Source organism: Miscanthus floridulus, chromosome 4, assembly GCF_019320115.1.
Source record: "Miscanthus floridulus cultivar M001 chromosome 4, ASM1932011v1, whole genome shotgun sequence".
Classification (NCBI taxonomy): domain Eukaryota; kingdom Viridiplantae; phylum Streptophyta; class Magnoliopsida; order Poales; family Poaceae; genus Miscanthus; species Miscanthus floridulus.
This window is the reverse complement of record NC_089583.1, coordinates 25,834,746-25,906,834: the sequence shown is the minus strand read 5'-3', so window position 1 is coordinate 25,906,834 and position 72,089 is coordinate 25,834,746. Positions and strand designations below refer to the sequence as shown.

The following is a 72,089-nucleotide window of genomic DNA, read 5'->3' as shown; positions in this document are numbered from 1 at the left end:
ATTATGCATAGTTTAATTTAGTGGATCTAGCTGACACTTTCTTTTTGTGGAAAAGCATAAGTAATAAGATCAACTCTTAACCTGAACTAGCAGTGACTTTTAACCATTAACCTGTCATCTATATTAGCACCTGTACTAAGCAATCATTTTATTAGGGTGCAAACATTAATAACCATATCAGGTATACATTGTGGCAACCTTATCATCATCATCCATTTAACCATATCGTTAAATTAATTGAATCTACGTTGCCGCTGCTCAGTCAAGTTCTCACTATCCGGGAGAGACGGCGATTCGAATCGATTCCTATCCAGCTGGAGGGGTATTCCTAAACACAAACCCTGTTTCCCCCATCAGGGTCGCAAACGAGTCACCTTTGGTATGATTCAAGAGTCGCGAGTCCGAACAGATCGACATTCTCAAAGAACCACTCTGCCAAGGTTGTTTGGGACTCTAACCCTCCTTGGACTTATGCCAATGGCTCTCCGCACATCCTTACTACCTCTAGAATGCACGCCACTGCTCGCGTCCCCGGCCTAAGTCGAGCTACTAGGCTTCGCGGTTGGAACGACTTATCCGGCCAGCTAAGTGTTAGGCTGCGTTCAACATGACATAAGGACGTACAGCGTATCGGTCCTTAAACGACTCAGACGGAGTCACTATGTCCAAACCTACACAAGACTCCGCCCGGTCTTAATTCATTATTAACATGGTTCTTTTCCACGATAGCAAATATAGCCAACCGTGATCCACCTCATCCTAAAGCTCGCAGGTGACAGGAAATCACCTGACTTCTACCGCACTAAGCATGGCTAAGCATTTAACCCATTCCTGAACTTAAATAGGATTCCAGTGCGATATCTAGACAAGGAGGGATATATAATGCAGCAATTGGTTCAACCAATTCCTATACTTAATGCATCATCAACGAATAAAAGATACTCAATGAATTTGTAAAAACATGGGAGGCTTAATATGCTCCTGGGGCTTGCCTTTTAGGAAAGAGGAAGGCTGGTGGTCAGGGCACTCGGGCAACTCCTCCACGGTGGCTACTTCGTCGGCTTCCTGCACCTCGGGCTCCTCCTGGTTGACTCCCTCGAACTCCAACAACGTCACTCCCTCCAGCACACCTATTGCATGAATGCGCAAGATAAATATCACGGATGCACATGAACGAATGTCAGGGATGCTCGGGGAATGCACATGTTCACTGTAGTCAGCATATTCCAACTTAAGCCCTATTCAAATCACTTTACTTACCAAGTTTATACAACCTAATATATTATTGCTCATCTTCAGTTAATGACCTAGCACCTGCACCTAAGCATATTCTCAAGTTAGGCTAACCCCTAAACAATCAACGAGAACATTGCAACAAGCATACACTCAAGCATTTGTATTTCAGCAAATTGAAGACTATGTAGCGGTACGGTAAACTAGCCATAACTGGAGATTTATAAACCCAAATGACATGCAATAAGACAATTTGGAAAGCTTATGAAATTGTCTACAATTCATTTTCAGACCTCTAAGCATGATTCCCACCTTTATCAGGTTGAATTCTTTAATCAACAGAACTCTGTTCACACAAGACAAAGAGAAGGTAAAACTAGAACCTAACTTTAAATAGCTGTAGTTCCTAAACTACTGGGCCAAATGCCCTCAAATTTTGACAGGAGCTAGATACATAAATTATCCACAACTTGTGTATTCATTACATTCACAGCAAACCAAAATATCATGGGAAACTTTCTAAAGTCCCCAGATCTGTCCAGAAGGGACATAATGCAAACAAATAATTATTAACTTATGATGTAAACAAATAATTGGACAAAACTAACTCTACTCACTTATTACACATATCACAAGAACACCAGAAAGTAGGGTGTTCATCACCAAAACATTTCTTTTAATACATTTCTTAATTTATTTAATTAATTAGAGGAAATGGTAAACATATATGAAAACTACACCATTAAATCTACAAACATTACAGTAGATACTACATGCTCTAAGTAGACTACCATAAAAATTTCACACCATTTGAGTAAGTATAACAGCCTACACAAAAATGATAAGGCATAATGGCTTAAAATGGCATAATTAGGAAACCTTAGTGAAAAGTGTCAAGCAATAGATTTCATATTTTTCCTAGCATCCTTAAGGTACTAAGATACTACCCACCAAGTTTCATGGTCATAGGATTCCTAGATAATTTACAAAAATTCACACAAGTATCAATCAATGATAAAAGGAAACTCTATAACTCAAAAACCATACATGCAATGACTCTCAAATTTTAACCAAAGCTTCTACTAAGCAAGACTAGCTCACCTACAAAATTTCATAATTTTTGGATCACAGAAACTCACGATATGATTTAAACAAGTTTGCATGCATTCAAAAACACATTTCAAGTTCCTATTTAATTCATCCAAAATTTCTACATCATGTGCTCATGTCATATTTTTCTTAAATACTCGACTTCACTGTGAGCCTACCAAAATTTGAATCACACCATTTGGATCTACACATTTGGAGTTACAAAATTCACAAAATAGCATCAAAATCTACATAAATGAACTAGCTTTTGAATCAAACAGTCACTGACGCGTGGGACCTGCCTGTCAGCTGGACCCACTGGTCAGCGATAGTGAAACAGGGGAGGCGGCGTTTGATGGCAGCGGCGGTGGTCTAGCTCGCCGACGGCGAGGACTTCTGGCGACACCAAGGACACCTACGTGCTCTACGTGATGAGGGGAACCGATTGGTGCTACCGGCGAGACCTAAGACCTAGCAGAGGTGGCTCGTCACCGGTGATGGTGGCACGGCAAAGCTCCAGCGCGAGGTGCTGGCGACGGTGAGCCATGGCTGCCTCAACTGAGCTCGGTACTGAGCTTTAGGAGGTCACTATGATGCTACCCAAGCAAAGAGAAGAGGACGGGAAGGTTCCTAGCTACCCCGACCATGGCGGCCTCAACTCCGGCGAGGACACGCTCATGGCTGGCGGTGGCGGGAATGGTCAATGCATCCTTACCAAAGCTCAATCGGCTTAGCTAAGAGGTGGAGGAGGTAGAGGAGAACACGGCAGAGCTGTGGTGAAGATGTAGTTCGCGTTTTTGCGGCGGCGAGCAAGCTAGGCGACGGCGAGGCTTGGTCAGCAATGGCGGAGCGGCTGAGCTCTGTTGCTGCGCGCGGTGGAGGCGACTAGAACGCAAAATGGACTAGGCGAACTGGTCGGGCAGGCACTGCGGGTGGGTTCATGTCGTGGCCGGCCGTGCCAGGACATCCACGGCGCATGGCAGCGTGGTCAGATGGCCGGCGACGGGTGTCCACCACGCGGCGGTGGTTTTCTGAAAACAGTTTGGCACTGTAGCTTCGATTCAGCGAAAACGATCAGCCTGACAGCCAAGGATTGACAGTGTTTGATCTCTTAAACCGTGACGAATTAGTGGAAGCAATGTACATGGAAGTTGTAGAGCTATGATAGGGCTCCAACAATGCTTGAGAAATCATCAGCTAAATCTCAATGGATCACGAGTTGTATCAAGCCAAAGTTGGCTCAATCAAACTGAAATTGCATTTAGGACTTAGAAATATTTTCAAGTGTTGAATCAGCCTTCAATACTGACTTGTGGGTCCTTTTTGAACATGTTGTACACATTTTCATAACTTAGCTTCTAAACAAAGTTTGTTCCTTATAAAATTTGCTACAACTTTGCTTTAGGTTGCTTAGACATGCAAACATCCTAAGCTACACTTTTTAAACAGTCAAACAAAAGGGTTTAGGGGTCAAAACAAGTCAAACCACTTTTTGAAATCCTATTTAGGCAACATGATCAATATGAACAATGTCCCAAATGACATTCTAGGTGTCACTAAGTTGTTTAAGAGAATTATTAGCCACACCACACATTGGTCACACAAGAATCAAGCATTGTATGTACTGAAATAACTAAAAACACATGAAATATTACACTTGTTTCATAGTCATGTTTCACATATTTCATGATCTTATTGCATGGAATTAACTAGCTTTGTTTCACTAAAGTGAGTTGCACATGTTGCACACTTTTCATTTCATACAAGAACAACACACATGAAATATGCAACATGTTGCAATGTTTCGAAATCATGTTTCATGTGATATAAGCTTATAAATGAATGAATGATGCTCATGTTCATGAAATGCAAGTGCAAATGTGGAAGGCAAACACCTAGGGTGTTACATCAATCTTCCTCCTCCACCTCCGATCTTGATGAAGAATCAATCAAAGTGATCAACAAGGTGGAGAAGATGATCCAAAGGCTCAATGTCAAGGGTGTGCCCATCCAAATTCAAGATTTCATTTTCACAAATCAAAGAAAGGAGCAAAGAAAGAGAGGATGCTATGGATGCGGCGAGTTGGGGCACTTTGTGGAAGTTTGTCCAAACAAGCCCACACCCAAGACAAAGAAAAAGGTATGCAAGAACCAAGCCCTCACATCAATAAGATCATGGGATGATTCTTCAAGTGAAGAAGAACCCTATCACAAGAGGCGAGGCCGCAAGCACTCATCATCAAGCTCTTCTCGTGAGTGCCTTATGGCACGAGGTAACAAAAGCTTTTCCTCTAGTGAGAGTGATAGTGATGATGATATGCCTTCTTATCATGAACTTGTGCAAGAAAATATTAATTATGCTAAAGCTTGCACTAGTCAACAAAAGAAGCTCAAAAGTTTAAAAGAAAAGCTAGATAGTTCACAAAAAGCATACAAAATCTTGCTTGAATAATATGAGAACTTTGCTAATCTCAATGTTGAACTATCAACTAAAATTGAGAAACTTGAGACTAGTGCAACAACAAATGCATGCACAATCAATGATGAGCAACTCTTAAAGAAAAATGAAAAATTAAAAGAAAAGTTAGCTAGCTCACAAGAAGCATATAATAGTTTGCTTGCTAAAATGGAAACCATGTGCAAACATTGTGATGAGCTAACTAATAAAGTTACTAATCTTGAAGCCGTTAGCACAACCCCCACCAAGGCATCTAAAAAGAAAAGTTCTATCATTAACATATCTAAAAAGGATGCCTCTACTTCTTGTAATGATTTATGTTTAGACTCACCTTTGTGCAACCAAGTTTGTGTTGAGAAAGTTGTTGTAGATACATGCACACAAGAGGTTGCAAAGGAGAATGAGCAACTCAAGCAAGAAGTAGCTCGCCTCACCAAGGACTTGACTCAAGTGAAAGGCAAGGCGAAGCAAACCCAACTTCATCAAGATAACACCATCAAGGGAGTGAAGAAGCTTGATGAAGGACAAACCATGGTTTGTTACGTGTGCCACAAGGAAGGTCACAAGTCCTATGAGTGCAAGGTGAAGAATGGGGGAGGAGCAAAGAAGAAGGAGAAAAAGCAAACAAGCAAGCTCTCCCACACCTACACCAACAAGGTGGACAAGAAGGCCTCCACACCTTATCTCTTGAAGAAGAAGAAAAATGACAAGGTGGTGGCCATCAAGGTGAACAAGCAAGCCAACAATGGGGTCAAACGCTTTTGGGTGCCAAAGGAAATCATTTCAAACATGAAGAGCACCAAGAAGGTTTGGATCCCAAAAGAGAAGTGAGAAGTCCATCGGACGGCGGGGAATTTGGAGACTCGACAAAGTATGGGTGCATTTCATGGGGTGCATCATGATGGACAAAATCATTGCCAAGTGGGTTAGTGAATACTATGGACCCAAATTCCCCCTCCCATGTTAGGGTAACTAGATGTTATTACTTTTTAATTGGTACATCTTGCAATTAGATTTTCTTACAATTGGTATCTTTAAGCATCTAGTCACTCTTCATGCCTAGGTTTGCATTTGCATGCTTATTTCTTTTGGCATGCATACACTAGGTATATCTTATGGTAGGCTTGCTCGGTCTCATTTTTAACCCTTGGAGCAAACCTACATGGTTTAAAATTGCTTAGAAGCACGGCACATAGCTTGTCTTACTTTTGTTTATCTAATATGTGCCAAAGTCCAAATTGTAGATAATCTCTCCCAAATATCATCTTTCAAGTGGTATTTTGATACTTAAATCAATGTGCACAAATTTTACAAGTATTCAACACTTGTGTGCACAAATTTAGGGGGAGCTTAATCTACAACTTGGATGCTTTGAGACTAACACTTTTTCAAATGGTATCAATTTTTCAAACCTATCACATGTGTAGTAGTCTCATTGTAAGGAAATTGGAGTCCCTGGAGTTAAGCATCATTCTTCAATTGGCATCATCATGTTGATTTCATTTCATATTTATATGCTTTCTCCATGCATTATATAGATTAAACTCTCTTGTGCAATAAATTGCTAATTATGCATATGCTTTGCTTTCTACCATATGTATGCATATATTTAGGGGAAGCTTAATCTATATAATGTGAAGAGTCAAATTTTGTGACCTATTCCTTTCTACATTCAAAGGATCACAAAGTTTGACTCTCCCTTGTGCTACTAATGTCTTCCTTTTTGGTGTTTGATTCCAAAGGGGGAGAATTTAGAGAACCAAATGCAAGCATTATTTATTGGACCTATTGGTCTACAAGTGGTAATGGTTCGAGAAAGGGAGGATAGTGGATTATGGATTAGTCTAAGTAATAGGGAGAACTTGTAGGAAACAAGGCTTAAATCCATAATGCCACATGGGGACATTTGCAAGGGCAAGATAAGGTTGCATATAGTATCTTATATATAGTATCTTTTAGCATCACATAATCTTGTCCCTTGCATTGCATCCTAGCAAGTAGATAGTTTTTCAATTTCAAAAATTTTATTATTTGCTTGCTTTGGTCGTGTTGTCATCAATCACCAAAAAGGGGGAGATTGTAAGGAAAATGGACCCTAGGCCCATTTACTTTGGATTTTGGTGTTTGATGACTAACACAACCAAATTGGACTAATGAATTTGCAAGTGTTTGTTTTGTAATTCAATAGGGTGCAAGACATGACTTGGACAAAGGCGACGTGATGATCCGATAATCAACACCATAAGCAAGACCTTAGGAGCACAAAAAATGATACAAGATATCAAGCAAAGTCCAAGCACGAAGATAGGAACCAAGCCGGATGCAAGATCGCGAAGAAACGAGCTCACAGAGGGCACAGGACGCTCTGAAGCATAGGACGCTGCACAGGACGCTCCGATGCATAGGACGCTGCATCAGACGCTGCACAAGATGCTGCACAGGACGCTTCGATCAAGCAACAGCAGAGTCAACAGCAGTGACCGGACGCTGCACAGGACGCTGCACCGGATGCTCCAATGCATAGGACGCTGCACCTGAACGCTGCACAGGACGCTGAGTGCCAGAGTCTGGTCAACATTAGTAAGGTTCCAGAGAGCTGTTTTCATGACCGGACATGTCCGGTCAGTGCTGACAGGACGCTGGTCAGAGTCCGGTCAGTAGCAGAAAAGCGGGATTTCGTCCCCAACGGCTACTTTCTCAGTGGGGCTTATAAATAGACCCCCCCCAACCGGCCATTTGAGGTGTGTGGAGCTGAGGAAACATACCAAGGGTGTTGATACACCATTTTAGTGATCTCCACTTGCATAGTGCTTAGTGATTCATCAGGTGATTAGCGTAGGTGCTTTGCGAAGTGCTTAGGTTGATTAGACCACCGCTTATGCGCTTGCTCTAGGTTTAGGCCTAGTGTTTAGTGAGGTTTGCATACCTCTTACCACTCGGTGCTTGCGAGCACCATTGTTGTACATTGGAGGGGCTTGAAGTCTTGCAAGATCACACCAATCGTGTTTGTGGTGTGGCCGCCACCGTGTACCGGAGGGAACAAGGCCCGCGGCATTTTGGCCGGAAGCTTGATAGTGAAGACGGCGGGGAGCATCCAGGGAGAGGCTTGCCGGAAGGCACGTCGGAGACCCACTTGCGCGTGGGGAAGGCCCGAGGCTATCCATGGAGTTACCCAACTAGGGAGCTTGGCCCTTGCGAGGGATTCCTTGCGAGGGGCTCCAACTGAGGACTAGGGGGGAAGCTTGCGCGCTTCTCGATACCTCGATAAAAATACCGGAGTCGTCGACGGGAGTTTGCATATCTCTACCTTGCTCTTTAGCTTCCGCATTTACATTGTTTACATTACTTGTTTTACGGTAGAGATAGCAACTCACTAGCAAAAGCGTAATTGCGCATTTAGATAGTTCATCTATTGCATAGGTTTTGCTAGAGTTAGAAAAAGAGGCCATAGTTCTGGAGTTAGATTTTTAAGTTGTCTAATTCACCCACCCCCCCCTCTTAGGCGTCACGGTCCCTTCAAAGTGAATCGACCAGAAGCATCAATGGCACTATTAATCAGTCCGACAACACACTCAGCAAGTGAACGAACACTGGCGACAAACTGACCGGACGTAGGACAGCAGCGTCCGATCGAGTACAGAGAGGTTTTAGAGCGGCGAACTTGTGACCGGACGCGTCCGGTGGCAAGTGACCGGACGCTGGCTGCGTCCAATCAGTTGTTTGCGGCTCCAACGGTCGGGATGACCAGACGCGTCCGATTAGGACGACTCCAACGTCCGGTCAGTAGCAAAAAAGCGGGATTTCGTCCCCAACGGCTACTTTCTTAGTGGGGCTTATAAATACAATCCCCCAACCGGCCATTTGAGTGGTGTGGAGCTGAGGAAACATACCAAGGGTATTGATACACTATTTTAGTGATCTCCACTTGCATAGTGCTTAGTGTTTTATTAGGTGATTAGCGTAGGTGCTTTGCGAAGTGCTTAGGTTGATTAGACCACCGCTTATACGCTTGCTCTAGGTTTAGGCCTAGTGTTTAGTGAGGTTTGCATACCTTTTACCACTCGGTGCTTGCGCGCACCATTGTTGTACATCGGAGGAGCTTGTAGTCTTGCGAGATCACATCAACCGCGTTTGTGGTGTGGCCGCCACCGTGTACCGGAGGGAACAAGGCCCGTGGTGTTTCGGCTGGAAGCTTGATAGTGAAGACGGCGGGGAGCATCCGGGAGAGGCTTGCCGGAAGGCACGTCGGAGACCCACTTGCGCGTGGGGAAGGCCCGAGGCTATCCACAGAGTTACCCGACCAGGAGCTTGGCCCTTGCAAGGGATTCCTTGCGAGGGGCTCCAACGAGGACTAGGGAGAAGCTTGAGCGCTTCTCGATACCTCAGTAAAAATACCGGAGTCATCGACGGGAGTTTGCATATCTCTACCTTGCTCTTTAGCTTTTCCGCATTTAGGTTGATTACTTTACTTCTTTTGCGGTAGAGATAGCAACACACTAGCAAAACCGTAGTTGCACATTTAGATAGTTTATCTTTTGCATAGGTTTCATTAAGGTTAGAAAAAGAGGCTAAGGTTTAGAGTTAGAATTTTAAGTTGTCTAATTCACCCTCCCTCTTAGACGTCATGATCCCCTTCACTAACTTTGTTCAGGGCTCACCTGGAGGTCAAATTGGACAATAGTCACAATATACACGCTGTTTCAGTTGATGGCTGCAGAGAAGCGTCAGGATGAAGGCACCAAAGAAGAGGTAGAACAAAAACGACAAACTGCAGCTTATCCCGTCGCCTCAGCCTTTTTGCTGGTGCCACTCGTAGTGCCAAGTGAAATTAAGGGGATGTGACATGTATTACGACTTCTCACCTTATCTTCCCATCAGACAAAAGGTCAACAAGACTGCCATGTCTAATCTTAACTTCAATCAGATAGACTGATTTGTGACTCTTACTCTATGACATTTCCATGCGTTGCAGTCCCTAGCACACACATGTTTGCCATGTGCTATGATCAAGTGAATAACGTGATTATTGTTACTTTGATCCAAGACCAGCAAGTTAACAGTCAATCGTGTTAAACAAATCAAATGCACATGCTATCATTTCCAAAAGATGATCTTGCTACCGTATACGGGCAAACCAGAGTCGTGACAACTGACAACCTCACTTTGGGCCGTATAGACTTTAAGCACACTTATTGGCCTATGCGAGGCGGACACGAGGCTTGGAGCCACCTCAGCGTGGGCCTGCCGGTCTGTGCTGTCGATTTAGCGTCGGTGAGGAGTCCGCCGTCCACAATGAAACAAAATATAATATAATAAGGTCGCATGCTAGATTTTTTATATATCTCAAACTAAATTGCATAGAGAATAATAATATAGGAAGCACTGATGCAAATACAACATGATCGATGCTAAACATTTCCAATTACCCAAGAAACGGAACTTAATCATATAACATTATTAGTTGATGTAGCACCCGGTTTTAAGAACAAAACTAGATACACAATATATGTGAGTCTAGGAAGTCAAATCTCACATATAACTACAAAAAAGGGTAATATCAATAGACAATGCTCAATATATAATATACTTAGTATAAAGAATATAACCTTAGCTAGCAAACAGCGGAAAGACAACTCCGATCTTCAGGTGAAGACTCTAATTCCACAGGGACAACTAACTGGTTGATCACAAGCCTAATTCCTCCAAACTCTAGAAATCTGGTACCCATCCAGAATTTTTTCAAAGATTTAAAAAGTAAAACAAGCGTAAGTACATGTCGTACTCAACAAATATAACATGGGGTTCATGAGGCTCAAAAGGCTGACACTAGTTAACTGCGATTAGCTTTTAATGGTCACAATTTTAACAATTGAGTAACAACAAATTTATCCACAAGCCCATGTAAACATATGATCAAGTAAACATGAATAATGAATAACATAAACAGTAATCATTAGTGAGCATCTTTATCATCAGTATCATCAGTGTGCATCATCTATTCCATAAGGGTCTAAGGCCGCTCGTGACCGTGAGCACGGCTGATATACCAGTTTTACACTCTGCAAAGGTTGTACACTTTCACTATGAGTCATGATTTACCCTTTCGCCTGTGGTGATCAGCCTCTTGACCCACTACCAAGGAAGGTCGGCACGGTTCACTATAAAGCATTTCAAAGGTTCATCTAACAAGTTAGGGCCGCTAAGGTTTCCCTATCAATAAGCATGAACCCCCCTCAAGGAGTGACTAACAAAATACCAAGAAACCAAAGTGCATCCTCTTGGCAGGCCAAGATCATACCTGTCGGAGCCCCTCTTGCGCCATAAAGGTAACCACTAACAAGCTAGAAAAGGTCCTCATACTGAGCTAAAGCCAAAGCCATATAGCCCTTACAGTCATACTGTAAGTCTCGGATGTTCGCTTACAGATAAGTCCTTAGGGAGAGGAATCTAGAACACCATAAAACTAGCCCAATGCTCTAGCCCCCTTGTTCTATGTTGCTAAAAAGCATATTTTAATGTTTATTGCATAATCCATTAATCAAGTTACAAGATCATGGCTTTAGTTGGAGCACTAGCATAATACTACCCAATGCAATAACCCATAGGAATCAAGGTACATGGTAACAAAGTACTAGGAAATCCTTAATGGTAATCAAGATAGACAGCTGCAGTATGAATTAAATGATTAAAGGTGTATAGGACAACAAGGAAGATCCCATGCTATACTTTCCTTAAACTTAGATCCTTCTTCTAGTCCAAACCTTCAAAAGATTGCTTCTGGATTCACCACGTATATCTCACCGACTAGACATGATAATAGAACACCACACAAGCATCCATACAATCATACATGAAGCAAACAAGGGATCTAAATTAGAACAGTACATCAATCATAGAAAAATAAGTAAAAGAGTTCGAAACATGATTCTATACATCGCTATGAATCGCGAGAGACATGCTAATCGGAGCTACGGTTTGAAAGAAACGGCTGCCGAAAGATCTACTCATAAGAGAAAATATAAAACTATAAGCTTCATGTGTTTTAACTATATAAAAGCTTATATAAATTGAATCAAGCCAAATTTAGATTTGAATTATAAATCTAAAGTAAAACAAATCATATTTTGTTTATAAAATCCTAGTTGCATAATTATTATCCAAATTAGAGTTTAAACCATGAAATTCCAGAAATAGTGACTTGATAAACATTGTTACTAACGTGTAGATCTCATTGTAATGAATCTAGCACAACTTGAACGGATCAATTCGGAGCTAAAACGTAGAAGATATGAAATAAACCAGATTTCCTTTATTAAAATAATAGATTAAATCTGACCTCGAATTTTAAAATTTGAAAACATATCTAACAGTAGTATGAACATATAGATTACGAAATTACGAACCTAACGCAAGTTAAATGGGTCAAATCAGAGTTAAAACAACAAAGTTATAGCCTAAATAAATCTAGTGGCAAAACTGTAAATAACTGAAAACGTATTTTTGAAGTCAACCGAACAAAATACGCTTTTAAAAGAAGAAGACATAATCTGTGGAATACGCAATGGACCGTCGGGTTTGATAATAGAAAAGCACTAGGGGTCCTTTTGAAAGAAACCAGGGACGGCGAGCGCAAATATCTGAAAGCCAAGGGGCTCTTTAATAAAAATACCAGCGAAAAGGTATCTTCTAATCTGGGCCATAGATCTCCAGATGGACGGCCGAGAGCGTTTGGGAGGAGACAGGAGTGGCCGGCGCTGTAGCTAACGGCGGCGCCATGGTTGGGAGCTCTGCTCCTCGCCGGAGTTTGCCAAAGCGGCAACTCCGGCCGCTGCTGGCCAAGAGAATGGCACGGGGAGGGAGAGAGGTGAGTTGCGAACACATCCAAAGGGTTAGGAACAACGACGGATACTCGACTGCGGTCTGTGGCTCCCTAGGGCGGCTCAGCTTGCTGGAGAAACATCGGCGACGTGGCACCGGTGGTAGAAAGCGAGGGAGGGAGCAAAGGTGGTACTAGCCGCTTGCTCACCTCACGTAGAAGCCCGGCAAGGCAGTCTCCGAGGCGGAGAGGTGGTGGAACGGTGAAACGGTGGTAGCGGATCTCCTATGGCGGTGGCGGCTTCAATGCAGCTCGAAAGCGAGGCGACTGCGGCTCTAGAGCAGGATAGGGAGGCAGCGCGAGCTCGAGCCCATATTTATGGGGGATCTAGGCGTGGGGGACACTCCATATCCCAGGAAGAGTGGGGCGTGCGGCGACAGGTTACCGGACAGAGTCCGCTACGGCCACGGCCAGAGGAAGGGGATGGCGCTGACATGTGGGGCCGCTTCGTCAGCGAGACAGAGGGAGAAGGAAGACGCGGCTTCACTGATGGGCCGGGGCGCTGTAGGCCCACGCGGGAGAAGGCGGAGTTGGGCAGGCCGAGGGAAGGCGGCGCGTCCGCGCGGACTACGGCTTAGCTAAGCCGTGCTATGGCTTGGGCCGCCGGGAATGGTTGGAGCGGGCCGTGGGGTTGGAAGGAAGGGAGCTGGGCCGTCCAGCCAAAAGAGAAGGGGAAAAGATTTTCCATTTTCAAATCTTTTTTCTATTTTGCGTTCAAAACCAAATTCAGTTACGAACCAAATCAAATTCAAATAGAGTTTCAAATATACTTTTCAACTCAAATAAAAATGAGCAATTTTGGTAGGTTTTCAAAAATAAATTTTTACAACTTTTTAAATTCTTTTATTTTCCCTTTTTCTTTTCTTTTGTTTCAAAGCCTATTTTCAAATTCATTTTCATAGATAATTCAAACCATTTTGAACTTTAATTAAAACCACTCAACCAAATAAATCAAATGCATCGGCATGTATGCACAACCATGTTGCTACACCCTATGATGAGTTTTGTTATAATGAAAAATATCCTTTTTCCTATATTTCATGAGCACAAAATACAAAATTAAATCAATTTATACCTTTTTCGAAAAGAGCAAATTTTAGGGTGTTACATACTGACATACTAAAATCACGTAATCATCGGCATCACATATTGGAGGTGAAGAATGTCATTAGGGGGCTCTTGATTAAATCACGTAATCATCGAGATCACAGATTGGAAGTGAAGAATGTCATTAGGGGGCTCTTGATTTACTCTAATGTATCTTTCTTGTTCTCCAGTGACATGAATATAAACAGAGATGTAACTGTTGCGCTCTCAATTTAATAGAATCCCTTCCCAATCAAGAAAAGAAAAAGAAAAAAGAATACTACACTATGTTTTTAATCTTTAAATTGCAGTCCGTTTAATTTCTCCTTGATGTGGGGATATTCGGTAGTACAACCAAGAAATGTTGCGTGTCCCTTGTGCACAAATATAGCTCCCAATAGAGATAGCATATAGCATAGGTAAAGTGACAAACTATAGTAAGCAGCAATTTTTTTTAAAAAAATAACAAGATGCTATAATTAAATTATATTTAGCACTTGGATCGAATCACATCACACATTATCATCACTTGAAGTAGATAAGAGATTATAGATTATAGATTGATAGATTAATACAGTCTAATGTTAGACAAGATCTAGTCCGGCCTATTATTAATCAGGCATTTCGAAAAGAAAAATCTTTTAGTCAAGTCACCTAGAATTTTTTAGCTTCTTAATTTTGACCGCACTTGGAACAGAATAAGAACATCTCTGTTGCACACGAATCAGAAAGTGAGAATTAGCTTTGGGGATCGCATATATAATACTAATACATTGACATTTTAGTGAGAAAAAAGTTGCTTTGAAAATAAAGTCAATATAGGACTTCCATTTCACTTGTCCCATTCTTCCAAATAATATTTCTATGCTTTTCAGGAATGGTGTCCTAATTTATTTGTGCAGCAGCACTGAAGCACTAAATTTTGTACGGAAGTTAATTCACTTATTGTGGTATGGTACACTAGCTTTTCTTGTGCTCAACTACTTTCCCAATACCAAAATATATGATTTTATTATCAGTTAAGTATCCATATAGTACATTTGATACTTATTTGCCTTTCTGTAAATTTATTGATGTACCACAAGTAGTCAGTGACACTGTATAACATAGCTACAGCTTATTATTGTCTGCAACGTACAAAGCTAGGGGGTTTGTGTAATTGTCACACCCAATTTTAAGGATAAAATTGAATGCACAAAACTCATGTGTGCCCAGGGATTCAATCACACACACAAGCTGACAAATTACATAAAGTATCATCACGGTGTCTCTTACATCAAATTCATAATATAACATATTCTTACATCACACAGCGGAATATAAAAAGATAACTCTCTCGGAGGCTTCATCACAGGGAAGGTCAACTGATTGACCACAAGCCTAAAAATCCTCAGAGAAATCCTCATACCCGTTGTCATCTGTTACCCATCCGGGATTTTCATCCAAATAAAGAAAATAAACAAGCGTAACTACATCCCGTACTTAACCAGTTAACATGGGGTTATGAAGCTCAAAAGGATTGACACTGGTTCACTGCAGTTAGCATTTTTAGTACGACAAGCTTTTATTATCAGATATTATCAAGTTATGCTTAAGCTCCCAGTTAATCCCATAAGAACATATATTAGGGTCAAATGTACTATATATCATCACAGGTCAACTTAAATGATCATCAACAACTAACCAGTTATTCTGTGAGTTTTCCGGGCCGCTCGTGACCGTGAGCACGGCTGTTATAACAGTTTGTTACCCTCTGCAGAGGTGGTGCACATTCACCGCGAGTCGTGATTCCCATATGCCCTGGGTTAATTACTCCCATGTCACTGCCAAGGTGAGCGGGTAGGGTACACTATGAAGCCATTTCATAGGTTTCTCTAACAAGTTAGGGCCGCTAGGTTTCCTTGGTAGGCAGATGTAGGAACCCCCCTTTCCTATGGCACATATCCATCGCGGCTATACTCATAGGAACAGAGGCAGCCCTATACCCAACGTGGCAAGCCCCATTTGCGTCAAAAAGGTAACCTCTAACTAGCTAGAAAAGGTCCTATTACTGAGCTAAAGTCAGAGCCATATGACTCTCCCGGTTGCACTGTCAGTCCCAGCTTTTGCCGACAGATAAGTCCTTATGGAGGGCCAGGAGCAACATGATCAAAGGTCATTTGTACCTTCGCCCTATGGAACAGTTGTTATAAATCATGTTAAACTCTTAGTTCCATAGAATCATTCATCATCATGTAGATCAAGTTCAGTTAGAGCACTAGCAATCTACCCATATGCAATTAACCCATAAGGAGACAAGGAACAGGACAATCAATCACTAGGATGTCCTTACTGGTATCAAAATTAGACACATGCAAATGAGTAATTGATTAAAGTGAAATAGGACATCAAGGTAGGCCCATGCTACTACTTGCCTTGGTTCACAAACTCTTGCTGGTCCTGCTGGTCATCGAAGAATTCTTGGTATCCAACGTTCTCCATCACCGTCTGAATGCGACCAACATGGCAACATACGACATTCCCAAAAGCATTCATGCAAAGCAAACATTTCCTATCATTAGAACTAGTACACCAATAGTATAGAAAACAAGACAAAATGTTTGTGAAAATAATCTACGTCTCGCTAAGATCACGTCAACGCGAAGTTCACGAAAAACAGAGCTAAAATGTGAAAGTTATGATTTAAACGGGATTTCATATAGCAATATATTTAATTAAATCTAACCATGAAATTAAAAAGTTTCAAACTTGACTAACAGTGATTCTATCATGTAGATCATGAAATTACTGAAGCTAACGCGATTTGAACAGATCAATTCGGAGCTAAAACGACAATTTTATAAGCAAAACAGTTCAAATGGTATTTCTGTAAATACTGAAAACGTATTTTAGACTAAAGCAGTGAACTTTACGCTTTCAAAATGAGAATGCGTAATCAGGGAAATACGCTTTGGACTTGCAGGTTAGGACTTAGAAAATTACAGGGTCTCTTTAGCAAATTGACCCCCGAAGAGGTATCGGCCAATCAGAGCCGTCGGATTAGAAATGAACGGCCAGAAACGAATCTGGGGGAGAGAGAAGAAGGCTGGCCGGCCGAAACAGTGGCAACGCGGCGGCTCAGCCATGAACGGCAGCGAGAGCTCACCGGCGAGCTCGGTTAGGGCCCCACGGGCCACGGAATGCATATCCGAGGGCACCGGGAAGAAGCGGAGGAGCGGGGGATCATGGCTGGGCCAAAAAGATGGCCGAAGGGTGCTGCCGTGGCGGCGGTCGCCATGGCCGGTGGCCGAAGATCCTCGGCGCATGTGGCTACGGTGCTAGAAGCCAAGAAACGCGAAAATAATGGCACGGGAAGATAGAGTGGAGCAAGGGGGTTCTCAAAGCGGGGAAAAACGATGTCGACAGCGGCTTGGGGATGGTTGTCCGCGCGGACGGGCAGACGACGGTCGGTGGAGCTCCTCCGTGCAGCGGTTGCGACCTCCATGGCGTGGACGAGGGCGAAAACAGAGTGGGGAGAAGCGGCTCGGGTGCGGGCTCCGATTTAAAGAGGCCAGGCGCGGGGAGGGGCGCTCCCACGACGCACGACGTGGGCGCGGGCGGCGGTTGTGGCCGACGCGCGCGCGGGCGGTTCCGAGACGCATGGGAGGAAGGGGGAGGAGCTGACAGGCGGGGCCCGGGCGTCAGCGGCAAGGGAAAGGAGGTGCGGCAGTTGCTGCAAAGCCGTTCGGCTGGGCTGGGCTGGCGGTACTGGGCCAGCGTGGAGCGCAAAGGGGAAGGCCGAGCTAGGCTACGGGGTGCATCGCGCGAGCTGGGCCGCGGGAGGGAGCTGGGCTGGCGCGGTGAGGAGAGAAGGCCTGTGGGCCGAAAATAGAGAAGGAGAGGAAGAGGAAAATGATTCTTTTTTTTCTACAATTTTCCAAATCCATTTTTAAATTCAAATTTCAATTCTCTTTGAAATCTTTAATAAATTGCAAACATTCACAAAATAATATGCAGCAGCAGTATGCATCACTTGTAGCTAATCTTATATTTGATTTTAGTTTTATAAAATTATTATTTTCCTACATTTGTATGCACACATAATTGCGTAAATAAATCAATTTAGCTGTTTTAAAAGAGTGCAAATTTTAGGATGTTATAATTCTACCCCCCCTTAAGATGAATCTCGTCCTTGAGATTCGGGTGATTGCTTACTCAAACAGTTGGGGATAAGTCTTTCTCAGATCCTCTTCTCTTTCCCAAGTAGCCTCATCCTCTGTATATCGATTCCATTGCACCTTGCACATCTTTATAGTTCGGCTTCTTGTAACTCTTTTGGCAGTTTCCAAGATCTTTATCGGATACTCTTCATAAGTAAGATCTTCCTTGACAGCAAGTTCTTCCAAAGGAATTTGCTCTTTTGGTACCCTCAAACACTTCTTCAATTGGGAAACATGGAACACGCCGTGCACACCTGACAAACTCTCAGGCAGTTCCAACTGATAAGCTACTTCTCCACGTCTCTCTAGGATCTTAAAAGGTCCTATATACCTTGGTGCTAACTTTCCCTTCATATTGAATCTTTTCACACTTCTCATTGGTGACACCTTCAAGTACACATAATTACCAACTTCGAAAGTCAGCTCTCTTCTGCGAGTGTCAGCGTAACTCTTCTGTCGGGACTGAGCTACTCTCAAATTGTCTCTAATCATTCTCACTTGTTCTTCCGTGTCTCTAAGGACATCGGGTCCAAACACTTGAGTTTCTCTAGTCTAATTCCAAAACAAAGGCGTTCTACACTTACGCCCATATAGCGCCTCAAAAGGTGTCATCTTGAGACTCTTCTGATAACTGTTGTTATACGAGAACTCTGCGTATGGCAGACTCTTATCCCAACTATCACCATACTGAAGTGCACAAGCTCTCAACATATCTTCCAAAATCTGATTGATCCTTTCAGTCTGTCCATCAGTTTGCGGGTGGTAAGCGGAACTAAAATTCAACTTTGTCCCCAAAGATCTATATACTTTATGCTAGAATTGCGATGTAAACTGAGTGCCTCTATCCGACACAATTTTCTTGGGAACACCATGTAAGCACACTATTCTTTCCATGTACAACTCTGCTAGTCTTGCACCCGTACAGGTAGTCTTGACTGGTAAAAAGTGAGCAACCTTGATGAGTCAATCCACTATTACCCATATTAAATCATAGCCTCTTTGAGTGCGGGGCAATCCTACAATAAAATCCATACCAACTTCTTCCCATTTCCATTCAGGAATCTTCATTGGTTGTAGTAACCCTGCAGGTCTTTGATGCTCAGCTTTCACTCTTTGACAAGTGTCACACAAAGCCACATATTCTGCCACATCTCTCTTCAAACCATACCACCAATACTTCTCCTTGAGATCCAAATACATCTTGGTACTTCCGAGATGTATAGAATAAGCAGACTCATGGGCCTCTTGCAGAATTGCATCACGGATAGCCTTCACTTTAGGTACACATATCCTTTTTCCGAACCAAAGAGTACCATTCTCATCTATTCTAAATCCGGGTGCCTTTCCAAGCACTACATTCTCTGCTATCTCCTTAAGTTTTTCATCCTCCAATTGACCTTTGCGTATCTCTTGCTCCAATGTAGGCTCTATCACCAATTCCATTGCATTAGTGACAAGGCTCAAGTTGAGATACTCCATTTCAACACACAACTCTGCTGACATAGATGTCATCTGAAGTCCATTAGCATAGCTCTTTCTGCTAAGTGCATCCACTACGACGTTTGCCTTTCCCGGGTGATAATGCACTTCCAAATCATAGTCTTTGATCAATTCCAACCAACGATGTTGTCTCAGATTCAAATCTGATTGGGTAAAGATATACTTCAAACTCTTATGATCAGTATAGATATCACTCTTTTGTCCAATTAGATAATGTCTCCAGATCTTCAAAGCATGAACCACAGCTACCAATTACAAGTCATGAGTAGGATAATTCAACTCATGCTTCCTTAGTTGTCTAGATGCATATGCCACCACTCTTCCTTCTTGCATAAGCACACACCCAAGGCCCAAACGGGATGCATCACAATATATAGAGAAGTTCTTGCTTAAATCTGGCAGAATTAATACTGGAGCTGTAGTCAATCTCTTCTTTAGCTCATCAAAGTTTGCCTGGCATTTATCCGACCATACATACTTAGCATTCTTTTCCAACAGAGCTGTCATAGGCTTGGCTCGCTTAGAAAAACCTTCAATGAACCTTCTGTAGTATCCAGCCAATCCTAAAAAGCTTTGACTCTCACTTATAGTTGTTGGTGGTTTCCAATTTAGTACATCCTGCACTTTGCCTGGATCCACTGCTATTCCACCATTAGAGACTACATGACCCAGAAAAGAGACTTCCTTCAACCAAAACTCACACTTGCTCCGCTTAGCGTACAACTTATGCTCTCTAAGCTTTTGCAAGACCAACCTTATATGTTCAGCATGTTCTTCTTCAATCTTGGAGAATATTAGTATGTCATCTATGAATACCACCACAAATCTGTCTAGAAATTCAATGAACACCTTATTCATTAGATACATGAAGTATGCAGGTGCATTGGTCAATCCAAAAGACATAACGGTGTACTCGTATAATCCATACCGTGTAGTGAATGATGTCTTGGGTATGTCTGAGTTTCGAATCTTAAGCTGATGATACCCTGAGCGGAGATCAATCTTTGAGAACATATGGACTCCTCTCAACTGATCAAACAAATCATCAATCCTAGGCAAAGGGTATTTATTTTTGATTGTAACCTCATTAAGTGAGCGGTAATCCACACACATCCATTGACTACCATCCTTCTTATCCACAAAGATTATAGGTGCCCCCCATGGGGAAGAACTGGGGCGTATGAAACCTTTTTCTTGCAACTCTTTTAGTTGTTTCTTAAGCTCTTCTAATTCATTAACTCCCATTCTATATGGATGTTTAGCTATTGGTGCAGTTCCAGGTAATAATTCAATAATGAATTCAATGTCTCGGTCAGGTGGCATACCTGGCAAGTCATCGGGGAAGACATCTGGGAACTCCTCCATGACATGATCATGTTCATTGACTTCACCATCTAGCTGGTTCACTATGGCTGTAGGCTGAGCTTGCACTACCACTTCTACACAGATTCTATCTCCATTGAGTGATGTCACAACCATAGATTTCTCCTAACACTGAATCACTACCCGGTGTTGTTTCATCCAATCCATTCCCAGAATAAGATCAATTCCCGCTGTTCTCAACACAATAGGCTTCACTTTGAAGTCTACCCCCTTAAGGAAATGCTAGTTGAGGGGCTCCAATAAGAAGCTGGCATACTACCTCTCGGGGAATTTACTAGTATGGGGTTTTTCATGGTACACAAAGGTATGCTATGCATTCTAACAAAAGATTGGGAGATAAAAGAATGTGAAGCACCAGAATCAAAAAGTACGGTAGCAGAGATAGAGTTGACGCTGAACATACCAAACATAACCTCAGGCGTCTCCTAAGCTGCATCAGATGACACATAGTTCACCTTCGTAGTGTGAGGTGGTCGGGCGTTGAACTTCTGATTGCCGGTCTGGTTCTGAGGTGCTTGTTGGTTCTGCTTATTAGGGCACTGATGAGCATAGTGACCTACTTCTCCACAGCGATAGCAGGCATTGGGATTGTTGGGTGCACCACTCTTCATAGGAGCATTGTTGGGCACTCCCTGGCGTGTTGCAGGATTACTGGTCTATTGCGGGGGACGCTGATTCCCAAACTATTGCTGGTACTGAGGGCATTGCTGGAACTGGTTCCACTGAGGATACTGACCACGGTTTCCCTAGTGAGTTGGTCCTTGATTCCTCTGTTGGAAACCTTGCTGGGGATAAGCATGTGGGTGAGTGTTGCTTCTAGAAGCTTGCCCTTGGAGCCTTCTCTTCTTAGCTTCCATCTCCTTGCACTTATCGTCAACACCAATAGCGCGATTCACCAAAGACTGGAAGTTAGGGTAGGTATTAGACATTAGCTGGAGCTGTAGTCCATCATAGAGTCCCTTGAGGAAACGGCGTTGCTTATCCTTGTTGTCTGCTACATCATTTGGAGCATAGCATGATAGTTGTGCGAACTTGTCCCGATACTCCGCCACCGTCATGGATCCTTGCTTGAGGGACCTGAATTATTCTTGCTTCAGTTCCACTAGTCCATCGAGAATATAGTATGACCAGAAATTGTCCTTGAATTCCTACCAGGTGATAGCAGGAGCATTGTTGAGACGTCTAAACTAGAATGATTCCCACCAATCCTGAGCAGCTCCTTGGAGTTGCCCAGAAGCGTATAACACCTTCTCAAGGTCGTTGCATTGTGCTATGTTCAGTTGTTTCTCCACAGCATGCAACCAATCATCTGCCTCCATAGGATCTGAGGCATGGGTGAACACCGGTGGATGACCTTTCATAAACTCTCCACGCTTATCTCTGACCTGAACAGGCGGTGGTCCTCTTGCAGGTTCATTGTCCAAGCGCTGCATCATAGCTTGCATCAGCTGCGCTTGCATTCCCAATATTTGTTCCATGGTCACAGGTGGCAGTGGTGGTGGATTTATGAGAGCATCACGTCCACGACCACGGCCTCTGCCTCTTCCTCCTCTTGTGGTCATCTATTTTCCAACAAATGTGCAAAATTTAGAGATTTTCCAAATTATAGAGAGCTTACAAAAGATAAGAAATAATGCTGAGAATTTTCTGGACAAGATTCAAATTCAGCAGTTCAGTAAAACTGTTATAACTCGAGTTTCAGAGACCCAACAGAGGTGCACCAAGATTTGTTAGAAAGCTTAGGAGATCAGCTACAACTTTATTTAGATCACTTTTACAGATTCTAACACACACATGGTCAAAAATAGAGTTAAACCAAAACTGTTCTGGGTTTCAGACAGCGTAGGAACATCAACTTGTGTCAGTTAGATCTCACAAACCTGAATATCTTTTGATGTGATTCCAGAGACATTTGAAAGATACAGAAGTCTAGTTATCTCCACAAAAATTTCAGAATTTTTGACAGCCCAGATTTCGAGATACCAGATAAAGAACACAAGCTGCTCTAGAAATTAGCACAGCAGAGATAAGGTAAAGCGAGACATCTGCATTAAGATTTCATTCTAAACTTAAAGTTCCAATCTAAGTTGTGGATATGCCCACAAACTTCCAGCAATCAAACAAACTCCAAATCAACCAAGTTCACAAATTAAAACATCTAATCATCCAAATTCACAAGACCAAACAAGACTAAATATGAAACACGAACTAACGACGTGGTAATCTAAATCAAGGCACCTAACACCTATGGAGCGGTGTCAATCATGGTGAACAATCGGCGCTTCTTCTTGTAGAACGAAGGCTGCCCAAGTTGTGCTCGAAGTTCATCCACTTGCTTCTGGAGGCATCTCTAAGCCCTCTGGGATACACGCAGTTCTCCTTTGACTTCCTCATCCACCCCCTGCATAGCGTGGACATGCTGCACCGTTGCTTCCAGAGTTAGGTCACTCTCTGGTGGAGCCAAAACCTACCAAACACCCTCATGATCATTGCGAGGAAGGAACCTAAAGTGATCCTCCCTCATGGCCTCAAAGCGACGCCCATGGTAGTGGATGTAGGCGTTCTGTGCTGCATCCTCCATGCCATCCAAGGCATGGGCTCTCCTGGCAGGGGCATGGTGGACAGTCTCCACCTCATGTCCATTCTTGATATCATTCCAGGCGGTGACCACTAGCTCTACCTTCCAGAAGGTAGCCTCCAATGGATGCTGGTACTCGGCACAGTGGTAGCTGATGGAGGCGTGCAAGTCGGGGTAGTAGTCGTTCAGCACGTGAGTGAGGAGGGTGTGGTAGTAGGCCGTCTCTGGAGCTGGCTTGAAGTAGTACTTGCACTTCCAGCCAATCTCCTCATCCACCATGGGAACAGCTGGGGATGGTGTAGGTGTAGGGGAAGTAGCCATCGACTCCTCAGGTGTAGCTATGATAGGATAGACCGGCGCGACAACTGGAGTAGGAGCAGGTGCAGGCATCGGGGTAGCCATCTCCTCGTCGTCAGAGATGATCACAATCTCCTTCTCCACCTATGGAGCACGTGGGGTGAACAGGGCACGATAGCCAGCAGTGCTGAGGCAAGCAGTCTTCGGGTTATGAGACATCTATAGATTTAAAGTGAGATAGAATTAGAATCAACAATTTTATATAATAGATTAAGGTATAAAAAGCATAAATGTTTTAATAAAATAACAAGAATAAGACAGTAAGCAAGAAACCAGAGGAGCAAAGATGCTAAAGTGACCGCTTTCTAACTAGGCTTGCGTCCTACAGTCAACACGGCTCTGATACCAATTTGTCACACCCAATTTTAAGGATAAAATTGAATGCACAAAACTCATGTGTGCCTATGGATCAATCACACACACAAGCTGACAAATTACATAAAGTATCATCACAGTGTATCTTACATCAAATTCATAATATAACATATTCTTACATCACACAACGGAATATAAAAAGATAACTCTCTCGGGGGCTTTATCACAGGAAAGGTCAACTGGTTGACCACAAGCCTAAAAATCCTCAGGGAAATCCTCATACCCATTGTCATCTGTTACCCATCTGGGATTTTTATCCAAATAAAGAAAATAAACAAGCGTAAGTACATCCCGTACTTAACAAGTTAACATGGGGTTATGAAGCTCAAAAGGTTGACACCGGTTCACTGCAGTTAGCATTTTTAGTACGACAAGCTTTTATTATCAGATATTATCAAGTTATGCTTAAGCTCCTAGTTAATCCCACAAGAACATATATCAGGGTCAAATGTACCATATATCATCACAGGTCAACTTAAATGATCATCAACAAGTAACCAGTTATTCTGTGAGTTTTCTAGGCCGCTCGTGATTGTGAGCACGGCTGTTATAACAGTTTGTTACCCTCTGCAGAGGTGGTGCACATTCACCGCGAGTCGTGATTCCCATATGCCCGGGTTAATTACTCCCATGTCACTGCCAAGGTGAGCGGGCAGGGTACACTATGAAGCCATTTCATAGGTTTCTCTAACAAGTTAGGGCCGCTAGGTTTCCTTGGCAGGCAGATGTAGGAACCCCCCCTTTCCTATGGCACATATCCATCGCGGCTATACTCATAAGAATAGAGGCAGCCCTATACCCAACGTGGCAAGCCCCATTTGCGCCAAAAAGGTAACCTCTAACTAGCTAGAAAAGGTCCTATTACTGAGCTAAAGTCAGAGCCATATGACTCTCCCGGTTGCACTGTCAGTCCCAGCTTTTGCCGACAGATAAGTCCTTATGGAGGGCCGGGAGCAACATGATCAAAGGTCATTTGTATCTTCGCCCTATGGAATAGTTGTTATAAATCATGTTAAACTCTTAGTTCCATAGAATCATTGATCATCATGTAGATCAAGTTCAGTTAGAGCACTAGCAATCTACCCATATGCAATTAACCCATAGGAGACAAGGAACAGGATAATCAATCACTAGGATGTCCTTACAGGTATCAAAATTAGACACATGCAAATGAGTAATTGATTAAAGTGAAATAGGACATCAAGGTAGGCCCATGCTATATTTGCCTTGGTTCACAAACTCTTGCTGGTCCTGCTGGTCGTCGAAGAATTCTTGGTATCCAACGTTCTCCTCACCGTCTGAACGCGACCAACACGGCAACATACGACATTCCCAAAACATTCATGCAAAGCAAACATTCCTATCATTAGAACAGTACACCAACAGTATAGAAAACAAGACAAAATGTTTGTGAAAATAATCTATGTCTCGCTACGATCACGTCAACGCGAAGTTCACGAAAAACAGAGCTAAAATGCGAAAGTTATGATTTAAACGGGATTTTCTATAGCAATATATTTAATTAAATCTAACCATGAAATTAAAAAGTTCCAAACTTGACTAACAGTGATTCTATCATGTAGATTATGAAATTACGAAGCTAACGTGATTTGAACGGATCAATTCGGAGCTAAAACGACAATTTTATAAGCAAAACAGTTCAAATGGCATTTCTGTAAATACTAAAAACGTATTTTAGACTAAAGCAGTGAACTTTATGCTTTCAAAACGAGAATTCGTAATCGGGGAAATACGCTTTGGACTGTGGGTTAGGACTTAGAAAATTACAGGGTCTCTTTAGCAAATTGACCCCCGAAGGGGTATCGGCCAATCAGAGCCGTCGGATTAGAAATGAACGGCCAGAAATGAATCCGGGGGAGAGAGAAGAAGGCTGGCCGGCCGGAACAGTGGAAGCGCGGCGGCTCAGCCATGAACGGTGGCGAGAGCTCACCGGCGAGCTCGGTTAGGGCCCCACGGGCCACGGAATGCATATCTGAGGGCACCGGGAAGAAGCGGAGGAGCGGGGGATCATGGCTGGGCTAAAAAGATGGCCGGAGGGTGCTGCCATGGCGGCGGTCGCCATGCCAGCGGCCGGAGATCCTCGGCGCATGCGGCTACGGCGCTAGAAGCCAAGAAACGCGAAAATAATGGCACGGGAAGATAGAGTGGAGCAAGGGGGTTCTCACAGCGGGGGAAAACGATGTCGGCGGCTTGGGGACAGTTGTCCGTGCGGTCGGGCAGACGACGGTCGGCAGAGCTCCTCCGTGCAGCGATTGCGACCTCCGTGGCGTGGACGAGGGCGAAAACGGAGTGGGGAGAGGCAGCAGGGGGCGGCTCAGGTGTGGGCTCCGATTTAAAGAGGCCAGGCGTGGGGAGGGGCGCTCCCACGACGCACGACGTGGGCGCGGGCGGCGGTTGCGGCTGACGCGCGCAGGGGCGGTTCCGAAACGCACGGGAGGAAGGGGGAGGAGCTGATAGGCGGGGCCCGGGCGTCAGCGGCAGGGGAAAGGAGGCACGGCAGTTGCTGCAAAGCCGTTCGGCTAGGCTGGGCTGCCGGTACTGGGCCAGCGCGGAGCGCAAAGGGGAAGGCCGAGCTGGGCTGCGGGGTGCATCGCGTGAGCTGGGCCGCGGGAGGGAGCTGGGTTGGCGCGGTGAGGAGAGAAGGCCTGCGGGCCGAAAATAGAGAAGGAGAGGAAGAGGAAAATGATTCTTTTTTTTCTACAATTTTCCAAATCCATTTTTAAATTCAAATTTCAATTCTCTTTGAAATCTTTAATAAATTCCAAACATTCACAAAATGATATGCAGCAGCATGTATGCATCACTTGTAGCTAATCTTATATTTGATTTTAGTTTTATAAAATTATTATTTTCCTACATTTGTATGCACACATAATTGCGTAAATAAATCAATTTAGCTATTTTAAAAGAGTGCAAATTTTAGGATGTTACAGTAATTTTTGTTACTAAAATATATTTGTAGAATTGAAAGGCAAGGATCAGTCAACTGAAAATAGATTGATTTGATCAGTATCTAGTGCAAAATACTTGAAAAATTATTTATGATAGTTTTTTAACTATTTCTTCATAGGGCACGAGTACTTTTTTTTGTTCACTTTTCTTCTTCTTTTTTACTTCAATTTTTTTGTTCTTAGGGCATCAAACTGAAAAAATGCCTCTACATATTATTCATCTAATCTCCTGATATATATCCATCGCTAAGCCAGTACATACTAGAACATATTGTCTCTCGCAATCTCATATGATCAGACGGAGTCGAATTAGCCTGCCCTCTTACTGTTGCTAGGTCCGTTTGTGCCCTTTCTTCGGTATGTATAAACAGAGACATGTATGTGCACTTTGATAAAAAAGAATAGTTTCATACTATATAAATCTCTTTCTGAAATAGTACACCTTTACAAAAAAAAATCAAGTCAAAGTGTCACAATGGATCAGATCATATCAATGTCCTAAATGACTTACATTTCGAATGAGGGAGTAGAATTTACCAGCCATCACATTAGTATAACAATATTATGCTCCCTAATTTGTATTCTACAATGACCTAGTTTTTAGTGACATAATAATCCAATTAATAGGGACAAAAGATATTGAAGAGAAGAAAAAAATTCCCATATTTGAACTACTTCTTGCTTTCCACGTAGTTTAATTTAGCTAGGACGATACTACTGACTGATATCCACTGTAAACAGTGGTAAATGTTCTCATTAGTTATGAGAATCTGTGTATTTTTCTCATGATTTGGTTTCAGTCCATTCACTTCATATAGAAACCCACTTAATCTGAGAGCAGTGTCCCATCCAAGCATAACCAGCCCTCGATGCAAGGATGGGGTCAAGGAATTTCATTACTTATCATCGTTAAATATTTATTATTGAGAAGGTGACACACTATCGTTTGTCCCTTCCTTTAGATTTGTTAATGTCATAGACATAGCTAAGCTGGGATTAGTGATGATCATTATATTAGCTACTCCCTTTTCAGATATGATTTTATACAAGTTTTATATGGGCATCTATGTGGGTTCAAGCATTCTAGCTGCCAGGCTGCCAGCCTTAAAGGCAAATATAGGGTAGTTAGTCAGTCAAGCGTGCACTTGCCAAATCATATATTTTTCCAAGTTGGTAATAAGCACTCTTCATCATGAGATGCATCATTGTGTTTGTACTTGTTGAAGGGTAACTACAAGAGGAAAGGCGGTCATGAAAGTGATGGGAAGAGAGGTGTATCCCCGGCCCACACATGCACTAAACCAAATCTATCTCCAAAGCAGTGCCAACACATCTTGTCTTTAGAGCATCTCCTCTTGTTTCTTCTCCTCGTCTTTATAACAGAATACAAAGCAAAACTGGGAACTTGAACTAGCAATATTAATACGAGCATGAAGTCATTTGTTTGGATGGTTACGCATTTAGGTACATTACATTAGTGGTGTGGATACATTCGGTGATGTGATGTATAGTTGAACTGTTGCATTATTCATAATCTTAAGTTTGGTTCATTAAAATAAAAATAAAAATAAAAAGGGGTGTATTTCTTAATATAAGGTGACATAAAAGGTTAAATTTGTTACAAAATGATCAACTTGAATACTAATGTATAAGGCTAGTCTCAATGGAAGGCTTCATATCCCAGTTTATAAGACTTCATAACAGTGTAGATAAGTTTCATTCCTATAAAACTCATTTCATCTTCTGAAACTTAATTTCATCATCTTTCTCCTCATCTATTCCATATCATGTCAGCTAATTTAATGACAGAGAAACTTCTATTGAGACTGGCCTAAGGGGATGAAGGCATGTTCATGATCTATACCTAGCCTTTCGTGTGTAACTGCCATTATCCTTCGCGACCACTTGTTGATGATCATCAACCAATAGCGTTGTAGATGCATAAAAATTAATGGTGTCATGCTTGTGTGTGTGCACGCGTGACTATGTTGTTAACCCATGTAAAGCTGAGCTTATCAAATACTATGCTACTACGCATGCGGGAAGAACTTTATGATGACATATACCTTAAGTAATTATTAAATACAGATTCATGTTATCTAAAGTTTTGTACCTCTCACTCTGTCTCAAAATATAGTTAAAATTTTATCACAAAATATAAGGACTTTTGAGAACAATACACAAGGCCCAACCCCATGGGTTATTTAATGAGGGCCAATTAATTAGCTAGGAGCTGGCCCAAATAAACCAAAGTTAAGCCAATCAAAGAGCAGGCCTGGCTGTTTAATGAGTGTGATGGACTTTTCCCTTGTTTCTTAATTTGTTCTAAAATTTCCATAACTTCTTAATTATATCTTGGGGCCAAAGGGAGTAGATACTGTTATTATTATGGTTCATATGCTACTATGTATACAATATCACTGCTCCATATATACTTCCTTCCATCCAACGGAGAGTGTTGCGTTCTCACTTTCAGAGAAGTCTAACTTTTTTAACTTTGACCAAATCTATACGAAAATACTAATATGTATGGTGCACAATAAACTTATTTGGAGATAAATTTTGCTGGTATTTTCTATAACTATAGTCAAATTTAAGAAAGTTTGATCTACACAAAACCCAAACTGACACTCTTTGTAGGATGGATGAAATATATACATTGCCGTAGGCCACTGTACAAAGGAATGCTCAAGATCTTTGGCACAGGTATATCTCATCAACATTTGTTCCACATAACTACCTATATATATTAATATATATTTCTTGCAAATTTTAGCAAGCACAGGTGCGCACCAAAATAATGCAGAATTTCTATCTGACATTAAGCTGCTAATGAAATGTGAGCCGTTACTTTTAGAAATTTTACTTATATGCTTCAGCTATTTATGTTCGTACAAAGGTAGCTACTAAGTAAGATATAACTGTGTGGTAGAGAGCATAATCTTGTGCTCTTAGGATTTAATATTTGATGCTACATGCATAAAGCTAGATAGATAGATAATTATTATTCAATCGTTCATATCTTAAATTTTTAGTCGTCCCTTTCAGGCATTCTAAACCTTTGAGATATGATTCTTAATGGCAACTTGGAAGAACGCTGCCACTACATGAACATGTATGTGTATGATCATTGATCAGGGCATTGCTTATATGGCTTTAAAGTGATCACAATGGGTGTGGGTGCACATCATGCGTGATAAAAAAGAAATGATATGTACTGATTAGGTATGGAAGTTAATTAACTAAAACAGCTAAAACTCCTTTCAACCAGTGGAAAGCAAGGAAAGAAAGGAGGAGCGGTGGATACATACCATGATGTGCCTTGTTGTCTCTGATCAAGATCACCCTTTCATTACATCTAAAAAACAGAGTTGATCTACATTATCGACAGCTCATCACATGCACTTGGCCACACCATTCATCTGTCCAAGCCTCCAAAAGAACTGCAATCATACAGCAACTAGGTTTTTGGTAAGGCTGTTGTTTACCTGTTGATTGTTTGTAGAAGTCATCCACTTCTCTACCATATATAGTTCACCATCTGTGGGGCATATATTATAAATGTCATCTAGTTGATATGTATAATTCTGTCCAAATATCATCGTCAAATGGTAGTGTATATTATTAAGTGCGGAATTGTAGTATTAATTAATGAAAAATAGCTTATACAAATATATATAAGGACTTCATATAGGTTTTTAGGACAGATTAAGGAACAAATGGAGGGGAAGGGCGCATGAACCTCTAATTGAAGCCCATGGACCAACACTAATTGCCTTAATTATAGGCCAGCTGTTAGGATAACTAATGCTTGAGATGGCAGGAGCAGGGACCATAACCACAAATTGGTAGAATCAGAATTGATATGGTTTGTTAAGGTCAGTCTCAGTGAGGAGTTCCATAACATGGTTACCAGGACTACCAGGTAAGCTTTTGTGTTAGTAATTGTCACAATGGATTTCATCCAAATGAATCTCTCTCTCTCTCTCTCAATAATTAACCGGTCAAATCATCAAATTTGTTATTGTGTCATCATAGTATTAATGAATGCAAATAAAACCCAGATGAAATAACCACTGAGACTAGCCTAATTGAATGCATGGAGTTATATGGACAAATTAAAAGCTGGATATCTTAAATATAACTCAAAAGCTAAATTTTCCTACTATAACTATCCAAATTACCAAATTCCATTTTAGTTAACCACATTAAAATATTAAAAGTTATTATACTTTGTCTCATTGAGAGAAAGAAGGTACAATATAGGAAATTGGCACAATATTCAAAACATAAAATTGATCATTCTTTATATTGCGACGTACGAGTCAATAGCAGTGTTGTGGAATTGTTTATTTGTTTGGTCACTCATTCAAAATTCAGTACGAATGAGACCTGAGAAGTTCCTTATTCCGAGATGTACAGAAGGGGAGTGACAGTTACTTTTAACAGTAGAATTGGCACATGGCCTAGTTAATGTCTTGGACAACTTGTAAACTCTGCAAAATTGTATATCGTTGAAGCAATAGTGTTTTAGTCCACATATATTATCTGATTGTGTATTAGAAGAATATTGATAATTATTAAGTAGCCAAATTGCAGGTACATTTTATCTTTTCTTATTGGAAGTGTACCTTTACCAAAGACAGTTCAATCATATATGGCACATAAGCAAAAACAAAAGACTGATAACAAGAATTGAAGGATTCATGGTTCTGCTTCATTCCCCTATCAAACTCAATGGCTTTTCAAGAAAAAATATAGAGAGAGGAGAAAGAAGACTAGTGCTAGTTGCTGGTCAATCCATTCATGATCGAAAAGTAGGAGCACTCAGCACTGAAACTAGAGCTAGAGTGTAAAAAAAACGTCAGCTTTTTTCTGTTGTCTCTAGCTAGTCCTGCAAAACTTCTTTCCAGTTAGGACCATCCATCAATGTCAAACCATCTTATGTTCATCAGTTGTTAGAAAAGGCACAGCACTCATCCTTTGCATATTGCAATGATATAGACTATAGAGGTTCATTGTTGGCTGAGTCTTTGTTTTTCGCTATATATTTATGAGTATGAAATCCAGTGTCAATGACTTTCATTTGACTCATTGTCTTAAAAACTATAGTTCATAACTTCAGTTCTGTGACATCCATGAATAATCGCAATATTTTCATGTAACAGTATATAAAGTGTCACGCTAGCTAGATCGTTAAATTTTTGCATATATAATTTTTTCCAAACACATTATATTTTAGATTGTCATCTGAGAAACTAAAACATAAATAGTTTCTTCATATACTTTATGATTAAGTATATGCCGAATTGGCAGGCTGTGTCAAACTGGTATCGGCAGAGCAGAATTTCTACTGCACAAAGATGCATGGTGGGATGAAAGGCGCAACTTTTGGCTGCGATTAATGTTCGACGTTAGCTTCTTGTGGCCACAGGTTTTATCCTGGGAATTTATTTAACCTGCTTCCTAGCTATGTTACTATCTTATCACCTTCGTGTGCATGGCCTCTCCTTTACAAAGTTGCATCCTTTGCAACTAAGCTTTCACAGAATAAACAGCCAATAGCTTATCGTAACCACACAGATAGAGGATGTCTTTGAAATCGACAGGAACTTATAGTTAACTTCTTTGACTGTTTGACATAGCTTAGCAACAAGTTTACTTTACGTTTTTTATGCTTCGGATACACTGAATCAATATAATAAGAGAACGGAACAAGGGGTACAGGACAACTGTGTACCATGTATCCACATATCACTATCAATCCTTAGACCGTAACACTGCAATGGATGATTCAATCAACAATGCCATAACAAGTTGAACTAAAACCAAACAATTCAACGGCTCACCATGTGTCTGGGGAAGGCCCACCTCCTCAAACCAATGTTCCCCCTTTTCACAAGCATGCTATGCGGAGAACATGCATTTTATTGGTTACAAACACGATAAACTAGGCTCGCCAAGTACAACATTTTTTATTTTTAGGGCTTGTTTGGCACAGTTCACAATAGCTTCATGAGCTGTTGTGAGCTGTTTTATGTGTCAAACACTTATTTCTAAAACAGCTTCACCCATAAAGTTGTTTTTCTCCTCCTCTCACAAAGATATGAGTTGTGATGAAGCTAAAAAAAGTAGCTTATCTCAGCTCTCTCCCTCGTTTCTCTCTCCCATCCATGCAAGAAGCTGTTTTGCCAAACATTTTTTCCAAAACAGTTCAGTTTCACCTAAAAAGTTGCTCATGAAGTTGTTTTCCATAAAACTAGCTTTACTAGTGAAGCTGAGCTGTACCAAACAGGCCCTTAGATGGAGCTTCAACTTGCAAATAAACTTATTTTTTACTACTTAACCTATTTATTTTAGCAAGGTTAACATAACTCCACGGGGAAGTTACCAAAGGAAGGTTTTATTTTTAGATGGAGTATCAACCTGCAAATAAACTTATAGATAAATGGTTGTGGAGAGAGATAAAGATTGGAGAAACACCTCACGCCCATTGTGATATGACTTTCATATACATAACCCATTAATTACACCTTGTGTTACTAGAATGCAACACCCCCTAGTGTTAGGCTATACATCTCTGATACCCACCTGCATTTGCAACATGAGGATCTCAGGCATAAAGGTTGGACCGGAAGTCAATAAACCCTTAATCATGATGTTCGTGAACTAATGCAAAGACAGGACGTGGAGCACGGGAACCTATCCTAAAGTGAAGGCTTTATTTTGAGAGGGAGTTTCAGCTTCCAAATAAAATTATGGATAAAGAGAATGCCCTTGTTCATCAAATACTGATACAAAAAATGTAATGAAAATTGTCCATGGTTATTTAAATCCTTGGTGAATCTATCATTCTCACTTATTAGTTGAAAATCAGCAATTTAAGCTACTAGGTTGTGCCGATCAATCAACTTCTCCCACCCCAACTAATGTTCCATGAAAAGATATGTTCAATGGTACCTGATTCAAAACATTTGCCACTATGACGACAGGGGGTAGTTGACTATATTATTAAATTGGTTATGGAATTGCACACCGTGTATCTTTCATTTCAGGAGCGACAACTTGAATACATGAACTAACCACTAAAATTAGGGTGTAGTATGTCTATGATCTCCGTTCAAAAATTATTGTGTGTGTTCAAAGACTATTTGAATAGCGGCGCACATCTTTCGCTTACTCTAAATAACTCCAACCTTCACAATATTCTCATCATGTGCTTGTTCCTTTCTTTTTCATGGCCTCTCTCTTTTCTGTTATTCGTTGCCCATTTCAGCCACCTGATGTGCTCCATGGACCCTGGTCAACCAACTTGCACAAAATGCACTGCTTTTTGGTTTCAGCTCGTGATTGTGATTTTCTAACCACGGCATTAGCTGCAAGAGCCATAGCATTTTGAAGCCTATCAAGGTACCTCATGATAAATTCTCTAAGACCAATGGACTGGTCACTGATGGAATACGCTTTGGCTTTGTCCATCAAGAATAACTTACTCATCTTAGAATGCAGGATAATGGAACAATATTCACATTGCAACTTGATTCTCAAATCTCAGCTTTTTCAAGATTAGTCTTTGTTGAGAGGACATTGTGCCAATCTGAGAGCGAGGGCTAAATTTTGGCCTCATAGATTGACCTTTAGCAATTTCGATCCTCAGTATTCATCTAGACGTCTACTAATGTGTGTTTTCTTTCAACCTGCACAATCTGCTGTATGGCATTATTTCAGTATGTAGCCATGTAGGTGTTTCATACAAGCTCCTCGCTAAATTTCCAGCGAGCAGTTCTATAGACCCTCCACTTTCGATATACTAGACTAGAGGCAAACTAAGCCTGTTTGGTACACGGTACATTTGTTCCAACAGAATTGAACCATTTCCTGCTAGATTCCAAACAATGTACAAATGGGGCCATATAATCAGCCTTTTTATGCTTAACCATAATCACCACTAGAGAAGTTTAAGAAAGAACATGACTTTCGGCGCACCTTGACAAAAGGAAGCAAGTTCATCATTATAATTAATGGAAAACCATTATGCCCAATAGGACAAAACAAACTTTCCGTGGCACCAAAACAGCATGGGCAAAGAACAAAATTATGGTACTTTTTTGGCTTTTTGGGATGGAATATCTAGGATGAAGAGACGAAACAGAGCCTCAAATAAAGAGAACATAATGGTGGACCGTCAAGTGAAAGCATGAAACAATAGCACAGCAGATCACAAAAGTTGTGTGGAGATACGAGAAAGAATATAGAACAATTGACCATACTATTTTGTTTGGGAATAAAGACGATTTATGCTGTTTGGCTGGCATCAAGCGTATGTGCAACACCACGAATTGTGCAGAGCTTCCAATACCTCACCCTGTATGATCACAGTACAAAACCAAAAATGTAATGATCACATTACAGAACATGGAACAGAAACAACAAAGACAATTTACTTTCAATTGCCCAGGTAATAGATGAAACGTAGTTCGATGAAGCAGGCAGTCAGTCAAAAAACATTCAATTGATAGGCAGAGCACATTCATTTCACAACTGAAGTTTGCACAAAATGGAATTGGTTAATAAATTATGAAGTGCATCGAGACGACCTGTTCTGGAGGATGAATGTTGATACTTCCATGGTGAAAATATTGGAGCAGCTGTAATCACTAAACTGATCAGGTAACCAAGATTCGGAACGCAATTGCAATTTACAAATGTGATACATCATACCAGAATGAGAACATGATGCATGCTAAAGAGAAAATGAGAATATTAGAATATCATTATAAAAAAAAAATTGGACCAAGAATAATGCAAAACAAAGATGTTACAATAAATTGGAGAAAAAGAGAAGAGAAAAAGCACAAACTAGTTACAAATGAGATATAACTGCTATATCTAGCTCCATGGGTCATCCCAGCCTTTGGGCCCCTCTCTCTTGACAAAATCTACAATGGCCCGAACTGCTTCTTGCACTCTATTGGACAGAGCATGGTTTCCCCATTCTATCTCAACTTTCTCTGCACCTCCCAGCGCTCTACATAGTCTGCAGTGCAGAGATGACATGAGTTCAATATAATATGATATCACATTAGTACCCAGCATATTTAGGTTCTGTCGTTTACCTGTCTACTAGAGCCTCCTTATCAACATATTCAGGTACATATTCATCCCCCATTGAAAAAATAACCTGCACAGCACTTGAAGCTATTAAATGCAAGAGTCGAAGCATGAGTCAAAATCAAATAGATATTGCCATCTCACACTGTACAAGGAAAATAAAGTATAACTGAAACGTATGCAACGCTCGAATTTCAACGAATCGCATACAATTCACCATCATATGATACAACATGAATGAAACCTGTTTAGTCACAAGTTGGTGGGGTAGGCTGGAGTAGAAACCCAACACGAGCCACCAACAAAAAGGAAAAAAGAAAAAATATATTTAATACAAAATTATTCTCTACATCCATGCAAAATTTCATGATCAAACCCAATTTGGTTTGCGAGGGAAAAAAATTGCAATAGCACAATAAGGACCACAAAAAAACACTGTTCACACTAGTAGACCTCAAACTTGTCCTTTTTTTCCCTAAAAGACTCGACCAGGGGGAGAGACGTCCCCCTGATTTTCGTCTTAAGAAGATGGTGCCGTGACTCAAACCCGGGCTGGCTCAGCCAACCGCTTCTTTGGTGTGTTGTGCTGACCAGTTGCACGGTGAGAGTGTTGGCTCCTTTGTTTCCCTCATGCCAACAAGATTGAATTTGATCATAAAATTATGCATGGATCTAGAACATGATTCCACCTATAGCTGAGCTTTTTTTTAGAATTTATAGAAATTCTACATATCTTTTTTTGATTGATTGGCCATTTGCACCAGAATTGCACCCTATGAGAATACTAGTTCTATCATTCCATGGCCTGTGCAAGGATTTTTGCAACAATAGAACTATCCTGGACAACAAAGCCAACATAGGAGTAGAACAACAGTACATACCTGGCACTGTGTGGTTGACATATGACCAAGTCTCTGCCTCAGCTGATCTTCACTTAGATCTGAACTGAACATGTCATCATCACCCATATATGAACAAAGGGAGTGGTACCTACATGTTTACTTGTATGCATTAGAATACCACAGATGAAGAAACATTTTTAGTTCCTTGTTGCTAATTTTGCCATCGTAACTTCTTCGAATGATTATTAGGACACATGCTGGAAATCTTGAGCCTAGATCCAAAAAAAAGGGTTGACGATTAAGTTTTTCTTAACAAGCTCTAAGATATTGCTATTAAACAACACAGGCCTAAGCAATTCCTTTCAATATACTCCCTCAGTTCCAAAATGTAGGTTGTTTTAGTTTGTCCTAAGTCAAACTTTTCTAATATGACCAAGTTCATAGAAAAATTGACCAACATCAAGTAGCTTTATTAAATCCACTATGAAATGTCTTAATAGCGCATCTTCGATATTATAGATGGTTTTCTACAAACTTACAACAACAACAACAACAAAGCCTTTAAGTCCCAAACAAGTTGGGGTAGGCTAGAGTTGAAACCCAACAGAAGCAATCAAGGTTCAGGCACGTGAATAGCTATCTTCCAAGCACTCCTATCTAAGGCTAAGTCTTTGGGTATATTCCATCTTTTCAAGTCTCCTTTTATTGCCTCTACCCAAGTCAACTTCGGTCTTCCTCTGCCTCTCTTCACGTTACTATCCTGACTTAGGATTCCACTACGCACCGGTGCATCTGGAGGTCTCCGTTGCACATGTCCAAACCATCTCAATCGGTGTTGGACAAGCTTTTCTTCAATTGGCGCTACCCCTAATCTCTCACGTATATCATCGTTCCGAACTCGATCCCTTCTTGTATGACCGCAAATCCAACGCAACATACGCATTTCCGCGACACTTAGCTGTTGAATATGTCGTCTTTTCGTAGGCCAACATTCTGCACCATACAACATAGCAGGTCTAATCGCCGTCCTATAAAACTTGCCTTTTAGCTTCTGTGGTACCCTTTTGTCACATAGGACACCAGACGCTTGCCGCCACTTCATCCACCCTGCTTTGATTCTATGGCTAACATCTTCATCAATATCCCCGTCCCTCTGTAGCATTGATCCTAAATATCGAAAGGTATCCTTCCTAGGCACTACTTGACCTTCCAAACTAACATCTTCCTCCTCCCGAGTAGTAGTGCCGAAGTCACATCTCATATACTCAGTTTTAGTTCTACTAAGTCTAAAACCTTTGGACTCCAAAGTCTCCCGCCATAACTCCAGTTTCTGATTCACTCATGTCCGGCTTTCATCAACTAGCACTACATCGTCCGCGAAAAGCATACACCAAGGGATGTCCCCTTGTATGTCCCTTGTGACCTCATCCATCACTAAAGCAAATAAATAAGGGCTCAAAGCTGACCCTTGATGTAGTCCTATCCTAATCGGGAAGTCATCCGTGTCTCCATCACTTGTTCGAACTCTAGTCACAACATTGCTGTACATGTCCTTAATGAGCCCGACGTACTTCGTTGGGACTTTATGTTTGTCCAAAGCCCACCACATAACATTCCTTGGTATTTTATCATAAGCCTTCTCCAAGTCAATAAAAACCATGTGTAGGTCCTTCTTCTTCTCCCTATACCGCTCCATAACTTGTCTTATTAAGAAAATGGCTTCCATGGTTGACCTTCCGGGCATGAAACCAAATTGGTTCATAGAGACCCGCGTTATTGCTCTCAAGCGATGCTCGATAACTCTCTCCCATAGCTTCATAGTATGGCTCATCAACATAATTTCCCCGGTAATTTGTACAACTTTGAATATCCCCTTTATTCTTGTAGATCGGTACCAATATACTTCTCCTCCACTCATCAGGCATCTTGTTCGATCGAAAAATATGGTTGAACAGCTTGGTTAACCATACTACAGCTATGTCCCCAAGGCATCTCCACACCTCGATTGGGATACCATCCGGTCCCATCGCCTTACCTCCTTTCATCCTTTTCAACGCCTCTCTGACCTCAGATTCTTGGATTCTCCGCACAAAGCGCCTATTGGTGTCATCAAAAGAGTCATCCAATTGAAAGGTTGTATCCATATTCTCACCATTGAACAATTTGTCAAAATACTCTTGCCATCGATGTCGGATCTCATCCTCCTTTACCAAGAGATGCTCCCTTTCATCCTTAATGCACTTAACTTGGTTGAAGTCCCGTGTCTTTCTCTCACGAACCCTAGCCATCCTATAAATGTCCTTCTCTCCTTCCTTCATACTTAAATGTTGGTAAAGATCCTCGTACGCTCTACCATTTGCCACACTTACAGCTTGCTTTGCAGTCTTCTTTGCCACCTTATACTTCTCTATGTTGTCCACACTCCTGTCATGGTACAAGCGTCTATAGCATTCTTTCTTCTCCTTAATAGCCCTTTGGACTTCCTCGTTCCACCACCAAGTATCTTTAGCCTCGTGTCCCCTTCCTTTAGTTACTCCACACACCTCTGAGGCTACCTTCCGAATGTTGGTTGCCATCTTGTCCCACATATTGTTTATGTCGTCTTCTTCCTTCCAAGAGCCCTCTTTGATAGCCCTTTCCCTAAATACCTCTGACGTCTCCCCTTTCAGTTTCCACCACTTTGTTCTTTCAATCTTAGCTTGTTTATCCCTACGGGCACGCACCTGAAAACGAAAATCTACCACCAAAAGCTTATGTTGAGAAACAACACACTCCCCTGGTATCACCTTGCAATCCAAGCATGCTCGTTTGTCCTTTCTTCTTGCGAGGACAAAGTCAATCTGGCTACAGTGTTGTCCGCTACTGAAGGTCACTAGATGAGATTCTCTCTTTCTAAAGAAAGTGTTGGCTATCATCAGGTCAAAAGCTACCGCGAAGTCCAGAACTTCCTCCCCTCCTGATTCCTACTACCATACCCAAAACCTCCATGAACTGCCTTGAAACCTGCGCTTGTAGTACCTACATGCCCATTAAGATCTCCTCCTATAAAAAGCTTCTCACTACTAGGTATAACTCTAACCAGGCCATCTAAGTCTTCCCAGAACTGTCTCTTAGCACTCTCGTCGAGACCTACATGGGGGGCATACGCACTAATTACGTTCAAGACCATATCACCCACGACAAGCTTGACTAAGATAATCCTATCTCCTTGCCTTCTCACTCCCACCACACCATTCTTGAGGCTCTTATCAATCAAAACTCTTCCATTTCTATTCGCAACTGTCCCTGTGTACCAAAGCTTGAAACCTGTATTGTCCACCTCCTTCGCCTTCTGACCCTTCCATTTAGTCTCTTGAACGCATAATATATTTACACGTCTCCTAGTCGCGGTATCAACTAATTCTCTTAACTTACCTGTAAGTGACCCTACATTCCAACTACCTAAACGGATCCTAGTTGGTTTTCTACGAACTTAGTCAAAGTTAAAGACATTTGACATAGTACAAAACTAAAACGACATCCATTTTAGAATGGAGGAAATAGTAGATTATGCTTCATTGGCTCACTGCTTTGTGGGTCACAATTGTGAATGCTGGTCAGTTGGTCACAGAAACAGGGGAAGGGCATAGTGAATGCTGTTGGCGGTTGTGTTGGTTTCAATGATTACCATGGCTTCCCATTACCTATAGAAGAGCCACCCCACTACTAACTAAAGTGGCAGGCTACTACTCCCCTGGTTCAGAAAGGCACTTATGTTCAAAATTCAAATGCCAATCAATTACTGTGAATACAAGAAATCCATGACAGATCTATCAATTTTTTGGATCAAGAAATGGGTTGAATTGAATCGCTCAAAGTGGTAGTCTCATAACATCCACGAATACCAACTCTTATGCGAGCAAACTCCACAGCTCGACATGGAAAATTGCAAAAACATTAAAACACCAAAAACTGACAGATCAGACACCATAATACATGGCCAATGATGCCACTAATGGACACAGCTGACCAATAAGAGAATGTCCAATAGTTTGCTAAAACTACTCCCAATCTTAAGATTTTAGCAAAATGAGAAAAAAAATGCTCCAGCAACTCCCTATTTCTATTCCCAATCTCTCCGAGCTTTGGAAAAACGAGAGATTCACGCATAAATATCCACGGGCGCTGAGCGCTGCGTATCCCTCGTCCAGTTCTTTTTTCTCATTTCGCTCACAATCTCTCTGTGTTCGAGTCTGTGTTATACACATCGAGCGCCGCCACCGTGGGCAACCATGTCGCCAGCAAGCAATCGTCGCCAGCCAGAAACAGGGTCGTAGATGGAGCAGACTAACAAGTCATGGAAGCCGCTGCCGTCGTCACCCTGAGCCTCATCCTCCTTGGTGCTATCCGTTTGAGCCTCGATGAGCAAAGCACCAATGCCAGGCACCAACGAGGAGGCCGACTTGTCCATCTATAGCCAGCTAGGGACGGCGGCCGGTGACTGGTGGCCGCAGATGGCTGATTCTGGATGAGCACGAAGGAGCGAAACTACCGAAGGAAAAAGTTTGGTGGACTTCTTTGATTTTTTTTTTAGAGAAAATTATTGGAAACGGTTGGAGACAGACAAAAAATCACTCCCTACACTCTTTTAGAAGTTGGAATAATCATAGGTTTACCATGTGATTTATTAGGAACTCTTGGAGGTACTCTATGCACTATCTCTTGCAAAAAAGGAATAAACAAACTACTTACATCATTAGAGTCAATTTGTGGTCGCTGTATAGTGGCATCTGGTTAATTAGGGGAACCTTTTCTAGTTCAAATAGGATTTTGGTATACAAATACGCATTCAACAACTGGATCTATACCATTTTTGAACCAGGCATGCCCATTTTCCATTAAAGAAACAGAAACAACTGTCTTAAAGAAGCCGGAAAAGCACCCAAAAAGAATAATATGCTAAATTAGAAACAATTAAGTGCTTTTGAGAAGCTATCAACAATGCCAACAAAACCTTAGTACAATCTCTAAATTCTGTGACTCAATCATAAACATTGTACCTGTAGGCAGTAATAGGAGCATCTGGGTTTGCTTCTCTAGGCATCAAATCCATTCCACGGCCCTCGCTAATCATTTTGGCTGCCAGGTCTATCATTTCAGCTGTTTCTGGAAGAGTTGCTCTATACTCCCTATCACTTACTGGAGCCTGAGGAGTGAAGAATAGAATAGGGTAGAAGTTACAAAAAAGATATCACTAAAAATATTAAGTTAGTTCCAGCAAATGTAATCAATTCTTATTAACAGGTTGCAAAGTTGACCAGTAAGCTTTACATTCAGAGAGAGATTTAGCACACATAAAATTTAAATAACTTTTAGTCATCTACCTGTGCATCCAGAACATGAGCATGGACAGGGAGAATACCTGTAATATGACCCCAGAAACCACTTTGGAACAAGCAAAGTTTGTGCGCATATAATGCACAATATCCTGGCACCCACGGAAGAGTCAGTGTATATTTCATGACTGTAAAGTAGTAATCTCTAGCAGTTATTAGTAATAGTATACCTGGCATCCAGTACTATGACCAAGCAATATTACTCCTTCAGAATTTTCTTTATTTATTAGGTAACTGATGAGTTGATCTAGTTCCAATGCATCCTTCAACAAGACAACAAATATGAGCAATACAGAGACCAAGAATATGGAAGAAGTTAAAAGCAAAGACAAAGGAAAAACTAATAAAACTGATAATTTAATAAAAAAATAGGGGAAACAAAATCTGTTATATAATTATTGGCATATTACTATATCCAAAAGGACAGCATAAAGTAAAAGGTAAATCTACGGGTTAAACAAAAAACACACTATCACTGACACTAACTAGCTTCACATGGTTAAAGAAAGCTTCCATAGCACAGAAGGGGAATGACAATATAATGAGAGCAACCATGGAATCCTAGGATTATCTAATATTCTAATCTAATGAAAAGAAAGAAGGATGCCAACGCAAATCTGCTCTAGATCTACAAAATAAAGGTTTCTGAGAGAACCCTGTTAGTCTGGTAAGAATACAGAAGCAACATACTTGCAGGATTTAGATTTTGTCCTGTGTCCTAAAGAAGTACTTATGAATATGTTCTTAATTCTTATCACCTAACGTTTCAAAACTGCACTTTCAGAACTAACTGAACTCAAAGAAACATATCGACCTCAAATTCTATGCTGTAGCTAGTTATTTAAATATCCTTGGATTCTATTTATTTTAAGGATAGTGTTTCTAACCTTCAACTTTGATATCTAAAATATCCCACATAGTATTGATTATTGAAGGGACCTTAAGGCTCAACAGTTTAGGTAACTGGAAGTAAGATAAGGAAATGCATAGAGCTTTCCATAGCTAAGAAACATTCACTCAGAATATTAAAAATTTTGAATCATGTAGAATATCAACGTAAACTGATGCATCAAATTTCAAAACATTAATCAGGTTCTTAAGCATGATAAATCCATCATGACATCATAACATAAGCACACCAAAGATATTGATATACAGCATGTTCTATTCTAAAGTCCCTCTCCTTATCGGTACAAGAATAAAAGCTGATTTTAATTCCAAACAAAGAATCATACTTGCTCTAAGCTGGAAATTCCATATCCAGTGTATGATGAAGAAAGCAATGGCTGTACCAAGGACCATTTCTCAACCTCCAATGCAAGTGACAATGGTTCCAAGTAACTGTAGGTTTTCAAAAATCAGTTAGCTGTAGTGAAATGAAATTAAATATAAATTAGGGGCGTACCCAGTGCAAAGAGCTCCCGCTCTGTGCGGGGTCTGGGGAAGGGTGTCAGTGGCTAAGCCTTACCCACGCCTGTGCAATGCGAAGAGACCGCGACTCGAACCCGGGACCTTCCGGTCACAGGCGGTAAGACTCTACCGCTTGCACCAGGCCCGCCCTTCAATTATCCGGTGTTATACTTTTGATGCATACCCTTCTGTTTTTTGTATTGTTAATTTAAATTAAATATAAATTAACAATACAAAAAACAGAAGGGTATGCATCAAAAGTATATTTACAGAAGAGCAATAAGATGCATTGGCTTTGAAATTATGTCACATCTTAATATTTTGATTTAATTTGTCCATTAACATTTTTATCAAATGTTGACAAGTATCATTATGAGCTTAATGAAACATGCCCGGAGTGATGCTGGCAATTTGTAACACTCTGAGCATATGTTGCATCCAGAAGATGAGAAGAATCATAGCTAAATTTTCAAAGAATCAATCTATTTGGTTTTCACAAGGCATGATTCAGATTAGGCCAGTTTTGCAAGGTAACCAACCAAACATCCTGGCCTTATAAAGATGAAAAGATCCAAAAGTTACATTTACTTCTCAGCAAATCTTTGTTACAAGCATTATTTAAGTTCTTGTAGTGATGGACAGCACTTAGTCAAAATATCATATTATCATATAATCATACCAATTGAAGACAGGTGGAGATGGTAGAACACAAGAATATGAAACATTACAAGAATCACATGTCAACTATAAGATAGTGGCATCGCTTAGATGAACAAAGTTGTTACTCGTGTGCGCACATGGTACCAACGCTACTAGCCTAAATTCCATAGCTTTTGAAATCAATTTGGTACTATTGTGAAGTTAATTGTAAGACCCAAGAACCATCAAAGGATGCAAGAATACCAGAATATGTTTGCATGATACATAAATTCTTCAGTTCTCATTCAAGAGAAAAATCATCGCCCATTTCACATTTACCTTATTTATGGATATAAAACCATGGTGTAACATGGTTAGAACATTACAGACTTTATTACCAGATTCAATAGAAGTTAAATTGAAATATTATGACCAAATTTAGTGCAATCTCAAATATCAGCGGGGAGGGGGGTGCAGAAAAGACTATTTCGACTTACTCAGTAGCTAAAAGCCCATCTGTGAGGCCACCAATGAAGATCACCTGATGGTTAAAATCACCAGTCCTGAATGCTACCTGACAGAGGAAAAGTGAAGTTATTGCACAAAGCTATTAGTAATGCACCACTAGCAAAATGTATCCAAAAAGAAGTTAGTTTATGTATAGAAGGGGTTTGCTCTAGATTTTTCAAAAATCGATATTAAAGAAACCACAGCAGCACTCAAAAGAACCAAACATAGAGGCATCTGTACCATAACTTTCAAGGGTTGCAAATGTATCCAGATCAAAAGAACATAATACGAGGTGTTTCCCTGCAGAATAAGCTTCCCAAGAATACTGCAGTCAGATCTAGTGGGTATGCTTGTCATGCTTATGTTCTATAAAAGCTAAGAAACAATTGATCTTATTGGGGTTGCAAATGGCATTACAGGTGTCCCAAGTCCAAAAGTAGCAAAATTGCCAGAAGCATACGTGACTTAGTATAGCCCTCACTGTAACAACAAATAATTAATTAAAATACAGTTTTCTGCCAGAAAATATAAGCACCAATAAAACCTATAACAGACGCTGATAATGGCAAGCCAGAATCTGCTGGAAAGTGAAAACTAAGCATGGTTACAAAATTTCATGGTGAAAAGCAAGAGGAATAAAGATAGGAAGCAAGCAAACCACAAGAATAACCATGGTGCATAAGGACCAACACTCACTGCCTAAAGGGTCAACAAGACAACAACTAAAAGTTACTCTACATACCAAGTAGGCTTACCTTAGCAGGAAATGTTACAGAAACTACGAGACAAGCAGCAAAAGTGCCATAGCCGTGTAACATTACTACCAAAGGAGAATTAAACCCCAAATCCAAACAGCAAATTGCCAAACCGTACCCCTAAATCCAAAATCGCCACCTTTTTTCCGAGTTGTTGAACATCATAGAATCTTCCATATTCTATAGGAATCTAAACATGCACCGAGGCACGCTTTAGACATGAGTGAGAAAACGTAGAAAGCCCCACTCGCTAAAAAAGCATAATTCCGCAACTGAAAAGGGACATCCCGCATCTGGAATGTCGCAAAAGATCCCCTCCTTCCAGAGGCCGTGGAAGCACGCGGGCGACCTTCTGGAAGCTTCCAGAACATCCCATTCCCACCCACGGAATTTCCCCGTCTAGCAGCTTATAGAGCACTCGGCGAAAGCAACCGCGAAATGCTGTGACGGGGAAAACCTCGCCTACAAACTGCCTAAATCCAGGCATCGAACCAACGATCTCCAGCTCGTAGCCGCGAGCGGCGGCGGCGGCGCGAGGGGGGAGGGGGAGGTGGGGGGAGCCCGTACGTACCTGCGCGGATTTGGGGCCGTACTTGAACAGCGCCCCGCGGAGCTGATTCCGCTTGCCTCCTCCGGGGCCGGCGCCGACCACGACGGACTTGGGCGCGTCGGGGAGGGACGCGGACGCGGAGGCGGGGGCGGAGGCGACGCCGCCGGCCATGGTGGAGGAGGAGGAGCGCGCGAGGCCGGAGAACCAGGAGGTCGGGGCCGGCGAGGTCATAGTAACGGCTGCGGCTGCGGTGGCGGCGGCTGCAGCGGCGCGCCTCACGGGCTCACGGCGTGGGCATTGCGGACGTGGGTGGGGTCGGGTGGTTGGCGGCTCGGCTACGACTTTCTGGGCTTGTTGGGTCGAGCTGGTGTGAGGATGGAAATGATACTAATAAAAAAATAAATTATAGTAATCGATCTAGACGAATTTATTAAATATAATTAATTTATTATTAACATATGTGTTACGGTAGCATCATATTGTTAAATCATAAACTAATTAGGTTTAAAGATTCGTTTCGTAAATTAGTCACAAACTGTATAATTATTTATTTTTTAGTCTATATTTAATATTATATGCATATGTTAAATATTTGATGTGATAGAGAGTAAATTTTAGAAGAGTAACTAAACAAAGCCTCAATTATTTTTTACTAGATAGAAAGAAATTCGATAAATAAAAAATATATAAGGGCGACGTTTACTCGGTTGTATGATTGGCACTGATGGTCCTGTCTTGTGCGGTTGGTAGTTTGGCAGTCATCTTCCTGTTTTGTTTCTCTGTAATGGCTTGTTTGGTTTTTCTTCTGCAACTAAAAAAATAAAACATGAATACTTTTTTATGCAACATTTGTTTTAGTGTGCCTCTCCCCGTGCGATACCACGAGTGCTACCACGGCCTGACGTGCGATGGCTCACGCTTGCTCGGTCAACGGAGGTAAAAACGGAAAGCCAACGCAATCACTGCAACGAATTTTGCCTTCCTACAATCCCACTTCGCCAACGAATTTTGCCTTCCTACGATCCCACTTCGCCTTCACCTGATCGGTCGCACTCCTCATGCGGTGGATTGGCCTTCTACCGACGTCGCCCTCGCCCTCGCGCATCGGGGAAGGCGGTGGCCCTCGAGGTCGAGGTCGAGGGCCTTGAGGATGAGCGAGGCGGAGTCGCGGGGATCGATGGCGATGGTGCGGTCGGCCTCGGCGACGGCCGCGCGGGCGACCTAGCCAGGGGGCTTGGGGGCCACAGGGAGCACCAGCTCCACCACGCCCTCTCCTTCGATGATGCGGGGACCCCATGCCTAGGGAGGTCATGGCAGAGGTGCTGCTCCGGCTCAGGCCCCGTAGGGTCATTGCTGCAGCGGGGTCAGATGCGACTGGCAGGACTGCGCCGCCCAAGTCTGGAGGGCAACCGAGGAGCTTCGCAGCCGCGTCCTCGCCTTCTCAGCGTGCTGCTCCTGTGGGGATGGGCGGCGACGAGCCATTGTTGCTATGGCAGCGGAGGCGGGGGTTGGTTTGTTGCAGAGGTATATGCTGCTAATTCACGATTGAGAAAATTGCAGCACCCATGATAATTTTTTTTCTTTGTTGTGGCTGAGAATTTGGGATATGTCCAGCAGGCCGTGGTGCTCACCGAGGACAATAAGTACCCCATCGCCGACGAGATGAACGGCATCTTAGTTTGGAGATGGCGTCTTATTGTGGAGATGCTCATGGATGAGACGAGCGTCGCTTGGGCTAACTTCAACTGATTTGGGTTGGCTAACTTAAGTGGAGATGCTTGCCTTATGGAGAAGAACATTCGGAGGCACTGATTTTTTGCTTGAGGGTGATAAATTCTGTCGAGAAGAACACTGGAAGGCACTGATTTCTGCTACTAGGACAAACTTAGAATATTATTATGGGGGCCCTGAGGGATGAGAATCCATTACTCCAGGATATGCATGTCGTTGTGATGAAATAATCTGAGTACATAGATAGGCCAAGACAGTTGCATCCAAGTACTGTTCTGCTGGTCTCCGGACACATACAATTATGGGGGCTGGCCATCATGCTGCAGACCAACCAAAATCAACATAAATAAGGTGCAAGCTTCTCAAACTTTTTCAGAATGAGATGTATGGGTTTCTACTAAATGCTCTTCTACTTTGTTGTCTGGGTTGCTGAATAATACATGGAGAGGATAAATTTTCGAAGGAACTTGCAACATTTCTGTTACTGTTTTAAAATTAAGTGATTGCTCCATCTCTTCCGTTTGGTGTTTGTAGCTAAAGAAAGCGTGAATCTCTTCTTCAAAAGGTGGTTGAAAGTAGGGAATTTTCCATCAGTGTGCTAAAGAGCATGAAAATGAAAGGTGTATCCTTTTCTCATCATCGATTTTGTTCATTACATATCTGGCTGATGGTAGTTTAATCACTATATACAGAGTCTATATCTGTTTGTTGATGGTTATTCTCCGGCTTATATATATCACATGTTCAACTTATTTAGTGTGTGAATGGTTGCGGCAGCTTATCTTTGCATGATTTATGCAAATAATATAGTTGTGTCATTCTACTTTTGCCCAAATGGCCAAACTAGATTATTCCTGCCATGTTCATTCTGCATCAGCTAATAAACTACTAGGTTACTATTGGCATGTATACATTGCCCAGTGATATGACATCATTTCTCAGTTTCTGCATTGCCAATAAAAAAATAGAACTGATAAATACAATTTCTGTCCCGACAGATTTATATTGGATCCACACTGAAAATTTTCACACTAAATTTTTTTTGAAGGTTCACACTGAAAATTTGTCGTACCATGTACAATCCACACGAAAAATTTTCGATCCTGGGTTACCGTTGACAGTTCAGTTTCATTTGCCACCGAATGACCCTTCATATTGGCTCCGCTATGATGATTATGTTCTCCCTTTTTTTAGCCAGTCTGCATTTCTGTGAGCGATTAATGTACCAAGTTGAGTAGAGCGATTATAACATGTACGAAAAATAAGATCCTACAGGTGAATATAAAGTGATGTCTCTCCTGTTAAAAGAAAATGATGTCTCTCTTGTTAACTTATATGCAGTTATGAGATATTTATGTTGGGAGAAGCAAAGCTGGGCCGGTTTAAAAATGCTCTATAATCTTAGCTGTGCTGCACCTTTTTATAATCTAAACATAGGAATGATCGCACATAGGTAGTCACCTCATTCCTGTCTTCATCTATGTTTTGTGTTTACATTCCATAGTACTGGAATGGGTGTAATCATTTTCACAGATACTTGATAAGTTATGTATGCCCTCGATGCAAGGACGTTGTGTCAAAACTTTGTTTTTGACAATGCATATTAGACTTAAAAATATTTTTGATAACAGTAAGCGACTAATATTATTGTTCCTTCATTTCTTCCAGATGTTCCTTCTATAAGGAAATTTGACTCTAGGCCTATTTACTTTAGATTTTGGTGTTTGATGACCAACACAACTAAATTGGACTAATGAATTTGCAAGTGATTGTTTTGTAGTTCAATAGGGTGTAAAACGTGACTTGGACGAAGGTGACATGTTGATTCCATGATCAACACCATAAGAAAGATCCTAGGAGCACAAGAGAAGATCCATTATATCAAGCAAAGTCCAAGCACGAAGATATCATCTTCACCAATCAAAGAAATGAGGAAAGAAAGAAATGATGCTATGGATATAGCGAGTTAGGGCACTTTGTGGAAGTTTGTCCAAACAAGCCCACAACTAAGACAAAGAAGGCGTGCAATGACAAAGCCCTCACATCAATAAGGTCATGGGATGATTCTTCAAGTGAAGAAGAAGATCATCACAAGAGACGAGAGCACAAGCACTCATCATCAAGCACCTCACGTGAGTGCCTTATGGCATGAGGTAACAAAAAGTCTATCCCTAGTGATAGTGACAATGATAGTGATGATGAGCTACCTTCTTATGATGAAATTTTGCAAGAAAAACTTTACTTTGCTAAAGTTTACAGTAGTCAACAAAAGAAGTTTGAAAACTAAAAGAAAAACTAGATAGCTCACAACAAGCTTACGCTACTTTACTTGAACAATATGAAACTTTTTTCAATCTTAATATAGAGCTATCTACTAAAATTGAGCAACTTGAGACCAGTGCAAACATAAATAATTGCACAATCAATGATGAGCAACTTGTAAAGAAAAATAAAAAATTAAAGAAAAAGTTAGCTAGCTCACAAGATTCTTATAAAAAATTGTTTGCTAAAATGGAAACTATGTGCAAACATTGTGATGAACTAACTAATAAAGTTGCTAATCTTGAAGCCGTCGGTACTACCCCCACCAAGGCACCTAAAAGGGAAGGTTTCATTTTTGACATGCCTAAAAATGATGCTTTTACTTCTTATAATGATTTATGTTTAGACTCACCCTTGTGCAACCAAGTTTGTGTTGAGAAAACTGTTGTAGAAACATGCACATAAGAGGTCACAAAGGAGAATGATCAACTCAAGTAAGAAGTGGCTCACCTCACCAAGGACTTGACTCAAGTGAAAGGCAAGATGAAGCAATCCCAACTTTATCAAGATAACACCGTCAAAGGAGTAAAGAAGCTTGATGAAGGACAAATCGTGGTTTGCTATTTATGCCACAAGGAAGGCCACAATCCTATGAGTGCAAGGTGAAGAATGAGGGAGGAGCAAAGAAGAAAGAGAAAAAGCAAACATGCAAGTTCTCTAACACCTACACCAACAAGGTAGATAAGAAGGCCTCCACACCATATTTGTTAAAGAAGAAGAAAAATGACAAGGTGGTGGTCATCAAGGTGAACAAGCAAGCCAACAATGGGGCCAAACGCATTTGGGTGCCAAAAGATATTATTTCCAACATGAAGAGCACCAAGAAGGTTTGGATCCCGAAGGGGAAGTGAGAAGTCCGATGGACTTTGGGGAATTTGGAGACTTGGCAAAGTATGGGTGCATTTCATGGGGTGCATCATGTTGGATCATATAAATTGCCAAGTGGATTAGTGAATACTATGGACCCAAATTCCCCTCCCCATGTTAGGTAACTAGATTTAATTTCTTACAATTGATATCAAGATTCAAATTCTTGCAATCTCAATTAGCATCTAGTTGCTTTTCATGCCTAGGTTTGTATTTGCATGCTTAAATATTTTATCTTGCATACACTAAGTATATCTTATGGTAGGCTTACTCGGTTTCACTCTTAACCCTTGGAGCAAACCTACATGGTTTAAAATTATTTAGGAGTTCATCTAATATGTGTCAAAGTCTAAATTATAGATAATTTTTCTCGAATATCACCTTCAAAAATGATTCTCACATTCATGTGATGTCATCTTTCAAGTGGTATTTTTTATTCTAAAATTAATGTGCATGTCTTCTACAAGTATTCCATGCTTGTGTGTACAAATTTAGGGGGAGGTTACTATATAAGTTGGATGCTTTGAGACTAACACATTTTCAAGCTTACCATTGTGTAGTAGTCTCATTACAAGGAAAATGGAGTCCTCGGAGTTAAGCATCATACTTCAAATATCCACCACCTATTGCAAATGGTATAAATCAAATTGGTTTTCCACATGTGGTATTTCTAAACCGATATCATCATGTTGATTTTATTTTGATATTTATATGCTTTCTCCATGTATTATATAGATTAAACTCCCTTGAGCATTAATTTGCCAATTATACATAAACTACATTCTCCATCATATGTATGCATATATTTAGGGGGAGCTTAGTCTATGTAATGTGAGAGTCAAATTTTGTGACCTATTCCACTTCACATACAAAGGATCACAAAGTTTGACCCTCCCTTGTGCTACTAATGTCTTCCTTTTCGGTGTTTGATTCTAAAGGAGGAGAATTTATAGGACCAAAAGCAAACATTAATTTATAGGACCAATAGAAAGCTCGATCATAATAATTTACAAGTGGTAATGGTCCAAGAAAGGGAGGATAGTGGATTATGGAGTTAGGGGAGGCTTAAATCCGTAATGCCACATGGGGATATTTGCAAAGGCAAGATAAGTTTCCAAAGACGTTTACATGTGGTACCTTTTAGCTATACAATTTGTATTTTCAATTGGTATCTTTTAGCATCATATAACCTTGGCCTTTGCATTGCATCCTAGCAAGCAAATAGTTTTTAAATTCCAAAAATTTTATTATTTGCTTGTTTTGGTCGTGTTGTCATCAATCACCAAAAAGGGAGAGATTGTAAGGAAAATGGACCCTAGGTCCATTTACTTTGGATTTTGGTGTTTGATGACCAACACAACCAAATTGGACTAATAAATTTGCAAGTGATTGTTTTATAGTTCAATAGGGTGCAAGATGTGACTTGGATGAAGACGACATGTTGATCCCATGATCAACACTATAAGAAAGACCCTAGAAGCACAAGAGAAGACCCAAGATATCAAACAAAGTCCAAGCATAAAGATAGGAACCAAGTCGAACGCAAGATCGCGAACAAACGAGCTTCGCAGAGGTGACCGGACGTGGCCCTTATAGGAACCGGACGCGTCCGATCAGTTGCTCGGCAACAGCATGTGTCAGCAGCAGCAACCGGACGCTGAGGACTAAAAGTGACCGGACGCGACGATGACACTATTCAATGTCGTGACAATATCTCAGCACTGACCGGACGCTGGAGGGTGATTGACCAGACACAGGAACTACAGCGTCCGATCGAGTCCAGAGAGGTTTCAGAGCGGCAAAAACGCGATTGGACGAGTCCGATCAACAGTGACCGGACTCGACAGTACGTCTGATCAACGTGCGCGCTCTAACGATCGGAACGACCGGACGTGTCCGATCAGGACGACAGCAGTGTCCGGTCAGTAGTAGAAAAGTGAGTTTCGTCCCCAACGGCTACTTTCTCCATGGGTCTTATAAATAGACCCCCCCAACCAATCATTTGAGGAGTGTGGAGCTAAGAAAATATACCAAGGGTGCTGATATATCATTTTAGTGATCTCTACTTGCATAGTGCTTAGTGATTCATTAGGTGATTAGCGTAGGTGCTTTGCGAAGTGCTTAGGTTGATTAGACCATCGTTTATGTGCTTGCTCTAAGTTTAGGCCTAGCGTTTAGTGAGGTTTGCATACCTCTTATCACTTGGTGCTTGCGCCCACCATTGTTGTACATCGGAGGGGCTTGTAGTCTTGCGAGATCGCACCAACTGTGTTTGTGGTGTGGCCGCCACCGTGTACTAGAGGGAAAAAGGCCCGCAGTGTTTTGGCCGGAAGCTTGATAGTGAAGACGGCGGGGAGCATCCGGGAGAGGCTTGCCGGAAGACACATCGGAGATCCACTTGCGCGTGGGGAAGGCCCGAGGCTATCCACGGAGTTACCCGACCGAGAGCTTGTCCCTTGCGAGGGATTCCTTATGAGGGGCTGCAACGAGGACTAGGGGGAAGCTTGCGCGCTTCTCGATACCTCGATAAAAATACTGGAGTCGTCGATGGGAGTTTGCATATCTCTACCTTACTCTTTAACTTTCGCATTTACATTGTTTGTATAACTCCTTTTTGCGGTAGAGATAGCAACACACTAGTAAAACCGTAGTTGCACATTTGATAGTTTATCTTTTACATAGGTTTTGCTAAGGGTAGAAAAAGTGGTCATTGTTTAGAGTTAGAGTTTTAAGTTGCCTAATTCAAACACCCCCCCCCCCCCCCCTCTTAGGCGTCACGGTCCCTTTTTCACCTTCATTTCTTCTAGGTCCTATTCAATTGGAAGAGGTAGTGAGAGCAGATTGCAAGGGTAAGGATCCTGAATGCTCTTCAGCTTTTGTGAAATTTTGTACTCACTTATCACTACTCTTGTTTGTCACGGCAATTTGGTGGCTGTAGAAGGATTCAGTGAGAGTCCCTTTTTTAGTCCATTGAATTCATTGTCATGTGACGAAATACCACCATAGTTTGGTTGTTTTCATGTGTTTCCCTCAAGATTTATGGATGGCATCTTTATTGAGATATCCGTCCATCTCCATGGTTTCTAAATAACATGTCAACATCCTGTTTGGTTATTAATTCAAGAAAATGACTTGGTTCTGAATCTCTGAATTATACCTTGCGATTTATGCCTTGTTTTTCTCCCTGTGGCAAATATGGCCCTGATAAGCTTCTCTTGATTGTTGCAGATATCTGAGGGTTTGCTTGACAAGTATGGCCCTGATAGGAGCCCAGCTGGAGCTGCGAGCTAGCAGCTGCCCTGCCCAGGACTAGGAGGCGTTAGCGCGAATCCAGCAGCGGTGGCTCCCGGCTGTGGTTCCCGGCGCTTGGACTGATGACCTGTAATCCCATCCCAAATTCTCCTTTCAGATGACCCTAGGAAGTAATTCAGCGTGTGAATTGTAGTCCAATAGTCTCCCTTATTTTTTTCTAGCATTTTTTTAAGACTCCTAAAAATATATGGCTTACTGTTCCACCACTCAAGTATACATCTGTAACATTTGTAAATTTTAACTGTTCCATAACACATTCGTGAGTTTTCTTTCTATCGCTGTCCGGCATCTTTGTTCATAGAGCAACAAGTATTTTTTTACTTAAAATCCGTGTGAACCACTAATTATGTAAAGAAAGCAACATGTTTATGTTGAACACATTTTCCATCTTTTTCGAACTATTGATATTAATGGTGACAAAATCAGCAACTGGGCGTGTGTTTATTTCTGTGAAGATATATCCAAGAAAGCTATTGAGGAGTTTTGCTTTAAGCAGGCTGAAATGTCTCGCATTACTGGAGTGGTAATATGCCTTCCATCATACTTTTTCACCGTCTCTAGGTCGAAACTGTCTTGTCTACCATTTTAACTTTAATTTCAGGACTTCGCCAATTTGAAGCTCCCAATATTCACTGCTCGTCCAGATCAAGTTGAACTTGGTATTCTTATATGCTATCAGGAAGCACAGAACAAGCTGAGAGATCAGAAGATTGACTTACTGCTTGCTATTCTGCCGGATGAAAATGGCGGTTTATATGGTTTATATGGTAGTGTAGTGTTTATGACGTAAATATTAAAAGGATTATCTGTGAGACAGATATCGGTCTCGTGTCACATATGCTTGAGTGTGATTCTGATCACATAATGCTGTAGATAAAGAATCTGTCAACACAAGTATTTACCGCATGTCTTGCTCATATGCAACTATTTCCCCAAAGTACTTTGTTTTTGCTGGTACTTAACATTTGATTAACACAACATATATGTGTGCCATATGTGTTACTCTACTTCCCAGTGAGAATGTTACTATATTTCTTCTGTTCTACTACTTTCTAATGGTTACAATAGTATTATGAAGCATCACATGGACCTAAGATTCTGTGTAAGCACATTTTTATAATTAATTATCATGCTATATTACATTGTCTTATTTGTTGTTCTTCTAATTATATAAAATAAGCTAAGTTATACTAATCCTGACTTTCGATATCCTTCTCTTCCAGAAAATGTGTGCTTTAACAAAAATGCCAGAATACCGTAAAGAATATAGTACGAAAGAAATGGCTGTTGCGATTGGTGTATATGAGAATATGGAATACAACTTAGCACAGTGCAGATACGTAAGTCGCTTGCTCTGCTTTTATTACGTGTTTCCTATATATTATTCTAATCGCTACCATGTTTGTAATTTTTTTTCCATGGTTACATGTTGGAAAATATATGCTTTATATTTTTTACTAGAAGAAGAATACACTTATCATGATTGACTCTAGACCTGTTGAAAAATGGTGTAAAGACACACCAGCACTGATGTATGCCAGGCAAACTCTTGTATTTAACTTGCACATATTCCTGGATGGAACAAGGATATCTTCAAATGGAAATTCATCCGTGAAAAAATATTACAGATGACATAGATGGGTAATTAACTCAAAGTGACCGTTGCTTGCAATAATAATACCTATGATTTAACTATTTCTATATACTGTTGATGGTCAATCTTACCACATACACTCAAATGGATACTTTATTCTACAGTATATGTCTGCGTGGAATAGATCTAAAGCCACACATATTTATACGGTGAGTATAATATACATTGTTTTAAGATTTTGTGAGACATTTTTAAGACACGCAGTATTACCCATGTGACAGGCACTAATATTTATATATATACTCGAACCTGTGTATAGGATGGTATGGACATGCGGCGGAACTTATTCGTGAAATTATTGGCGCACAAAAGAAATGGATATAGGAGATTCTTTTCTACCGATATAAAACATTATCTTAGTCGCATCATGGAAAGGTCTATAAAGTAGAGTTTATATGCCTACGACGCTGTGCTCTCCGTGACTATGTTAATTTTACGAACTTTACTTTTTTAGATTAAATGTCACTTTAATGCCGGTATTTATTTTTATAGTATTGTTATCTTATCGTGCGATCCGTGTGTTTTTAGTATAAAAGTTTAGCTATCCCGTAGCAACGCACGGACACGTTACCGATCATAGCGTAGAAGGAAAACCCCTAGCAGCCTTCATCTATCCCAGACATGCGACACCATGGCCGCAAATAGCGACGGCGGCGGCGGCCCCGTCCCCATCCCTGGCCCGATCTCAGCCGAGGTGGAGGCGGCGCTTGGAGAGGCTATCCATCTTGGTTAATCCTTTATTGTTTCTGATAATGGTTCTGCACCCCATACAGGTTAATCGTGGACTGTTGTATACTTGGGTGGCAATACCTCCACCATCTCACCTCAAGTTGTTTGACATTTCTGTTTCAGGGTTTCTCTGCTTCAGCTCTGATCCCATTTGTGTTAGCGAGCTAACGCCGCTCATGTTTTACTCATAAGTACCTTCACGGTCAAATGTGTCCTCAATTAAATTGCTTTATGGCCTGCGTTGTAAAGTTTTGGCTTATTGAATTTGTAGGTAATTAAATCTATATAGCTCGCCATTGCATCGAGGTAATCTACCATCATAAGGTATGCTCTTGTCATAGCGCTCTTTGTTATTACTAAATTTTATTCAGGCGCACCTTATGTGTCGACACCATATATGTGGATCCTACTAGTTTTTCTTCATGCAACATGAAAGATTTGTGGCCTGGTTCAGTGTGCTCATGCTGAAGAGAAACCTCAAACCTGAGAAATGCAACATGAAACCTATGAAATGCTTTACTTGAACGTTCCTGCTTATTTGAGTACTCAACCTATTTTGATTTCTTGCGATGATTTCCAATATTATGCTAAAGCTATTTCTAGTCAGCTGGATATTCTGAGTTTGTATCTAAAGCCTGAGACTTGAGTAAAATGTGTCTAAACCAAATTAGTTGTTTTATATTTTTTCTTTAGAACTCTGAAGACCAATATATATGTGTAATGTTTTCTGTTTCTAACTGAATGCAAAGTCTAATGAAAAGAATTTATTCACATCTGATTCCAGGAAATATGTTGTGAAGGAAACAATGCAAATCCAAAGGTAGTTGAATCACTACACCATGACCCACTTTTCCCTACACTTAGGTGTTGGTAAATCTAGGGTTTGAACAACACATTTTATGTTGGCAATTGTGTCATCTTTTAGCATTATATAAACTATCGTCAAAAGTACCCTAAGGCTACACCTTATATGTCGGCGTTTCTCCTCCCAATGATAAAAATGTCGGCGAAAGTTATAGACAAAAAAATTGTCATCGTAGCCTAATGCATCCACTCTCAAAGTGTCATTAAAAGGGGTAGGCGCACAAGCGAGTAGATGTGAAATACCGCGCGGGAGATTGAACGCATCAAAATAGAAGCCGCCGCGGGAGCGAAATATATATTGAGCCCAATAAAACAAACAGTCACCAGGACCAATCCTCCCGTCCACCCACACAGTCATGCCGCTGAAGCCACCGCTCCAACCCCACATACGTACGTCGCCCAAGCTGTCACTCCAGCCACACGCCGTCGAAAGCCGACGGAGACAGCGCCACCTAGCCATCGCCGCCCCAGCCTACCGTCGCCCCAGCTTCCCACCGTCGCCCCAGCATCCCGCCACCCTAGGCCATGGCCCCAGACCCCGTCGCCCAAGGGACAGATGCTGCCGCAGCCCTCCGTCGCCCCAGCTCTCCCGCCACCCCAGGCTGTGGCCCTAGACCCCGCCGCCGCAGCCCTAGGCCACCTCCAGCGAGCAAGAGGGCTACCACCGCTGCATCCCTATTCCCCTCCACATCTAGGTGCATCACCTCGGCATCCCTTTCCTTCCATCCCATTCCCCTATGTGCTAGGGTTTGGGGAGGCATCCCTTTCCTTCCATCCCATTCCCCTGTGTGCTAGGGTTTGGGGACAACTAATTTTCTTGTACTTTTTTCTTGGTGGCAGAAAGGACGAGACAAATGTGAGAAAGGACTGAAAGATTCAAGGTTTGTGTTGTTTCTCTTGCCAAACTTTCATTCAATCTAGATCCACATCTCTTCCCCTCTATGGAGAAGGAACCCGATTTAGATGCGATGTTTACTTCTTTAGTTGATTTTTCAGAGGAATCAGCTGGATTCAATATCTTGTACACATCACAATCCATCACTTGCATGTAAGTTTTGTTGTGCCGGATCTGCAACTTATTTCAAGTATTAAGACAAAATTCACATTGATGGCAATTCATAGTCATTTTACTTTAGTCCTTTATGCAAAAAACATGCTATGACTGTTCTATATAAAAAAGAGAGAAGGGAATCAATTGAACTTTAAGCTGCAAATGCAAGTATATGCTAGACTTGGAACTATTGAAATGCATACATGTGTCCTCGTTGCAAAAAGACCAGGTCTGAGTTTTTCTTTCTTTCTTGTGCATGTTGATTAATATCCAATAAGGAAGCACTAAAGGATTCAACTATTGAAATGCATACATGTAGTCCTAGTGGAGTTGTGATACTATATAAAGTTGATTGCATACTGTCACCGGGCTTTTAAATTCATATATGGTATTGTTGGTAGGGAGATAATTGTGCGGGACAATAATAGGTTTCATCACTTCAAAGATTATGAGTGTTCATGCAAGGATTATTGGTGAAAGTTTTATCCACCAGATATACTGATGCATGTTTTGTTGGCATCTCTAGTTTTGTGCACTTCTGATGTAATGCATTTATAGCAGTATTGTCACACTGCATTAGTGAGGGATTTAGCAAGCTTTTTTATTTGCTCTTCTGTATAAGCAATTTCAGTAGGTTCCTTCTAGTTGTAAAGTAGTTCTAATGTTTTCTATCTATCCATGTTCCAGATTGAGAAGGCTTTCCTCAAGCAGATTTCTATATTTTATAGCACAAAGAAATCTGGCAAGGGTAAGAAGCCAGGCAAGGGTGGCAACCGATTCTGGAAGAGCATTGGCCTTGGCTTCAAAGACTCCCAGGGAAGCAATTAAAGGTATAATGGTTTCCCTTCGCTTATTTTAAACACCATGAGGTGATTAGGTCATGATCCCTAGTGCTATGACGTACCTAGTTTGAGATGGTGAATGACAACATGTTCAGTTTAATACTTTTCTGTTCTGAATGATTTTTTTGTTCCTGCTTGGTAGAAATTTGTCCTAAATAATTAAATTCATAGTCTAGCTCCAAATTTCATTTGCTATTTTGAAAACAATGAGGTTATGTTCCCAAATACTATGGCACATGGCAACAATGCATTTCTTAGTGATTGTCCTAACATGCTTTATTTATATGAAGAAGTAAATCAGTTTTGCTTAAAGTCCCATGACATTTGCAAGATCTCTAACAGCAGAATATTCCACTGCAGGTTTTATTGAAGTGGAAGAACCATGCTGATTCAAGTATTGAAAGGCTGGTGGTGTAAAATAGTCTCAGTGGGTCTTTGTATACATAGCATTAATGATGTAAAACATCAGTGGGTCTTCGATTTTCATTGAAAAGCTCAGCCCGTATGGGAGTCGGACTATACGTTTATTCACTTGACCTGCTATACACACACACACACACACACATAATGATGTAAAACATCAGTGGGTCTTCGATTTTCATTGAAAAGCTCAACCCGTATGGGAGTCTGACTATACGTTTATTCACTTGACCTGCTATATATATATACACACACACACATATATATATATATATGGAAGATCTAATATATTATTTATACAAAAATCAAGTGAATTTGTTCAATGTGATGCCTTCTATATGACCAAAAGTGGATTTGTCAAATTATTTTAATTGTAATTAACTAATTATATCTATGTAGTTTTGCCGACAGTTTTTTTTGGCAGGGTATGGTTTGTAAAATACCTTGGAAATGGTTTGGCCAACATACAAACTGTCGGGAAAGGTCTTAACTGTCGGCGTAGGTCTTAACTGTCGGTAAAGGGTTAACTGTCGGCAAAGGTTTCAATTGTCGGCGTAGGTAGACCGTTTGCCCACACATAAAGTGTCGGGGACCTAATACCGGGGTACCCCAGAAGGTGGAACTAATAACCGCCAAACGTGAAAAACTTCTGGACGCATAAGGGCACCGTTTCATCCCTCATTCGGGTAAACAGGAGTTTGGTTCCGCCTCGCCCGACGCCTTTGGGAGATAACTCTGCCTTGCCCGAGGGCACAAGGTTAATCTCCGTCTCGCCCGACGCCCTTGAAGACAGGCTCAGTCTCGCCCGAGGGCCAAGGGATAAACTCCGTCTCGGCCGACGCCTTGAAGGCGGGCTCGGTCTCGCCCGAGGGCTGAGGGATAGGTTCTGCCTCGCCCGACCCCGGAGGGGCGAGGTCGGTCTCACCAGAGAGATAGGAATTGGTCTTCGTTTCGCCCAACGGCAAGGAACGAGTCTCACCCTGCTCCATATCTAAAGATTAGATTCATCCTCCCTGACAACTTCTCCCCACTCCCTCGAGATGATAAGTACAGGGTAAGACAAGACGTTCAGGTCAACCATGGCTCCAAGGACCATACCATGCGCCCTGGCAGGAAAAGTACTATCAGGGGATGACAGGATAGGTGCTTTAGACCCTTCTAGGCGCCGCAAAGCCTAAAAGGTTGTACAGGTGCGTGCTCCTCGCCCTATAGAGTTGTAGGCGCCGCCTTCAGCCCTAGGACACGCAACCCGACGAAGATATGCGACAACCGCTACGCTCCAGAAAAGGACTTAATATCTCCACACACGATGGACATTCCATCATCATACTATGGACCCAAGGGAGTGGAACCCACTTCCCAACCCCTCAGGTCCACCAAGTCAGAAGGCCTTGACCACGTTGTCGCTCTAGACCCTGACCCCTTGTCCCTCTAACGAAGACTCACAGGAACTAGAAGGCGTGCGGAGCAAGGCTAGGAGAGGCCAATAAGTCAAAACCACAGTACTACAGCCCACACCCTGCGCAGGGCAGCATTCTGTAATCAACCTGACATTCTATAGAGACGTCAACAGTATTGTAGGCGCCTATCTTCCTTCGCACTCACCAGAATGAAGGAGGAGGATTGGGTAGACGTGAGCCACAAGACTAAGTAGAATATACATCCTTAACCCTCGCCCTTGTAAAAGCCACCCCCTTCCTCTATAAAAGGGGATGCGCTTCCTCCATCAGAGGGACGGACTCGGAAGACCAAAAATGAGACCATGAACTCATACACACAGTCAAGCGGCTACGAAGCTCTTGACCTCCTTTCAACTCTTCCATCAGAGACTTGGGACCAGTCCCTCTCTCGATGGTTTGTACCCCGTACTACAGACCGTTCATGGTGCTAATAACACAAGCAGCAGCAAACTGGACGTAGGGACATTTGGCCCGAACTAGTATAAATCTTGTGTCCTTTAGCGCACCATCCGAGCCTAACGTGCATTACTATAAATTTACTTGCCGGTGCTTGTACGAAACACCGACAGTTGGCGTGCTAGGTAGGGGCCTTGCGCATTCCAAATCAGGCCTCAGATGGCCACCCACGCAATCACCTGGGCCCCAGGCGCACACGTGCGTTTCAGCGACCTAGGTTTCATCATCACACTAGGAGGAGAGCTGGCGCTGACTCACTCAGCCGCCCCATCTCCCCCTTCCATCAACCTCAGCCGTCTTAGGCTGGAGGGCCCGCCGGGCAACTTCTGGGGAGTCCCGTCATCCAAGGAGGCCTCTCACTATGCCACCCTGTGTCCGGAAGGGTCCATACGGAGCGCCCCGACAGCGTTTCCGTTCGGTCTCCGCAACGCTGCGGCGACCGTTGGCCGCCTTCTGGCGCTACGTATGGTTCAATCACCCACGGACATCGAGTTCGTGGGGGCGATTGAGCGGGATACGGAGACCCTCTACGAGCTCCTCAACAAGGAGCCAGGATCGTTCTCTAGCTCGAATTCTAGTAGGGGGAGCCACCACCCTTCTCGGGAGTGCTTCATGACGCAGACCCCTGAAGGTCACGTCAAAAGCACCTCCAGGGAAGAGGACACCCCTACAAACAAACCTAACAGCAGATCCGGGGAAGAGATGACAGCCCCATCTTGCCTAAGGATGGAGCAGCTGAGGGCCCGTCAGCAAGAGATCGATGAGGCCGGACAAGGGCTCGTCCAGGAATACGTGGACATCAACCGCGAGATTGAATGCCGCAAAGACAGGGGGCGCGCGCGCCACGACCTGCACCGTACATCAAAGGATCCTCACCGACGATGGGGCCCTTCCTCACTTTGCCTGAGCCAGCTAGAACATCACCGTAGCAACCGCCTTGCTGCATGGCCTTCCGGAGGCCACGACGTCCGAGGATCGCCGCGCTCGCCGGGAGATTCGCATGTTGCTCGAGCATGCAGCGGCGCAGTAGGCGGAAAGTTCGTTGTCTCGACGACGCAAACCCGACACCAGCCAGCGCGCTCCCTTAGTGCGTCCCACCAAGGACGCATCCGTACACCAAACACCGCCAGCCGGCGGGCAGCCCTCCGTCGTCCTAGTACATCAACGCCTCGGCCATGGCTGCGACGTACGCAGCATCATCGACGCTCGAAGACGTGCCCACGGCGACGATGGAGAAGCAGCACGCCGCGGCTATCATCCCCGACGTGGTGGGCGCTACGACAGCAATGAGTACCGAAGCTCGAGCCCCAGCCTACCAGGCCCTCAGGCCTTCGCCCGACACATCCTCAACGCTGCGTTCCCCCTAAGGTATCGACCGCCTACCAACATCCCTAAATATTCTGGCAAAACAAATCCCGGGCTTTGGCTCGAAGACTATCGGCTTGCATGTCACGCCGGTGGTGCGAGTGATGACAATTTCATTATTCATAATCTCCTGCTATTTTGGCCGACTCGGCACGAGCATGGCTAGAGCACCTGCCATCCAATGCTATTCAGAGTTGGGCTGATCTAACGGAGATCTTCGTGGGTAACTTCTAGGGCACGTACAAACACCCTAGAAACCCATGGGACCTCAAAAACTGCTGCTAGAAGGCCGATGAAACCCTTCGTGGGTACATTCAGCGCTTCTCTCGACAGTGCAACGAGCTCCCTAACGTCGCCAACGCCGACGTGATAGGAGCCTTTCTGTCCGGAACAACCTGCGAATCCCTGGTCCACAAGTTAGGATGCAGGGGCCTGCAAACTACCAAGGAACTCCTGGACATCGCCACCAGTCACGCCTCTGGAGAGGAGGCGGTCGGAGCCATCTTTGATTGCTCCGACAGAAAGATGAGGTGGGACGAGGACGCCGATGAAGGCGCCTCCAACCGTCCTGCCAAAAAGAAAAATAAGAAGCAACGGCACGACAACCCGCTCGTGTCCGCTGCCGACCGCAAAGGTGGCCAAAAGCCTACGGAAGGCACTCCGAACCACTTTGAGAAAATGCTCGAGGGGCCATGCCCAAACCATGCCTTCCCGGCCAAGCATCTATACAAGGATTGCGGCCTCATGCGCAAATACTTGGCCGGAGGCCTTAACAAAGGGGAGCAGGAGAAGGTGCCTGTTCCCACCACTAACGACACGGAGGAGAAGGACGACACCTTCCCAACACCGACCGGTGCCCTCATGATCTTCGGAGGATCAACGGCCTATGACTCTAGGCACCGCCAGAAGGTCGCACGTCATGAGGTCTATACCGCCGGACCAGCCACGCCAGCCTTTCTCCGGTGGTCGGAATCTGCCATAACCTTCGACCGGACCAACCATCCGGATGCCATCCCACACCCGGGAAGGTATCTGCTTGTCATCGACCCGATCGTCGGTCCAAAGCGGCTCACCAAGGTACTGATCGATGGGGGCAGCGGCCTCAACATCATGTACGCCAAGACGCTCGACGAGATGGGCGTCGACCGAACGCACCTCCATCCCATCCAAGCACCTTTCCATGGCGTCATGCCTGGAAGGCAAGCCGTGCCACTGGGGCAGATCGACCTGCCCATCACTTTTGGGGATCGGTCCAATTACCGGACTGAGACCCTCACCTTTGATGTAGTGGGGTTCCCGGGGACTTTCCACACCATCCTGGGGCGACCATGCTACGCGAAGTTCATAGCCATACCCAATTACACATACCTAAAGCTGAAGATGTCGGGTCCCCGTGGGGTCATCACCATCGGCACCTCCTTCTAGCGCACTTACGAGTGCGAGGTCGAGTGCTGCGGACACGCATTCGAAGAGCTCGCCACCCTTAGGGAGGAGGTCATTGAAGGAACACCCGACGCAAAGAAGTCATCCAGATCATTCGAATCGGCAGAAGGCTCCAGGGACATCCTCTTGGATCCTAGTAGCTCCAAGGGCAAAAAAGTCTGTATTGGGACCGCGCTCTCCTCTGAATAGGAAAGCACGCTCGTCGACTTCCTCCGCGCCAACAAGGACATCTTTGCGTGGAAACCGTCGGATATGCTGGGCATCCTGAGGGAGGTCGCCGAGCATACTCTCCAAATCCTCCCGGGCTCCAAGCCAGTGAAACAACGCCTACGCCACTTCGACGAGGAGAAATGCAGGGCCATCGGCGAGGAGATAGCCAAACTACTGGCCGCAGGATTCATTAAGGAAGTATACCACCCAGAGTGGTTAGCAAATCCTGTTCTTGTCTGAAAAAGAGCGGGAAATGGAGAATGTGTGTCTATTATACCGGCCTCAACAAAGCGTGTCCAAAGGATCCGTTTCCTTTACCACAAATAGACCGAATAGTCGATTCCACCTCGGGGTGCGAAACCCTCTGCTTCCTTGACGCATACTCCGGCTACCATCAAATCACGATGAAAGAATCCGACCAGCTCACGACATCTTTTATCACGCCCTTCGGATCGTTTTGCAACATTTCAATGCCATTTGGTCTGAAGAATGCTGGGGCAATGTACCAGCGTTGTATGCTTAATTGCTTCGGAGACCTCATCGGGCGAACCGTTGAGGCCTATGTCGACGACATCGTAGTCAAATCCAAGCGAGCTGACCACCTATACCCTTACGGCTAAGCTTGGGCTATCCCAGATCGATGGGTTCAGTCCACCCGAAAGATGACGTGTGGCCCAGTTAACCTGGTCGGAGTCCCGCACAAGGAATCAAGACGGATTTGGCGACCAAGCAGGATCCTGGTCGGTTAGAATAGGAATCCTTATCTGGCCACATATGGCAATTGTAACTGACTAGGATTAGTTTCTAGATCTGTAACCCTGCCCCCCGGACTATATAAGGCGGGCAGGGGACCCCTCTAAAAAATATCTCTCATTGACATACAGCAATACAAATCAGACGCAGGACGTAGGTATTACGCCTTCTTGGTGGCCGAACCTGGATAAAACCTCGTGTCTGTCTTGCGTCACCGTCTTGTTTGAGGCTTCCGCATCTGTCTGCTAATAATCTACTACCTTGGGCATACCCCTAGGTAGACTGCCGACCATATTTCGTCGACAGTGGCGCGCCAGGTAGGGGTCCCCTTTAGGGGTTGTGCGCGCTGATCTTTCAACGAATCAGATGGGATTTTTTCTTCACCAACAATATTCTGCTCGACGGATGATTCAGCCGCAACACGGCGGCAATGGATGACATCGCTGGTTCTCCAGAGTCGAACCTCTGGTCGTGGTGGCAGGAATCATGCCTAGCATGCTGGCGGTGGCGTTTGGAGTGCATTGCGATGCTGCGCTCATGGGTCGATGCTTTCCACTATGGAACTGCGTGACGACGCTTTGTCGAGATCCTATCGGGCTCACGACGGGCACATAAGGCTCATGTATGTACGCATCTACACACCAAGCACACACGCACATAGAGCAGACCCCCACACATGGGCCACAAGGTTCGACACAGCCGCGTGATGTACCTCCTGCCTTGTCTCATCGTCATCGAGCAAGCATGCATGGATTTGGGATCCGACTCCACGAAATCAACCAGTCCAGTTCCAGATCAAAAAGCTAAGTCAAGTTTTTTGTTTGACCAAGTAATTTTATTATGTATCTCTAGATACATGTACTTGTCTTCGTGACTATTGATGATAGGATTCGGCTGCGACCCGTGGGAACACCAAGTGGCGACAAGGATCTAGCTCACATGTTGTCTGGTCGGCGCGTGGCAACAAGCGACCAGCAAGCAACAAAAGGACGAGTCCGTACATGCATGCAAGACGATGCACACGGTCGGGCGGCCTATTCAGATACGGCACAAGAACGGGACTCCTGCTCCAGCAATCCATGGATAGGACGTCGCTATTTCTTCCACGACGGCATATTTTGATCACTTGGTCGACATCACCTCTGCGGAAACATGGACAATCGGCAGCCTAACGCATGCCGGCCGTGATCTACAAGACACGAAAGCTAGGCGATTTGTGCATGTACTCATATGTGTACGTGAAGTACGCGTGCGTCCATCCGATACGATGTCGGCAAGCCCCGCCGAGTCGCTGAACAAGCCATCCGAGACCACGCCGACCACGTCCTAAGCAGCTCCGTCGAGCTCACGCCAACTACGACCACGTCGACCACGTCCCAAGTGGCTCCGCCGAGCTCCGACCACGTCGACCATGGACCACGTCGACCATGTCTCGAGCGGCTCCGCCGAGCTCCGACCACGGACCACGTCGACCACGTCCCGAGCGGCTTTGCCAAGCTCCAACCACCAGACCATGTCGCAATGATGATCGCTGCGAAGAACGGCGCTACGACAACCGCGACCATCGTCTTGACGACAAGTCAGAAAGCTCGAGGACCGGACAACTTCATCGCCACCGATCAAATTTCTATCAAAGATAAGTAAACTTCTAATATTTATATTTAATATAATTTTCATTACGACGTTCCTCCACAACATCCTCGTCATGATTATTCTTCAAATAACGTTTGTCCATGTATACCATCTTAAATATAACATACAACTATACTTAATGCAAATCCTCGACCAGTTATGTTGATGCTCGATGCCTCCAGAGACGGCCCTGTCTTCGGCTCCTCCCTACACGTGCACGAGCGTCTGCCCTCTGCGTTATGGGTGGTCGGCAGCGGCTCCTTAGCGACGCTTTGTTCTTTCTACACGTGCACGGGCTCCGCGCCCCGCGTTATGGTTAACGGGCTAGCTAGGGCTGGAGACTTAGCTACATACTAACTGGTTGGGCAGGTTATATTAAGTATAAACACAAACTTCACATTAACACTAATGTTTACAAAGCACCAACTGCTTTATCACATCATGCTCATTTGCAAATGACTGCTGAGCATTATTTCTTCACCGCTGATTTTTTTTTTCTCCATAATTTATTATTTTGTACATTATGTACTACCATTCTATATATTTATATTGCAGGAATTTTGAGCTATGCTCGGGGACTTCGTGCTCGCTCCTCGACCTGTGCTCGGGGACTGCCTCGATCACTCTCCGACCACGGCTCGGGGACTTTGTCGCTCGCTCCTCGACCTGTGCTCGGGGACTGCCTCGATCACTCTCCGACCACGGCTCGGGGACTTTGTCGCTCGCTCCTCGACCTATGCTCGGGGACTGCCTCGATCACTCTCCGACCATGGCTCGGGGACTTCATCGCTCGCTCCTCGACCTGTGCTCGGGGACTGCCTCGATCACTCTCCGACCACGGCTCGGGGACTTCGTCGCTCGCTCCTCGACCTGTGCTCGAGGACTGCCTCGATCACTCTCCGACCTTGGCTCGGGGACTTCGTCGCTTGCTCCTCGACCTGTGCTCGAGGACTGTCTCGATCATTCTCCGACCACGGCTCGGGGACTTCATCGCTCGCTCCTCGACCTATGCTCGGGGACTGCCTCGACCACTCTCCGACCATGGCTCAGGGACTTTGCGTCTCAACTACATGCAACTGGCGACTCGCATACAGTTGGGATATTCTTTCTCGTTTAGACCTTGCTACAAGGCTCATACCTCGCCTTCCAGCAAGCTCAGGGACTACATCGGTACGATGCACCTGCCGGTGCATCTCGTATCGCCAGTACGACGATTGGATTCTCAACTTAACTGGGAATTCTTTTTAGACCCTGGCACCACATGCCTACGTCACCTACTACCAGGCTCGGGGACTAAGTGGGCACACTTCACCTTGCGGTGAATGTGTTTGTTTTTCGACCTCTATGCCTCTGATGATCAAGGACGCTACGCTTCAAGACGCACTTACATTTCTTTTCAGAAATACAAGTGGGCACACTTCCCAGGGCGGAAATCTTTTTCTTTCTTCTTAAGAGCACCATACATTCTTCGGACAACCTCCTTCTCCGGCGACAACGGTGGTCGGAGATGTCAAGAACTCAAGCCTCACTATTCGGAGAAGGTTGAAATGGCGTGTCGTGTCAGAATACATGGAGCTCGGGGACTAGCTGTGGGGGATAGACCCCCAGGTACCACAAGATGGTACATGGGCCGCACCATCCGAGGTGGCCCGGCCTGTGAGATCAAGGCATACATGGCAAGATTACAAGTTGTGCTAGATATTGTAATAGTACCAAATAGGATACTTTACTTGTAACCCTCCTCCTCCAGAGTATATAAGGAGAGGCAGGGGTCCCCCTTAGGGACAGATCATACAATATACATCTCAATACAATACACCAAAGACACAGGACGTAGGGTATTACGTCGATCAGACGGCCCGAACCTGTCTAAATCATTGTCTCTGCGCCTTGTGTCACCATCTGGTTCCTGATTACACGCATCCTACCGATAATCTACCACCACGGGCACCCCCCTCGGTGGACTGTCGACCATATTTCGTCGACAGTCGCCGACCTTGAACGAACCTTTGTGAAACTCCGGGCAAACGGCATCAAACTCAATCCCAAAAAATGTGTTTTTGGGGTCCCAAGGGGCATGCTGCTCAGCTTCATCGTCTCCGAGCGTGGCATCAAAGCCAACTCAGAGAAAATATCAGCCATCACAAGGATGGACCCAATCCAAAACATAAAGGGGGTTCAGCGGATCACAGGGTGCCTTGCCGCCCTCAGCCGATTCATTTCACGCCTCGGCGAACGAGGACTCCCCCTTTATCGACTCCTAAAGAAAACTTACCACTTCGAGTGGACAGCCGAGGCTCAGGAGGCGCTTGACATGGTTAAACGATTTTTAACTAAGTCGCCGGTCCTAGTTCCTCCATGCGATGGAGAATCTCTCCTACTGTATATATCAGCCACCACCCAAGTGGTTAGCTCTGCCTTAATAGTAGAGAGAGAGGAAGAGGGGCACGCCTTTAGGGTGCAGCGCCCTGTATATTTCATCAGCGAGGTATTATCCGACTCCAAAACCCGCTACTCCCAAATCTAGAAACTTCTCTACACCGTCCTCATCACCAAAAGGAAGCTACGCCACTACTTCGAGTCACACCCCGTGACAGTAGTGACGTCATTCCCCCTTGGCGAGGTCGTTCGTAGCCATGACACTACGGGAAGAACCGCAAAGTGGTCACTCGAGCTGATGGATCAGGGCATTTCTTATTCCCCCCGAACGGCGATCAAATCTCAGGCACTTGCCGACTTCATCGTAGAGTGGACCGAGGTCTAGATGCCACCAGCGGCCGTCAATCAAGAGTACTGGACAATGTATTTCGATAGATCACTGATGAAGAAGGGCGCCGGGGCAGGACTAGTCTTTATATCCCCCCTTGGGGTCCACATGAGGTACATGGTTCGGCTTCATTTCCCCTCATCCAACAATACTGCAGAATACGAAGCGCTCATCAATGGCCTACGAATCGCCATCGAGCTAGGCATCCGACGCCTCGACGTCAGGGGCGACTCTCAGCTGGTCGTCAACCAAGTCATGAAAGAGTCATGCTGCCATGACACCAAGATGGAGGCATACTGTCAAGAGGTCCAACGTCTAGAGGACAAATTCGACGGCCTCGAACTCAATCACATCCCTAGATGCCTCAACGAAGCGGCCGACACACTCGCAAAAGCAGCATCCAGCCGAGAGCTAGTCCCAACAGGCGTCTTTGCCAGTGATCAACACAAACCCTCGGTATGCTATGCGGGGTTGGAACAAGCCAACGATGGCCCTTCTAGTCTGACCCCCGGGGCCAATCCACCAACTGCTCCGCCCAACCCCGAGGTCATGGAGCTTGAAGAGGACCCCGTAGTGGAGTCTGATCCTCCCGATGACTGGAGAATGCTTTACCTCGACTATCTCCTCCACGACATACTACCGACCGACAAGACGGAAGCCCGACGGCTCGCACGACGTGCCAAGTCCTTCATTCTTGTAGAGGGCGAACTCTACAAACGAAGTCACATCGGAATTTTGTAACTCTGTATCCCTAGCGAACAGGGAAAACTTCTGCTGGGCGACATCCATGGTGGAGCCTGCGGTCATCATGCAGCACCAAGAACCTTGGTTGGGAATGCATTCCGACAAGGTTTCTACTGGCCCACCACAGTAGCCGATGCCGAGCAAATTGTACGCACCTGCGAAGGGTGCCAATACTACGCTCGGCAAACACACCTCCCGGTCCAGGCTCTCTAGATGATCCCCATCACATGGCCCTTCGCGATCTGGGGGCTTGACCTAGTTGGGCCACTCAAAAAGGTGCCCGGGGGCTTTACCCACCTTCTTGTCACCATAGACAAGTTTACAAAATGGATTGAGGCTCGACCAATATCCACGATCAAATCCGAGCAAGCCGTGCTGTTCTTCCTCGACATCGTCCATCGCTTTGGAGTACCGAACTCCATCATCACGGACAACGGCACGTAGTTCACCGGTAGGAAATTCGTTCAATTCTGTGATGAACAACACATCCGGATCGATTGGGCAGCCGTCGCACATCCTCGGACGAATGGGCAGGTCGAGCGCGCAAACAGCATGCTTCTTCAAGGCCTCAAACCTAGAATTTTCAACCGGTTGAACAAGTTCGGCGCGTGTTGGCTCGCTGAGCCTCGGCTGTGCTCTAGAGCCTAAGGACAACTCCTAGCTGGGCCACCAGCTACACACCTTTCTTCATGGTCTACGGTTCCGAGGCCATTCTCCCAACAGACCTCGACTACGGAGCACCAAGAATCAGAGCATATGACGAACAGGGAGCCGAGGCATCTCGCTAAGACGCCATGGACCAGCTGGATGAAGCCCGCGACATCACCCTCCTCCGTTCAGCTAAGTACCAGCAAGCGTTGTGGCGGTACCACAGCCGACGGGTGCGGGGTCGAGCCTTCAACGTCGGAGACCTCGTCCTCCGTCTTGTGCAGAGCAACAAGGGCCGCCACAAACTCTCCCCGCCCTAGGAAGGGCCCTACATCATCGTAGAAATACTTCGCCTAGGCGCCTACCGGTTGAAAACCATCAAAGGCGAGGTCTTCACCAACGCCTGGAACATTGAGCAGCTACGTCGCTTTTATCATTAAAATAAGCATACACTCTTCCTTATCAGTTTTTGTCATAATAATACCCCGATCCTTAGTGACTTCCGACCCCTGCAAATAGCG

General features: G+C 43.3%; 1 protein-coding gene and 1 long non-coding RNA gene across 4 annotated transcripts; one reads left to right on the top strand and one right to left on the bottom strand.

Annotated features, from left to right (window-relative positions):
* Positions 1 to 35,769: 35,769 nt before the first annotated feature.
* On the bottom strand, positions 35,770 to 46,666 carry LOC136549556 (UPF0613 protein PB24D3.06c-like). Its single transcript, XM_066540865.1, has 9 exons — positions 46,320 to 46,666; positions 44,981 to 45,057; positions 43,670 to 43,775; positions 42,605 to 42,697; positions 42,461 to 42,526; positions 42,099 to 42,244; positions 37,099 to 37,207; positions 36,223 to 36,287; positions 35,770 to 36,143 (listed from the first exon to the last, which is right to left on the bottom strand). The coding sequence occupies exons 1-9, from the start codon at positions 46,527 to 46,529 to the stop codon at positions 35,996 to 35,998; spliced, it is 1,020 nt and encodes a 339-aa protein (XP_066396962.1). The 5' UTR covers positions 46,530 to 46,666; the 3' UTR covers positions 35,770 to 35,995.
* Positions 46,667 to 47,196: 530 nt separating this feature from the next.
* Positions 47,197 to 55,048, top strand: LOC136549557 (uncharacterized). Of its 3 annotated transcripts, XR_010781952.1 has the most exons (4): positions 47,197 to 47,822; positions 47,913 to 48,380; positions 48,564 to 48,649; positions 49,078 to 55,048. It is a non-coding gene; the product is annotated as an uncharacterized lncRNA (long non-coding RNA). The 3 variants fall into 3 exon arrangements; XR_010781951.1 differs by having other exon boundaries at positions 47,913 to 48,649; XR_010781950.1 differs by having other exon boundaries at positions 48,564 to 55,047.
* Positions 55,049 to 72,089: the final 17,041 nt, after the last annotated feature.

Coding starts and splice junctions, on each gene's coding strand:
- LOC136549556 (XM_066540865.1), bottom strand. CDS start 46,529: ATGACCTCGCCGGCCCCGACCTCCTGGTTCTCCGGCCTCGCGCGCTCC. Junction 42,698..43,669: donor GAATTTCCAGCTTAGAGCAA/GTATGATTCTTT, acceptor GTCTTGTTGAAG/GATGCATTGGAACTAGATCA. Junction 42,245..42,460: donor TTTCTGGGGTCATATTACAG/GTATTCTCCCTG, acceptor TTCACTCCTCAG/GCTCCAGTAAGTGATAGGGA.